This window comes from Phoenix dactylifera, chromosome 1 (genome assembly GCF_051530095.1).
Source record: "Phoenix dactylifera cultivar Ajwa chromosome 1, Ajwa_hap1_PhDact_Kaust_v1.1, whole genome shotgun sequence".
Lineage (NCBI taxonomy): Eukaryota > Viridiplantae > Streptophyta > Magnoliopsida > Arecales > Arecaceae > Phoenix > Phoenix dactylifera.
This window is the reverse complement of record NC_143190.1, coordinates 8,473,689-8,545,777: the sequence shown is the minus strand read 5'-3', so window position 1 is coordinate 8,545,777 and position 72,089 is coordinate 8,473,689. Positions and strand designations below refer to the sequence as shown.

Here is a 72,089-nt window from a genome sequence, read left to right as displayed (position 1 = left end):
TTGCATTGTCCTTTCTCCCTTCTTTTCTCATTCCGTCTTGGCTTTAAGACAAGATTCTATGGCTGATACACACAGCAGCAGAGCCAGTACGTATGAGGTTAGTGGATTTTGTTCATTTCTCCTTGTTTGTTTGTTTATTTGTTAGTTTTAAGGATGTTCCATGAAGTGATATCTGTTCATGTTGGGTTATTTGTTCTTGAATTGTCTTATGTTCTTCAGATTCATGTCAGATTTTTTCGAAAAAACTGATACGAACCTTCTGAAGGAATTAGACTGAAACTTTCAATCAATGACTGGAAACCATAGTGGCGTGGCCTGGACTTATATTATCGACAGAGGCCAATTTTTTGTATCATTCTTAGCCATTCGCTCCTATTAAGAGCTACATTAATCCATCAAAAGAAAGAGAGGGGAAAAATTCATCCTCTGTTCCATGCTAATGTTTTACGTCCTCGCTCTTCTCCTTTTATACCCTTCACCCTCCTGTACCAACCAAACCAACTAATTACATCATCTTCCTTATTAAATACTTTAAAGCCTCTTTTCAGTTATGAAGAGTAATAATAAAATGAAGTAGTGGCGCCATAGCTGAATCTCCAATCACCATGGGCCTGCACCAAAGGTCCTTCTTAACCCATCTCTTGTTTTGCTTCACCTGACAGCTTTGATGCAGAAATGAAACGATCGCTGTTTCGCAAACTAGCAAGAAAATCACATTGCCTTGAACAATTATGGATCTGGAAGGCTAATTCTGTTTTCCATATATTTTTCACACTCTTTGATTCTTAACAGGAAGCAAACACAAGGTGGATGGGTGTTGGAGACGAGAACATCATTCTGAACCCTCGCTTTGAGGATGGCCTGAACAGCTGGTCTGGAAGAGGATGCAAGATTGCTCTACATGACTCAATGGGAGATGGAAAGATACGTCCATTGAGTGGAAACTTCTTTGCTTCAGCAACCGAACGCACTCAAAACTGGAATGGAATTCAGCAGGAGGTCACTGGCAGGGTGCAACGGAAGCTTGCGTACGAGGTCACTGCAGTCGTTAGGATTTTTGGCAATGCTTCTCCTGCTGATGTGAGAGCAACACTGTGGGTGCAAGCAGCAAATGGCCGTGAGCAATACATAGGCATCGCTAAGTGAGTTTCTTTCTCATTGTAGTCCATCCAATTCCTCACCTTTCAATTGGCTGAAATCAAGGTCCGATATAGGAGAAGACATCTGTCTCTTTTCAGCTACAATGCCTATGGAGTAGTTTCTAGTTCCTAAGTTCTGAAAACTAGTTCTTGTTCAGTTCGCAGGCCACAGATAGTGATTGGGTGCAGTTGCAAGGGAAATTTCTTCTGAATGGGGTTGCTTCAAAAGCTGTCATATATATAGAAGGGCCACCTGCTGGTGCAGATATTCTTCTCAACAGTTTAGTAGTTAAACATGCAGCAAAGCTCCCACCATCAACTCCACCTGATTTTGAGGTTAGGACATTGTGTTCCTGTCTTACATTTATATGTGAAACATTCTAGCAATTTGGGTTAGTGAACTTTTATTATTCTAATATGTTACAAACTGAAGATTTGATTCTTAAGCAGAAGAAAATTCGTAACTTTATCTGTAACCATGCAGGATACATTTGGAAGTGATGAAAATGTCTCCTGTTTGATTCTTTTGCCTTTCAGATTTTATGATGCAATTACTATCAAGATTCAGACGAATTTTCAGTTTCGATCCTGATAAAATTTATCAGCTCTCATGTCTCATGCTTCATTATTGCTCTAATATCCGACAAGAAAATAATTGACCAGCTGCAGTTACTAACCATGTTATAGAAAATCTTGTCACCTTCTCTTTTCTTCATAAGCATTGAAGGTTGTTTGGTTTAACATATACAGTAAAATCATGAGCAAGGAACATTAAGATCTGAATTAGTAAGAGGGCATAAATTTATAATTACGAGCTTCTCAATTCTTCAGCGATTGATGATTCCAAGTGTTTTTTATTTGTTTTAATTAAACAAGATTTTTTTTTTTAACTTATATGCACAAGATCTTTAAATGATAAGCACACAGACCCTCACATGCAAAACACCACTGAACATCAAAATTTTTCCATCTTATTAATTTTCCATACCACTCAAATGGTTAATTACATAAAAGAGTTTTTTTTGCACATCTATCATTTTATCAAAAATATATGTAAAATCTTGCCTTATATATCTCTATTTACAAATTGGTCTAGATGATGTCATTTCTTTTTGCCAAAAACCCCTTTGATTGGGTTTACTCTTAACAGAATATTGAACGACTGTTGTCTGAATCATTTTATAGGACCCTTGTTATATGGGGGACGGAATTACCCGTCCCCATTCTAATAGTTCCCCTTTTCACCCTCGTCTTCCCTAACTCTTACTCCTCTAAGCTATTGCGCCCCTAGAATCACCCTCAGCTTGGATGGCCCTACAAGCTATTGCCAAACCAATAATGGAAAAAATTGGAAACGTATACATAACGCGTTAATGACAATACTAAGCTTTTTTCACCTCAAAAAAAATAAAAAAAAGAGACAACACTAAGCTTATAGATCATTATAACACTGAAGAACAAGCCTTATAGAGCACCTTCATTGCCGGGCAAGCTAATGCTGGGATCATACACCAATGACAGCAACAAGATGAGCATCTTAATATTCTTGAACTCCGTAGTCACCAAAAAATATGACCCTATTTATGTGTCACGCACTTGATTCGCCAATTACATTAAAAACCACCCTTCTATCAATCCTTCTACATCGCTGTGCAACATCTCTTGACAGGGTTCCGTTTTGTTTCTTGAAAGCTACTAACCTCGACCTTGCTATGGTTGACATGGTTACCTACAGCCCTCTGTTTCTGCGCCTTGTCATGGTCTTAAATGTTCCAGTTTAAAATTAACGTGGATAAATTGCAGAAGAGAAGTACCGATCACATGGCCAATACATCGAGCACCTCGCCACGCCTGGCCATAACTCATATTTGAAAATGCAAAATAAGCCCCAGTTGTCAAGGAATCATTAAAAAATTTGTCGCCAGAGAATTTCTTCGCCACCTTTATGCTGATGACCAACTCCAGCTTGTAGCTTTGAATAGCCATTCAAACACATCGATCCAATCACAAAAGATCTCTAGAACTTAAAAGTCACACTGATTAGCTTGTCAGTGACAAATAGTGTTGTGCATGAAACCGGCTGAACCGCAAACCCAACCCAAATCGGTCTCTTCAATTCTTTTACATCAGTTTTTAAAAATTCGGTTTGGTGTTAATTTAAAAAAAATTGAACCGAAAAAATTTGGTCCAGTGTTGATTTGAGTTTTCAGAAAATCAATTTAAATCGCTCCAACCTAACCCATATCTCTCTCTCTATATATATATATCGATCCTCCTTCCAATAACTTAAGCTTTTAAGCTCTGCTTCCGTGACACTTAGTAATCTCCCATCACTGGTTGGCTTAACCAGGGACCCTAATAATTAAAGTGGTGCAACAAATTGTTAATAGAGGTAGTTTTTTGTAATTTAAGAACATATTTACTAGGTAGATTTCCAAATATGGCTAAGGCATGATTTTATTTGCAATTTCAATAAATTGTTGGGTCTAGTTTGCGAAAAAAAAAAGGAAACCTACAAATCTATCTGAGCGATCGAGTGCCTGATTCTTTTGGCTCTTCAAATTGTTCTACTAGTTTGATAGCGCATAGACATACTTAAGTGGAAACTCTCCCTAGGAACAATTCTTCTTTTATTTGCATATTGCTCTGTAACTGCTTTCCGCCCCCCTCTTTCTTAAGAAGATGTTGCTCTATAACTAAAAATCTTTGCTTTTGTAGAATGTTATCTATGGAGTCAATGTAATCCAGAACAGCAATCTCGATGATGGCCTAAATGGGTGGTTTCCTCTTGGTCCATGCACTCTAGCCATCGCTAACGGCTCGCCTCTTGTGCTCCCTCCCATGGCGAAGGGCTCTTTTGGACCAAGTGAACCTTTAAGTGGTCGCTGCATTCTTGTAACAAATCGTACGCAGAGCTGGATGGGCCCTGCTCAAACGATCACTGACAAGCTTGAGTTACATCTGACATACCAGGTGTCAGCTTGGGTCCGAGTTGGTTCGCAGAGAAATGGTCCTCAGAACATCAATGTCGCTCTAGGTGTAGATACCCAATGGGTCAACGGCGGCCAAGTTGAAGCTAAAGACGATAGATGGTATGAAATCGGGGGATCATTTAGGATCGAGAAGAAACCTTCCAGAGTTATAGTTTATGTTCAAGGACCTTCGCCAGGAGTTGATCTGATGGTTGCAGGGCTTCAGATATTTCCTGTTGACAGGAGAGAAAGATTTAAGCATCTAAAGAAGCATGCAGACAAGGTACGTAAATCTCCTTCTCCTCAGCCCAAGACCAACCAGCTTTCATCAATTCGAGTCTCATAAATCCTGCTTCCTTCTTTATCAAAATATCTTTCATACTTTGGCTTCTCCTGTTACTTCCAACTGCCAAATGAATCACTTGAGTAAACCATATGGAGGCAGTGCCATTCCATAATAGCCTTAGATAACATTTACTAGTCTTTTTGCTCTTCTGATTTTTTCACAAGTTTCGCAGGTACGAAAGCGAGATGTTGTATTAAAAGTTTCAGGATCAGATACTCATATTCCATTGCGAGCATCTGTGAAGGTCAGACAAGTGCAAAACAGTTTCCCATTGGGATCATGCATCAGTCGAGCAAACATAGATAACGAAGACTACGTCGATTTTTTTGTGAAGAACTTCAATTGGGCAGTGTTCGGCAACGAGCTCAAGTGGTACTGGACAGAGCCACAGCAGGGAAATTTTAACTACACCGACGCCGATGAGCTCTTGGATTTTTGCAAGAAGAATGGGATAGAGGCTAGAGGCCACTGTATTTTCTGGGAAGTGGATGGCGCAGTGCAATCCTGGGTTAAGTCTTTGAACAAGAACGATCTATCGACAGCCGTTCAGAACCGTCTGAATGGTCTACTTACAAGGTATGAAGGCAAGTTCAGACACTACGATGTGAATAATGAGATGCTTCATGGTTCTTTCTATCAAGATAGGCTGGGAAATGATATCAGAGCTTATATGTTTAAGACTGCCAATCAGCTGGATCCCTCGGCCACCCTCTTTGTGAATGATTACCATGTGGAGGATGGAACTGATACTAGAGCATGTCCTGAGATGTATATAGAGCAAATCCTTGGTCTCCAAGACCAAGGTGCACCAGTAGCAGGGATTGGAATACAAGGACATATAGATAACCCTGTAGGGCCAATTGTATGCTCTGCATTGGATAAGTTGGGGATACTTGGGCTTCCAATCTGGTTTACTGAACTGGATGTCTCATCAGATAATGAGTACATTCGAGCCGATGACTTGGAGGTTATGCTTCGGGAGGCCTACGCGCATCCCGCAGTGGAGGGCATCATGCTGTGGGGATTCTGGGAGCTGTTTATGAGCCGGGACAATTCGCACTTGGTTAATGCTGAAGGTGATGTGAATGAAGCTGGTAGGAGGTACCTGGCTTTGAAGCAAGAATGGCTATCCAATGCTCATGGGCGCATCGACGATCAAGGAGAGTTCAAATTCCGGGGCTTTCATGGCACTTACACTGTCGAGATCATCACTCCAACAAAGAAGTTCTCTCAGAATTTCGCTGTGGGTAAAGGTGATTCTCCTTTAGTGGTGAATATTAACTTATGAAAGGTTGCATGATTGCGAAGAGGTGTGGCAGAATGAAGAGCTCCATTCTTGATTTTGTTTTATCCTCTTGTACGTGAGATTGAATTAGTACTGTGGCCTAGCACGTTATGGGCACCACAGCTTCTGATTATGATATTATAAATAAATAAATAAATAATGAACAAAAAGAAAGTATAGTATTTCTTAATAAGATCGACCGTTGCCAACATTTTGCTGTACAAAAATCTAAAATTTTCAAGAAGGAATGAAGAATTAAGATAAGAAATCCTTATCGATATTTCTTAGGTAATAGTGTAAGATGGTAGAAGCTGTAAGTGAAGTATTATGTGATATGATACTCAGGCAATTAAATCAAATTAGCTGTTCTCTTGATTGAATTTTATGTAGCGAAAACGCCACCATCATCTCAAAACATCAATTCACTTATGGACTGAATTTTGGGTCCCTTAAATGATGCAATAGGTAATATTTATTAAATTGTGAAAGAGAACAACTACGGAATCATGTGGTGAAACAGAAGATTAACAAAGACTGTAACATAACGTGAGGGTGGAATCCACCTGGCTCCCATCCCGGCCACCAAAAACACCATAAGACAAGATAAGGAGTAGTGGTTGTAACGGCCCAGCTTGACCCAAGCCCAAACTGTCAGCCCGAACCCTTCAAAAATGCTTGACCCAAGCTTGACCTGGCTCGACCCGAATATTAAGTGGGGTCGGGCCGACCTGATCGCTTTCTTGATCCGGAAGCATGAGCATGGTGACGTTGGGGCCGTGGAGAAGAGGTTTTGGCAGGAGGTGCGGGGAATGGTGGCGTTGCGCTTTGAGCATGGTGACGAGCTGAGCTCAGCTCAGACGAGGTGGGGACTGTCACGTTCGAGGTTGAAGAGGAATTTAGGAAGATGTGTCACGCTGAATTTTGGTAAAGGAATATTGGGAACAGTCTAACATATAATTAAAATAATATAATATAATAAACATGGTTTCCTCTTCTTTTTTTTTTGGTTGTATGGAGGGGAGATAGAGCTCGTGGCTAAGCTTATCCATTAATGTTCATCTTCTGTTCCAGTCTAAGACCCATCAGGATTCGGTCTAAGACCCCTCATTAGTCACTAGCGAGATAGCGCATTACCTTGCACTAAAGCTTACTACGCGGTTCTATCTTCAAACTCACTTTCATCAAGCATAGGTTTGATTTAATAATTTGGTTCTTTCTGTCCTGAATCATATGTGTTTCTTATAATACTGAAGTCAACATTTTTGGAGAACTTGTTGATAATTTAGGTTCCGTAGATACTCATACAACTTCTCCTATTCATAGATCTGCACCTATCTTTATAAAAATAGATACAAAATAATAAATTTTTGAAACATGGATTAAAGTGGTGGATCTTTTAGACGTTGCACCTAGGATGTCTATAGACGGTAACGGATTCATGTCATTGACGTTGCACCTAGGAAGTCTATAGATGGATGCTAAATTTGATGTGATCGGTGCTAATACATCTTACTGAGCATTGCTGGAAAGGCTTTGCTACATAGCTACTATGTGGTACCTTCCACGTACACTTCACCAATGCATGATAATACAAAATAAGATAGGATAATAGATGGCGGCATTCACCCTTTTGATGGGCACTAGGTCAGATATCCTAATGCCAGGTGCTCCATCGACCCAGCTGCAACAGTTGAACAAGCTTTAGGGTCAGGAGGCACAACTCCGAGAAGGGCACGAGACTATGGTAGGAGGAGAAACAGACATAAAACTACCACCAAAGCCAGTAATGGTCCATCCCCTAGTCAAGGCTAAACTTCAGGAGTGACATAGAATCATTCGATGAAGAAGAAGAAAAATGTGAGCAAGCAATTAAGGCATCTCATTGACCAAAGTGCTAGAGAAGCAGTTCCAGCGAGAAAGAAAATTAAGAATGCATCTTAGCTTACCCTGAAGAGATAGAGGAATTCACTAGGGAACCCATCACCTTTGAGAAGCCTATTGAAATTACCGAGCTACCAGAGGCCTCAAGCCCTTAACTTGGAACCACATGCATCTAAAGCATCTTATACTAAAATCAATGCAGTTATATGCAAACCTAGAGCAATAGCATGATGAACCAAGAAATCTCCGGAGCCTATTGTTAAGAAGAGTGAATTGCTATTCTCATTAATAGCATTCAACCAGCTAGGTAATTATATGCTTTGACCAGATGCTTGGTATCTGGCTTCATGTGTCGATCTTTTTAAATTGGTTTCTTTATTTAGTTAGTGTTTTGAGTGATGAAATCCTGTTTCTTATTGAGTTGTTGGTGGTGTGTGAGCTGATCCGACCCTTGATCCAACACTTATGAGTCATCTGACGTGGAAAAAGACATTTTATTTTTCTTAGTAGGATTGTTGTAGAAAGCAGCCAGATGAAAGGGTGGGTTAGACCTCTCCAGGGGTAAGTTAGGGAATAAACACAACCAAATCTGAGAGGATCAAGAGAAGGGAAAAAAATTGACATTCGTTGGTTATTAAGGGCATCGTAAAAACATCCAGGTTGTTTCAAATTAAGTTCCGAATTAGTAGAAAAGCTGCCAAAGGGAGTAGGGATATAATATGCACAAAGAAAGAGACTCATACAAAGTTAGCCCTATAGAATTTTTTGTTTATATATTTATTATTCAATCTTCATTAATTTGAGCTGGAGGAAGCAAAGTCCAACTCCATTTCAACTTGTTTACTAATCAAATAAGCCAAACTCATGCCAAATTATGAGCAAAACATGAATTGGATTACGGTGCTTGCTAGTTTGTTTGGTAGCTCATGATCTAGACATGTAGATGCGAAGAAAAGATATATAGTTTTTTTATACTTGGGAGGGGAGATGCAAGAGTCATTCATACCCCGTACTAGATCTTGCAATTGTTAATTATGCGTTCAAAGTTGGTATTGTTAGATGAAATTTATAGGCTCCCAAGGGATATGTAATTCTCAAACTTGAATACAGCAAGCAGGTAATGTAAATCTTGTAAAGCAAGCAAAAATTCCAATTGCATAGCTTATATAGTATGTTCAATTCAAAACTGCAATTAGTAGATAATCATGGTTGAATCAATGAATCCCCTCTTAGCCGAGAGATCTTGAGTTCAACTCGAGATGGAGGCATAGCAACAATGGTTCTCATTTTTATTGCTGCTACTAAATCTTTTATATTTTGGATTTTCCCTTGTGAAAGCAAAACAAAAACTGTCAATTAAGTGTAAATGGAAGATTCTTTTTGAAAAGTACATAAGAATGTCTAATCTAGGAGGATCACCAAAGTTGATGTAGACCCCTCATCTATATACTACAAAGAGAATTAGATAAGATTTAGAGGCAAGATTCCACTACATTGGGAAGCCAAATCATATACTGAACTTTTAAAGACTAGCTTGCCTATAATTGAGATGCTCCTTTATAAAAAATAAAATAAATCAGATAATTTTTTGATCTTTACAATAAAGTGCCACCTCTTAATTAAGGTTGTGGTGAACCAAGTGATCCGGGTTAAGTTTCATTATTTAGGCCTCGAAATGGGCCAATCACATCTCCATATATGGAAAGAATTAGATGAAGTGATTGAAACCAAACTCAGGTATTTGAACTAATTGAGGAGGTTGTTGGATTAGTACGTCAGCAGAGGTAGCAACCTCAGCATTCAGTCTAGCAAGATGTTGGCCCTTCTGGGCAAAGAAGGGATATAGTAGAATTCAAGAAAATAACCCCTTCGGCTTTTAAAGGTACTTCTAATCCTCATGAGGCCGAAGCTTAGATTGATGAAATGGAGAACGCTTTTAGGGCAATGGAGTACATTGATGAAGAAAAGGTCAGATTTGCTATCTATATGCTTTAGGATAGAGCTCATCATTGGTAGAAGTCTGTAGAGCATACATTGGCTTACGAGCATGAGCTAATTACTTGGCAGAGCTTTTGCACAGCTTTCTACTCCAAGTGTTTTCCTTCTAGTTGGCTGAGAGAGCTAGAGAGAGAATTTCTTAATCTATTTCAGGGAGTTATAACTGTAGACGAGTATGAGGCTGAGTTTGATAGACTGTCTCGGTTTACTTCCACCCTAGTCATGGATACAGAGTCCAGGATGAGGAGATTTGAAGAAAGATTGAAGCCTCCCTTATGTTGGGGTTTGGCCGCAGGGCGCTCAACAAACTATGATGATCTAGTAGATGGGGCCAAGAATATGGAGATTATTTGGAAAAAAACTAAAGATACCAAGGGTGGAAAGCAAAAGAAGAGGAACAGAGATTTTGATACTTATGGTATAACTCGCGGTGAATAGAATTCTAGCAGGTCTGCAAAATCTCATGACAAACCTTGGCATTCAGGGAAGCAAGAATATTATGAGAAGATTACTCAGCAATATAAGCCAAAGTGTCAAGCATATGGTGGTACTCATAAGACTGAGAATTGTAGGCGGTTATCTGGCACTTGTTTTAAGTGTGGCCAGTAGAGCTATAAGATAGCGGAGTACCCTCGCAATTAGCAAAAATCTCAATCAGTTTAGAGGCCTCAAGCTACTAAGACCCAGCAAGTGCAAGCTTCTCTTGCTCCGGCTCAGTCAGCTCAGCCTTCTTCTCCGAAGCATCAGAAGGGGGGAAGACCGCGCACTTAGGGCCGTGTTTATGCATTGACTCAGCAGGATTCTCAAGCATCCAACACCGTGGTATTAGATATATTGTTGATTTCATCTATTTATTCCCATATGTTATTTGATTCTGGTGCTACACATTCTTTTGTGTCATCTATATTTGTGCAAAAGCATAATCTGCGCTATATGCCATTAGACTTTAATTTGTATGTTAGCACCCTTGTCAGTGGTGGGGTGACTACTAATCAAATCTGCAAGTTTTGTTTAGTTCAGATAGTAGGTAGAAAATTGACTTCTGATTTGATAATCATAGACATTCATGATTTCGACATAATTTTGAATATGGATTGGTTGACATCACATTTTGCTACTATTGATTGCTATCGTAAATAGATAAATTTTTGGATCCCTAAAGATACTGAATCTAGCTTTATGGATAGTGGTTCTTATACTTCTCCTCGAGTTGTCTCTACTATGTAAATTAAGTGGTTACTCAAAAAGAAAAGTATGACATATATTGTCATAGTAGTTGATACCAGACAAGCAAACTAGATATTGAAAGATATCCTAGTAGTGAATGAATACCCTGATATCTTTCTAAAAAATCTCCTTAGTTTGTCACTAGATAGAGAGTTTGAATTTGCAATTGATTTGATTCCCGATACAACACCAATCTCCAAAACTTTCTTTAGAATAGCTTCAACTAAAATGAAGGAATTAAAGGAGCAGTTGCAAGATCTTCTCGATAAAGGCTCAATCAGACCTAGTGTTTCTCCTTGGGAAGCACCAGTATTGTTTGCTAAAAAGAAAGATGATAGTATGAGATTATCTGGAGATAAATAAGATGATAATAAAGCACAAGTATCCTCTACTAAGAATTGATGGCCTATTTGATCAGTTAAAGGGTGCTCAGGTATTCTAAGGTTGATCTTTATTTTGGGTACTATCAATTGAAGATAAGGGCGGAGGATGTGCCTAAGACTGCTTTTCGCATGTAGTACGGGCACTATGAATTTTTGGTTATGCTCTTGGGGCTGACAAATGCTCCTACAACTTTTATTGACCTGATGAATATGGTATTTAAACCTTTTTTAAACAAATTTGTGGTTATCTTTATTGATGATATTCTAATTTACTCTGGAAGTCAGGCCGAGCATTAGCAGCATTTGAGGATAGTACTAGAAACTCTGAGATAGGAGTAATTGTATGGTAAATTAGAGAAAAAGTGAATTTAGGCTAGATAGTGTGATATTCCTAGGGCATGTGATATCTAAAGAGAAAATTTATGTAGATCCAAGAAAGGTAGAAGCAATGGTCAACTGGAATAGGCCTAACAATGTTTCTGAGCTTCGCAATAAAGGGATATTATAGACAGTTTGTTGAAGATTTTTCCTCTATTGTTGCACCTTTAAATTGAATAACTCGCAAAGGAGTGGTCAGAAAATATGAACAGAGCTTCTAGGAGCTTAAGCAACATTTAGTATCGGCTCGTATCCTTACCCTTCCCTCTAATGGTGGATGTTTTATCATCTATAGTGATGAAAAGGATTGGGTTGTATGCTGATGCAGAATGATAAGGTAATTGCTTATGCCTCTCGACAACTAAATTCATATAAAGAAAATTATCCCACTCATGGTCTTGAACTTGTAGCTGTCGTGTTTACATTAAAAATTTGAAGACAATATTTATATGGTGAGTCTTGTAAGGTGTACACCGATCGCAAAAGTTTAAAATATCTCTTTGCTCAAAAGGAACTGAATATGAGGCAAAGAAGATGGTTAGAGTTTCTTAAAAATTATGATTTGTCTATACATTGCCATCCAGGAAAATCTAATATGGTGGTTGACGCACTAAGTAGAAAATTTACATGTAATATTGCTGCTTTACTCACCTCACAGAGGCACATTTTGGAAGATCTGAGAAAAGCAGAAATCGAGGTATGCTAGTATGATCTTGACATACATTTGGCTAACTTGCATGTCCAACGTACCTTAATAAAGAGGATCAAAATTTCTCAAGCAGTTGACCCTCAGCTGCAAATGATAAAAAATGATGTTGAGTAAGAATCTCGATCAGAGTTTAGAATACGTGAGGATGAATCATTGAGATTCAATAATAGAATTTGTATTGCAAATGATTCTAAATTAAAAAGAAAAATTATGCAAGAAGCTCATAGCACCGGGTATACAGTGCATCTTGGGAGTACTAAGATGTATAAGAATTTGAAAAATATATTTTGGTGGAATAACATGAAGAGAGAGATTGCACAGTTCATAGCTCGATGTTTGACTCGTCAGTAGGTTAAAGTAGAACATCAGAGACCGGTAGGGTTGTTGCATCCTCTTTCGATTCCTGAATGAAAGTGGGAACACATCACAATGGACTTCATCTCTAGCTTTCCTTGTACTCCTAAGGATTATGATGTTATATGGGTCATTGTAAATAAATTGACAAAGTCAGCTCACTTTTTGGTATTTAAAGTAGGAATGACATTGGAAAAATTTACAGAACTATATATTGAGAACATAGTGAGGTTGCATGGGGTACCTATATCCATTGTTTCTAACAGGGACTCTCAGTTTGTAGCACATTTTTGGGGTAGTTGCATAAAACTTTGGGGACCCCTCTTAGTTTTAGCCCCAGCTAGATCTTTTAAAATTTGGCTACTTTTGATCTTAACTTGACTAGTTTAATTCTTCTTGCTTGGACCGATCCAGGCAGTCGGGCACTGTTCGTCCGATTCCTGTTCACCTAAAAAAATACGCTAAACAGATCGTTGTTAGAACCGACAAATAAAGTTTAAATTAATTTTACCCTTACCTGTTTTACTCGAAGAATAGTGGTCGTAAGAGGTCGATCCACATGGAGGCGATTGGAGTTGCATAAAAATTAAAACGTTCACTCGGATTCAAAATTGATTTTTAAATAATAAAAGAAAAACATTATGTCGGGGATGTTGATATATTCTCTAGTCTACCGGAGAATGATTTTTAATTAAAATTAACTAGAAGACATGTACTTAGATTCAAAGAGCATTTATATATTTAACTAATCAAAGAAAAGCTTTGGCATAAATTGGATGAAAACAGTGCTAGAAAAATTGCAGACTGGAATATAGATTGCATAAAATAAATTTATGGATTGCATAAAAGGACAAGTGCTTACAAGAGTAAGAAAAAAAAAAATATAAAAAAAAAACATGGAACAAGTAACTCGGTTGAACATCTAAACAAAATTTTAAATTTTTTTTTTTCTTTTCCTTCTTCTCGGAAAATAGGGCCTCCCCTGTTCTTTGGACAAACCGAAGCAGCCGAGCTCCTTCTTCTTCCTTGGACCTGCCGGCCACCACCCAGCCGAGCTCTCCCCTTCCCTCTCTCCTTCTCCTCCCCCCTTATAGATCGCTCATGGAATGGAAGGCAGCAATGGATCCCGGGAGAGGAGGAGGGCATGGTCTTCGGCCATGTGCGGGATCACCTCACTCGGCTGCATCACGGCGGAAGCAGAGGTGGAGGATGCTGGATCGGCTCTGGAAGAGACGCGGACGGCTGGAAGGAGCGGACGTGGGAGGCTTGGATCACGGGAAAGGGGCAGGCCACGGAACCGTTGCTGATTTCCGCGGGATCGATGGGAGGACGCCGTGGACACTGGGAGGAGGCGTTGATGAAGCGGAAGATGAATATGGGATGGGGTCTTGGCTGCTTCACAGGCTGGGATCATGCGTTGCTTGATTGCAGCGAGGGATGCTAGGGATTTGGGGGAAAATCACGGGCGGACGTCTCCAATGGCCGGATTCGAAAGGGTGAGACGCGGGCTGAGGCGCTGGCATTCGGAAGACGGGATCGCTGGGAAGCCGGCGCGTGAAGAATGGGATCACAGGAAGGATGCGCGCGTGAAGAATGGGATCACGGGAAGGAAGGAGACGCGCGGGATGACTAGGATGTTTCACGGGTGTGGGAGGTTGATCCGATCACGACTTGGAGCTGAAAAGATGGACGACTGCGATGGGAACGATCGCGGGGCCTTGATGCGGGACTGATTTGGAAGGTGATCTGATGGACGGCGCAGGATTTCATGCTTGCATGGCAGCTGGGGAATTTGTTGAGCTCGATCTGCCGGGCATTGGGCTCAAACCCAATGTTATTGGGTCTCTTGAATTCCTTGCACTCAAACACAAATACAACGTTAATTAATTAATTTTATCATAAAAATTAACTATAATACTAATTAAGATGGTATGACGATTGTACTTTTGTGCTCTCATCAGGCACTATCAGGCACTGTCACCTGATTGACTTGCTTTGGGGGCATGAGGATGTTCTCCAATAGTATCTAATTTTGACTTAGCTTGACTTCTGAAATGATGATAAAATTAATAATATTTTAATGATATTAAAAGAGGTGCACCGGACCAGTCTAACTGAAGTGAAATTTTTAAAGTAAAAAGAGGTAAGTAATCTAATACTTCAAAGTGCATTTTCTAAATTGCTTTTAGTAAAATAATAATTAGTTGATTAAATTTGATTATGCTATCTATTTTATACTTTGTTAAACTGGTCAAGCATGTTAATGTTATGATAGAAAATATTTTTAAAATATATTATGTGCTATGTTATGAAATCTAAAAAATGTGACCGGACAAATTATAAAAAAATTATTTCATATCTATGTATTTTTAGTACAACTATGATTTGGCCCCGCCAATGAATATTATAATTTAAGAAACTGATTTTGATACCGCACCACTGGTGATTAGAATAGTGGTGTTTGGACACTATGCCACCGGTGGTTAATAAATGTAGTTTTTGACACTTTATGCATTCTGACCCATGCCACTGGGTTATGTGACCATAGCCTGATGTTGGATTTCAAGTATTAGTTTATGAAAATAATAATAATTTTTAAAATAGAAATATGCATTATTCGAGAAATGATTTATTTTTTAGTTTATTTTTGGTCCTTTAACTAATTATTTGGTATGTCTTGAGCCCACTTTGGGATATTATGATGCTTACTGGGCTAGTATAGCTCATTGTTATGTTTTCTTTAATTTTTCATATCTAGATGCATAGTTGCTCGGAACTTGGGGAGTGCGCTAGGTCTCCTGGAATTACCTTTAGTTGGTGTTTTAGTCTGACTAGTTAGAATATTTTATTTGATTTATATTAATAATTAGCTTATGTTGACTTATGTCACTTTAGAACCATCGTAAGAATTATTTGAATAAATTATTGATTAAATAATTTTTTAGAAATTATTATCGCTATGATACGATCTGTAGCCTTAGATGCCCGTATGGTCTGCCATACAGGTATGCGGCGTTTGTTACGTTCTGAGTTTGAGGCATGATAGATTTGGTCATATTTAAGATCTACCTATTATATGATTTTAGTTTTTTATAATTATTTATATTGGCCATATTTATTTCCAAAAAGTTATTTCCTCTTTTAACTAAATAAGAATTTGACTCGAATTGTGCAAGGATGAACCTCATGAGTGTAATAAAAGCTTTATAATTCAGTTTTGTTATCTATTATAAAAAGACAAAGATACCAAGATCCTACTTTTTCCAAATTTTTTCTATTTTTTATTTTAAAAAATTTAAGTTGAGTAGGTTGAAGAAATTTTATTCCTCTCCCTAATCGGATCAATGCCACTAATGAATTTCGAGCCTTGGATCACTTCCAACAAGAGAAGTCTGCAACCTAGCTAACCTTAAATCTCAATTGGAGAATGGTACAAAAGTAATGTGGAAATTGATCATTTTACTTTCCAAATACACGCTACATAAGGAAAATATTGACCACTATATAAACTTCATATAATAAAAGGATCTAAGGAGTAGGCAAGCCAATAATTGTTAGCACAATTGGCTATCACCTTAGACATGCTCTCATGAGGTCTAGGATTCACATCTTGGGCATTGTTCAAAAGAAATTTTTTTTTGCAAAATGTTATATGTTTTGAAATATAAATCCCTTGAAGAAAACCCAAAAACTTCATGAGGGAAAAAATCAATACTAAATATTTTCTCTTTTGCTTTTTTGCGATTATAAAACAAGGCTAGCTATCTTGTGTTGTCTCAAAGAAATAGATGCGTTGGATCAAAGTCTTTGTTGTGGTTTACATTTGGCCCGAAGGTGACCACGCTGGGGGAGTCAGGAGAGCTACCGTTCAGAGCGGAGAAAGAAAGACCACTTCCCATGCTATGGCGGACCTGTACCAAGTCTCATCGGTGGTTTCGGTGAGGGCCCCCCGACGCTCAAATTAGAATGGATCTTAATTGGTCCAAAAAGATCCCATAGGTGTTACCTGATGGGACTATCTATAGTCCCTGTGGAAGTTCCTAGATGGCAGAGGTATGGCCCTTCCTTATCATGGAAGGAGATGGCTTTTAGCCAGATGGTGCGCTGTTAGAGCTTGCTTGGGGCATACGGCGTAGGCCGTTCCTGTGAACGGTAAGGTATTGATAGGTGTGGCAGGGTATGGCTGGAGCATCATGACGTCGTCCTTGGTTGTCGTTAGCAAGCAAGCAAAGCATAGCGCAGTGAAGTTGTAATGTACAGCTACGTGTGCAGGCGTGGGCACGCACGTGAATGCAGTCGTGGGCGAGGTCGAGCTCAATGAGAGGTCGCATCATATATTCGGTAAGAATAGCTTGGTGGGTGCTGAGATTGGCCTAGCCTCTCCGATTCCGAGGTTTGCTCGGTAAGGTGCTCCAAGCTCGAAGGTCAGGGCCCGTTGTTGGATAGGGCGCCTCAAACTTAGATGGGGCGCATCGTCGAATATCAAGGGTACCTCGAGCTCGGCCGGGGTGGATTATTGAGTATAAAGGCACCCCGAACTCGGGTCGAGGCGTGTCGACAAATATTAAGGCGCCCCGAGCTCGGTCGGGGCACATCGACGAATATAAGGGCACCCCAAGATTGGTCGGGGTGCGTCATCGTGTAATCCTGCAGTCGAAGGAGCTCTTTAGCTCGTAGTCGGCACAGTAGGGTGCCCCAATCTCGGGCCCGGGACGTCATTAAGGGCGAGGCACGTCGGTGAATAATATTAAGTGCACGCCAATCTCAGATGCGGTGCGTCGGCGAATATAAAGGGCGCCCCAATCTCGGCCAGGGTCATCGGCGAAGCTTCCAACGATGGCGGAAGCCCTTTGGCTCGCGGTTGACGCTGCAAGATGCCCCGAGCAGAGTTCGAGGGGTAACTTTGTAGACTTGTATCTTGCAGTCGCGAAGCCCTTTGGCTCGTGGTTGACATTGCAGGGCGCCTTGAACCAAGCTCGAGGGGTGATTTTGCAGACTTGTTGCTCATGCCGTAGGGACAACCGAAGCGTGTTGAGTACATCTAGACATTTTGGAGATGTTTCAAAGAAGTCCTAGGAAATAATTTTTATTAAAAATATATTTTGAGATTTCTGGAGTTTCAACTTCAAGGGACTAAAGTTCCATCTAGGAATTCCAGCTCGTAAGCTTTGGTCCGCTAAATCCGGGCCGATGGAGATGAAGGCTTCGCCATTGCCCCCCAAGGTCAAGAAGCTGCCACCGTGTAGGGCACATGGTTACAGTGTTGATGGTGCCCGCGATGGGACGGTTGTCATTCTGCCCCTCGCGCAGCTCTGGGCTTTGTTCCTTAGGCTTCCTCCTGGTGGCTTTGACCTCGAACGAAGTGACCCAGCTGTCCTTGGCGGACGAGGGCCTCGATCTCATGACGGAGCTGGTAGTAGTCCTCCATGTCATGGCTGTGGTCTATATGGAAGCGGCAGTACTTGTTCGAGCACTTCCGCAACTCTGGTGATCGCATCTTTGATGGGGGTTGGAGATAGCTGCGATCCTCAATCTCTATAAAGATCTCGACCCGGGTGGATGTGAGGGAAGCATACTTCCCAAACCTTTGGAGGGGGGCATATTTTCCAGCTTTCTGGAGGGCAGACCTAGGACGAGCCGGGATCTCAGGTCGAGGAGGATCTCTCTTGCGCCGGAGGGATTTGGTTCTTGATCGGCCGTGCTCCTTATGATGCTCCACGACTTGACTCCGGAGCGTCTGGATTTGTCGCTCCAATTTCTCAACTTTCTTGTCGAGCTCAGCGACGGATGAAGCTTCTGCCTGTTGGAGGCCTTGAACAGCCGTAGTCAGTGTTTGGACTTGCTGGGCGAGTAGATAAACCTGCTCTGGCTAGACCTGAGGGGTTTGTCCGCCGATGCTGGTGCTGCAGGGGATGGACTTTGAAGGAAGTTGCCGGGTGTTGATACCCGACTACTGGATGCATTTGGAGCTCCGTGACTCCTTAACCTCATGATCACGACTCAAGCCCTTCCTCTAGCGCCAAATATTGTGGTTCAAATTTGGCCCGAGGGTGACCATGCCGGGGGAGTCAGGAGAGCTGCCGACCGAAGCGGAGAAAGGAAGACCACTTTCCGTGCGACGACGTATCTGCACAAAGCCTCACCAGTAGTTTTGGTGAGGGTCCTCCGACGCTCAAGTTAGAATGGATCTTAATTGGTCCAAAAAGGTCTTCTGGGCATTACCTAATGGAGCTATTTAAAGTATCCGTAGAGGTGTCTATGTGATGGAGGTATGACCCGTCCTCATTATAGGAGAAGATGGCTTCTATTTCGATGGTGCGCAGCTAGAGCTTGCTTAGGGTGCATAGCATAAGCCATTCTTGTGAACGGTAAGGCGTTGATAGGTGTGGCAGGATATGTATCACGCCCCGAGTCCGAGGCGCGGCAGACGCCGTACACTCGCACGGCGGGCCGCACAGGCATGCAAGGCAGCAGATCATATCAAAGCAATCACATATATTCAATACTTATTTAAGGGTTAATCACATATGCTTAAAATTGACATAAATAATTAAACTCATTCAAAAGCAGTCTTATAAAATTCCAAAATAACATTTGCTAACATAATTCAAATGTCCAAACTAATCTAACTGAAATGCCAATAACTTAAGAAATTATCGGAAAAGCTAACGCACTCCCTAATTCCGTGCGATCAAGGCTCTGGATCTAAAAAACAGAGAAAATAAAATAATGAGCTACACTAGCCCAGTAAGCAACAAAATATCCCAAAGTGGGGTTAGAGCATATCAGATCAAAATACAGGATAATGTGTGGAATAAATCATAAATAACATCGTTTTACTGTTTTCAAAACTTATTATCATTTTTTCAAAAATTCCGATACCAGAATCTCAACATAATAGGCTACGGCCACATAACCCAGTGGCATGGGTTGCATAGAGTGCCAGAAACTACTATTGTTAGTCACTGATGGCAACAGTGTCCAGAAACCACTATTCTAATCACCGGTGGCGCGGTGTCAAAACCGGTTCCTTACAGATTACAAGTCGACAGGTCCAACGTATAATTTTCATTGGCGGGGCCAGAACAGGTCATAGCCATGTTGAGAATGCATATATACAAAAATAGATTTCATAAACTGTCTAGTCATATTTCATGGATTTCAGAGCATATAACATGATTTTCAAATAAAATTTAACATGCCTGATCCATTTTACTGAATACAAAACATATGTCAAAACTTAATCAGTTTATCAAATAATTTGAAAATCACACTTGAAATATTGAGTTACTTACATCTTCTCGCTTAATCTCTACTTCAGGTAGGCAGATCAGGTTCACCTGTTAACATTTAATTAATTTTTTTGTAAATTTCAGAGCTAAGCAAAATCCAAAAATAATACTACTAGACTCGGCCCAACAGGGCCCCCAAGGTAGGCCTCTAATTGGTTTATTTTATACAATAAAAATTCATTTCAGGGGCCAATACCTAATTATATAGTATTATTTCATATAAAGCTTGAGTAAAGGGACCAAACAAATATAGTTGGGGACCTTTATATAATAAATCTTTCCTATAGGGATCAAATACAAATTATAAAAGACCTTTTTGTGAAATAATATACTGCCAAGGGCTTAACTGCAAAATTTCATTTATTGGCCAAACGGGTTCGGGTTTTGGTTCGGTTCGGGTTCCGGGCTCGGATCTGAACTGGGCCCAAGTTGGGCCCACAAGGGTACTGCCCTACTGGGCCCAATCGAACTGGAGTGGGCCCAAGTTGGGCCTGCAGTGGACTAGGCCCAAGTTGGGCCTGTAGTGGACTAGGCCCAAGTTGGGCCTATAGTGGACAGGGCCCAATGGCCCATCATAGTGCTCACGGCCCATAGTGGGCCTTCTTCCTCAACAAGCTCCCCATGGACAGGGGAGATGGAAGAACGGGAGGGGAAGGGGAAGAGAGAAGGGAGATCCGGTGGGGTGGCCGACCTAGGTGGCCAGGGGCCGTCGCTCGATCGACGGTCAGCCATCGCAGTGGCGGCCGGCGGCCGCTGCAGCTCCCGGCGTGAAGACAACCGAGCATGGTCTCGGTTTGGGGCCAAAACAAAGGGAAAAATCAAGGATAAATGGCAATGGAACGAAGAGCCAAAGAAGGAGCTTACCTGCGGTTGACGAAGGTGGCTGATCCCGGCCACAGGTGGCTCAGTCCGGCGGTCAAGTGGCGGCGACGACGGTGGGGCTTTCCGACAACTAAAACAAATCTTGGAACAGGGGATGGCCCACAAAAGAGCTTCGAACGGTTGATCGGACGGGAGGGCACGCCGGTCACCAAGGAGAGGAGGAGGAGGGAAGGAGAGAGGAGGAGGAAGAGGGGGCTCGGAGGTGACCGATTGAGGAGAAAATGGGGGGTTTTTATCAACCCCCCCTCGTAATGGCTCTCCACCGCGAAAATCGCGGCAGTCGAGCGAAATCCGCGGCCGCGGATTGACCGGAGGGGGGGTGCCGCGGGATACCCGTGGCGCCCTTGCCCCGTTTGTCCCCGGAGGAGCCGGAGAGGATCGCCATCGCGATCCTCTGTTCCGGCTCTTCCCAAAAAAGAACGGGGCTGAAGTCGGCTGGGGCTGCCGACTTCAGCCCGTTTCTCACATTCTCTTTCCCTTTGAAAAATTTCGTCCTCGAAATTTAATATACCTTAGCTTGCAAAAAGATCTGGATATTTTTTCTTTATCTTGTCCTCCAGTTCCCACGTAGCCTCACGTTTTGAGTGATTGCTCCACTGGATCTTAACATAAGGAATCGTGCACCTCCTCAACACTTGTTCTTTTCTATCAACCACATGTACAGGCTGGACAGGATATGTCAAATCTTCTTTAAGCTGCAAGGGAACCACTTCTACCACATGGTTCATATCTGAAATATACTTTCTTAGCATAGAAACATGAAAAATATTGTGAACTCCAGACAATAAAGGTGGGAGTGCCAATTTGTATGCGACAGCTCCTACTCTTTCTAGAATCTCAAAGGGGCTCACATAGCGTGAATTGAGTTTTCCGCGTATTCCAAATCGCATCACCCCTTTAGTAGGAGACACTTTCAGAAACACATGATCTCCGACCTGAAATTCCAATTCTCTTCTTCTATTATCTGCATAATATTTCTGTCTGCTCTGAGCTATCCAGAGGCGTTCCCTGATTAACTGGATCTTCTCTACTGTTTGTTGCACAATCTCGGGGCCCATAATTTTTCTTTCACCAACATCATCCCAACAGATAGGTGATCTACACTTTCTTCCATATAGAGCCTCATAAGGTGCGATTTGAATACTTGCCTGGTCACTGTTATTATATGCAAACTCAACCAAAGACAAGTGACGGTCCCAAGAACCTTTCATATCCATTACACAAGCTCTTAGCATATCTTCCAAGGTCTGAATGGTTCTTTCTGATTGGCTATCAGTTTGAGGGCGGAAAGCTATACTGAAGCTCAGAGTGGTCCCCAAAGCTTTATGCAAACTACCCCAAAAGTGAGATACAAACCGCGAGTCCCTATTGGAAACAATTGATACGGGTACTCCATGCAACCTTCCTATCTATTCAATATAGAGCTCTGAAAACTTTTTCAATGTCATTCCTACTTTGAATGCCAAAAAGTGTGTCGACTTTGTCAATTTGTCCACAATCACCCATATAGCATCATAACCTCTAGAAGTGCGAGGCAACCCGGAGACGAAGTCCATAGTGTTGTGTTTCCACTTCCATTCAGAAAGTGGTAGGGGCTGCAATAACCCTACCGGTCTTTGTTGCTCTGCTTTAACTTGCTAACATGTCAAACACCGAGCCACAAATTGTGCAATTTCTCTCTTCATATTATTCCACCAAAATATACCTTTCAAATCCTTATATATCTTAGTACCCCCAGGATGCACTGTATATCCAGTATTATGAGCTTCCCTCATAATTTCATTCTTTAAATTGAAGTCATTTGGAATACAAATTCTGTTCCTGTATCTAAATGATCCATCCTCATGAAGTCTGAACTCTGACTGAGAACCTGATTCAATATCACTTCTAAGCTTTTGCAACTGAGGGTCATCTGCTTGAACAATCCTGATCCTCTCTATCAAGGTAGGTTGGACACATAGGTTTGCCAAATATGCAACAGGGTCATGCCAACATACCTCAATTTCTGCTCTCCTCAGATCTTCCAGAATTCTCCTTTGAGAGGTGAGTAAGGCAGCAATACTACCAGTGGATTTTCTGCTTAGTGCATCTGCTACCACATTAGCTTTTTTCGGATGGTAATGAATAAACAAATCATAATCCTTCAGTAACTCTAACCATCTGCTATCACATTTATCTGACCACTCAAACTTAACTCCTTTACGAGTTAGTCGAGTTAAAGGTACAGCAATAGAGGAAAAATCCTCAACAAATCATCTGTAATATCCTGCTAGGCCCAAGAAACTGCGAATCTCGGTAACACTGTTGGGCCAGCTCCAGTTGACCACTGCCTCGATCTTCTTTGGATTCACATAGATACCCTCTTTAGATATTACATGCCCTAGGAACATCACACTGTCTAGCCAGAATTCACTTTTCTTCAACTTACCATACAATTACTCTTGTCTTAGGGTTTCCAGTACTAACCTCAAATGCTGCTCGTGCTCGGCCTGACTCTCAGAATAGATCAAGATATCATCAATAAAGACCACTACAAATTTGTCCAAAAAGGGTCTGAACACCCTGTTCATCAGATCCATAAAAGCTGCAGGGGCATTTGTCAGTCCAAAAGGCATGACCAAAAATTCATAGTGCCCATACCGAGTTCGAAAAGCAGTTTTAAGCACATCTTCAGCTTTTATCTTTAACTGATGGTACCCAGAATGAAGATCAATTTTGAAAAATACCTGAGCACCCTTTAATTGATCAAATAAGTCATCAATTCTTGGTAGAGGATACTTGTTCTTTATTGTTACTTTATTTATCCCTCGATAATCAATACATAATCTCATACTACCATCATTCTTCTTTATAAATAAGACTGGAGCTCCCCAAGGTGAAACACTAGGTCTGATGAAATCCTTATCAAAAAGATCCTGCAACTGCTCCTTTAATTCTTTCATTTCAACTAGAGCCATCATAGTGCTCACGGCCCACAGTGGGCCTTCTTCCTCAACAAGCTCCCCATGGACAGGGGAGATGGAAGAACGGGAGGGGAAGGGGAAGAGAGAAGGGAGATCCGACGGGGTGGCCGACCTAGGTGGCCAAGGACCGTCGCTCGGTCGATGGTCTGCCATCGCAGTGGCGGCCGGCGGCCGCTTCGGCTCCCGGCGTGAAGACAATCGAGCATGGTCTCAATTTGGGGCCAAAATAAAGAGAAAAATCAAGGATAAATGGCAATGGAACGAAGAGCCAAAGAAGGGGCTTACCGGCGATCGATGGAGGCGGCGGATCCCGACTGCAGGTGGCTCAGTCCGGCGGTCAAGTGGCGGCAACGATGGTGGGGCTTTCCGACAGCCAAACAAATCTTGGAACAGGGGATGGCCCACGAAGGGGCTTCGGACGGTTGATCGGACGGGAGGGCACGCCGGTCACCAAGGAGAGGAAGAGGAGGGAAGGAGGGAGGAGGAGGAAGAGGGGGCTTGGAGGTGACCGATTGAGAAGAAAATGGGGTTTTTTTTTCAACCCCCCTCGTAACGGCTCTCCGCCGCGAAAATCGAGGCGGTCGAGCGAAATCCGCAGCCGCGGTTGGCCGCGGATTGACCAAAGGGGGGGTGCCGTGGGATACCCGCGACGCCCTTGCCCCGTTTGTCCCCGGAGGAGCCGGAAAGGATCGCCATCGCGATCCTCTGTTCCGGCTCTTCCCAAAAGAAGAAAGGGGCTGAAGTCGACAGCCCTGACTTCAGCTCGTATCTCACAGTATGGCTGGAGCAGCATGGCATTATCTTTGGTTGTCGTTGGCCAGCAAGCAAAGTATGGCACAGTGAAGTTGTAATATACGACCACGTGTGCGGGTGTGGGCACGCATATGGATGCGGTCGTAGGCGAGGTCAAGCTCGATGAGAGGTCACATCATATATTCAGTGAGGACGGTTTAGTGGGTGCTAAGGTCGGCCTAGCCTCTCCGATTCTGGGGTTTGCTCGGTAAGGTGCCCTGAGCTCAAAGGTCGGGGCACGTTGTTGGATAGGGTGTCCCGAACTTAGCCGGGGCGCATCGTCAAATATCAAGGGCGCCCCGAGTTTGGCCGGAGCGAGTTGTCGAGTATAAAGGCACCCCGAACTCGGGTCGGAGCGTGTCGGCGAATATAAAGGCGCCCCGAGCTCGGCCAGGGCGCGTTGGCAAATATAAATGCGTCCCAAGCTTGGTTGGGGCACGTCGTCATATAGTCCTGCGGTCGAAGGAGCTCTTTGGCTCGCAGCCGACACAGCAAGGCGCTCCGAGCTTGGGCTCGGGACATCATTACAAGCATTAGAAGAGGTTGCTGCAGGTTATAGTAGCGGAGAGATTCAGCCGAAGTCGACTGAGCCTTCGGCGAAGTCCGAAATCGGCCTAGCTCTTAACAGTACCGAGGTTTGGCCTGGTTGGTGCTGAGGTCTGCCCGGTTAGAATGGGATGATCTCGTCCTGAGCAGGACGATCCATTTTGCCCTCCATCAGACTTAATAAAGGTTGAAAGCTAAGAAAACAATTTTATCTAATCAGCATCAACAAAGTAGTCTAAAGTTGCAGGATATATGTTCAAAGTTTGTAGCAAGTTGTTTAATATGAAGCATCCAATTGGCTAACTAGCCTTTTCTCAGCTAGCTAGCACCCTTCTCTATTTCCACGGGACCTAGTATGCAATTAGGTCAAACTGGATCAAGGTTTGTCTGACCTCAACCTAACTCAATTATATTTTTAGGTCGCTCTTTTCTTTGTTTTTGTGGGTACATAACTTTTTTCATAGTTTAAATCATAGTAATTGATAGTTACAGTAAAGGCATTCTAATTCAAACATGAATTTTTATTTCAAAAATTTACTTAGAAACACATTCTTAATGTACAAGCTTGCAAACTTGAGAACATTGTAAATAAGACCCACCAAACAAGCATTGAATACTTTGATATAATTAAGAGAGACCAGATGAAAAGAGAAGGGTCGCTAGGATTTCGGGAGGGGGGAAGAGATATTTACATAATTTGGGTTTTGAAGTTAAGCTAAATCAAGTTTGGATCAAATCATGCATATTTTTTATGACCCTAATTAGTCTTGGATGATATATGGATTGGGTTATGTCAAATATAACAAAACCCATCCCCATGCCACTTTTCAAATACTCCAGTTTTTGACCTAGACCCGACCCATGGGTCTTCAAAAGCAGATCAGGCCGGGTCTGATTAACTCAAGTGCAATTTGAGTCGCGGATTAGCACTAAAAATCCAAACAAAGCCACACAAAGCCAAACAAAGCCACACACGCACGCACACACAGAGAGACAGAGAGAGAGGCACAAAATTCTGAAGCAAGCAACAGATGACCTCCGGTCGAAGGCCAAAGATTGGCACTATGAACATGTTACTGTAGCAACTATTTTGAAACTGCCAAAATAGCTATACTACAATTATACTGCTAAGTACTTTAATAATGATCAAGTAAAATACCCATTCAAAAATAACGATAATCCTGCATGTACGTACGTGTGCACAGATATGGTTATATGCGGAGACTTATGTGCATGCCTGGGATGAATTATAAGTTGGTTGTACCAGGCATAGATCACGGGCCAAGGCGGTACATGCCATCCCCCATGAACTGTCCTTCCATGAAGAGAGCAGCAGCAGCATTCTGTGGATGGAATCCATCCATCACGACAAATTGCATGTCCTCGGATGGCTTCCAATGCCTCTTCCTTTGGTTGATGAACCAGTTGTTAATCTGCTTTGGATCGAGGCCCGTTGATTCTGCCAAGGCCACCTTTTCAGTTTCCTGCCCATTGTTACGTACGTTAGACACAAGCTAATTAGAGAAAGTATTTTCTCTTTCTTTTTTCTCGCAGAAGAACAGCACAGATGTAGCTATATGTAGCTATTGCAAATGTTAAAAGGAACGAGAACATGTTGCATGCTAGCAAACGAAAAATGCACCTAGTGCATTCAGTAATCTACGTTAGGAATAAAGAATGGTAAATGGAATTTGATGTATCTTCTTTATGGAATGATATACTAGCTGAAGTGTAACACATACTGAAGGATAAGGCCATTTGTAGTGCAGCTCCCACCAATTGAGTAGTTTCTGCCGTGCCTCCTTTGGAAGCTTCCCTTTCTTCTTCTTTTTGGACAGCTCTTGCCTAAGGCTGCTCAAGTACCCCCTGTACTTCTTCAGAAGGTGTTGCTTCAGCTCTTTGTCCTCGGCTTGGGGGTCAATCTCCGGGTGCTCAGATTCACCTCCACTGGCATCTTGGTCCTCTTCGGAGGATCCAACACCTTCACATTTCTCATCTGCAGGATCCACAAGAGCAAATTAAAAAGCTACAAAGAAACCCTGAGAATCTCAAGCTAGGGGGGGGGTTGTTAGACGAAAAATAAACTATGCTTGTCTCCACTTCAATCACTAACTGGATAGGATCTGAACTCCCTCTATCATAATAATAAGAAGACAGGATGAACTTGGAACGCCAATGGTCCAATTTCAGAAGCCATCATATTGAACTAGAGTCAGCAGCCAGAGAAAACTGGATGTTGACCTGAGACTAAACACAAAAATGCTTCCAAAGAAAGATTGAAGTATGAAGAAGTCAAGACAAACATGGCATCAAGGTCTTTGTCAGGCTGTACCTTATAGTCTTGGATCTTAGTTTGAACCCATCCAGAAAATAAGTCGTACATAGAAAGTTGGCAAGTGATATAGCTGGTGGATATCCCCTTGAAAAAAAAAACAGATATAGTCCCAAAGAAGATGCTCTTAGAATGATATAGCCCACCCTTTTCCTCCACATTACAAATGAAGTGGTTCAGGATACGAGAAACTTTAGAATAATCCAGATGATGAGGTTTTAGGTACAAATACATGATGCCAATATGAGGCATAAACTTCTTTTTTCTGATAACAGCTTTTTGAATCCTTTTCACTAGTTTCTCTGCAAAGTAGGTACGTAATTCCACTGTCTTCGTAAGCTAATGTCCGTATGTTCCACGCTGCAAACATGTCTAGCATCACCATTGGAACAGTGTTATACGGCTAGATATTAGAAAAGAGAGCGTTAGAAAAGATTCACTGAAAACAAAATGCTGTCAGAATTAGCAGAGGCGATGCAAGTAGTGATGCTTATTTACTGAGATTACGTGCCATTTATGCCCTTTGGATGCCATACAAGTCAGTCAGATCTTGCAACTCCTGTCTGTTTGAAGCAGCTGCTGTGCGCCGACTGAAGTAGATATGTCATAATTCAGAGCCTAATATGTTAGAATCTAAAACGGAAAATTCCATTTAAAGTATTCTAACAGAACCTTAGTCAGAATACTTTTCTGTAGATGTACAGTAATAAATTTGCTCCGATAAAAGCTACTGCTACAAAATTGTATTTGGTCAAACACTTCAAATTGAAAAACTTGATTGTTATCCAAGTCAAATTGCAATTTTGAACTCTATGACATGATATAAAATTTGCAGGTTGATATGCAAAATGGATTAGTTAATTATATTTTGCAGTGAATTGGGCCATATGTTCTCCAAAAACATTGATATTGGATAATCTCAGCTTAAAAATTCATGTGGTATACACGACTAACATGAAAAGAATCTTCTTCTTTAATAATGAACAATTATTCCCACACAAAAAGATTAATTAGCATTTCAAGGATATCATGAAACCTTACATATATTATTTGAAGTTTTAACTAGTTTTTTTTAAAAAAATATATTAGTTAGTTTGTAGGTTACAAAGCATAAATGAGGAGAAAATTCAGAACTCCATGTAACTATTTGTTTGTTCTTATTTTCTCCCTTTCGTCCCCACACTTTGCAACCTCTTGCTAGATCTATGTAATTTGTTCCTCCCCTATGTTAGAAAATGAGGAAGAACACTCAAGAAGAAGGCGGTCGAAACTCTTAAGAACAAAGTTTCGAAAAAGGATAATTTTCTTTCAACTCATGCCTTATAAATGGATGCTTACAACTATTTATACAAACTTCATGTGACACTAGAAATTCCTACATGTAACTTATAACTCTTGACCCTTAATATTCCTAACTCATGACTCTTGATATATGCATGACCCATGACTCTTAAATCTCATATAACTCATGATTCTTCACATTCTACAACTTATGACTCTTAACCTTCTATAACTCATAATGACTCTTGTGACCCTTGGCCTTTCACCTTCTTGACCTTGACTTGACTTTGACTCTCCAACTAGGATACTAGTTGGATGCTGCATCACCTTAGGAATCAAGTTTATTATCTTCCATCAATTATTCTAAGCTTGAATTTTAATCTCTAGAAAGTGTCAACTTTGAGAGGTTTGGTGAATATATCCGCCACTTGATCTTGAGATTTGACATACACAAGCTCGATCTCCTTGTCCTTCACGTGCACTCTTATAAAATGATATCGAGTATCAATGTGCTTACTTCTTTCATGATAGATGGGGTTCTTGGCTACTGATATGGCGGACAATCTTGTAGATTGCTTTTGTAGAAATTGTATCTCCTTTAGTAGCTTTCTTAGCCAAATTGCATGACAAACATCGAAGGAGGCAGCTACATATTTAGCTTTACATATAGAAAGAGTAACAATTGGTTGCTTCTTCGAATACTATGTAAATTCAGTGTCTTCCAAGTAAAAGACATAGCCGGAAGTGCTTTTTCTGTCATCCAAGTCTCCTCCCCAATCACTATCCGAGTAACCTACAAGACAAAAATCTTTGGAAGAAGAATAAAATAAGCCTTCTCCAATAATACCTTTGATGTAGTAGAAGATTCTTTCAGCGGCCTTCAAGTGATATGATTTTGGCTCCTCCATATAACGACTCACAAGTCCAACTCCATATAATATATCTAGCCTTGTGCATATCAAGTAATGAAGGCTTCTAACTAGGCTCTTGAACATAGTAGGATCAATCTTTTCTATATCACCATACTTCGTTAATTTTGTGCCATATTCTATTAGAGTGTTTGTCGAATTACAATCTTTGATCCTGAACTTCTTTAATATAGCCATTGCATATCCTTCTTGTGAAATGAAAATGCACTTTTCAGTTTGCTTCACTTCTATACCCAGAAAATAGGACATAAGGCCAATGTCTGTCATTTCAAACTTCTGAATCATAGATTCCTTGAATTGCATAAACATGCTTGGATTGCTTTCTGTGAAGATCAAGTCATTGACATACAAACAAACAAGAAATATATCTCCATTTTTCATTCACCTTACTTAGAGAGCATGCTCATATTTCATAAAGTTATTTTCAAGAAAGTAAGAATCAATTCTTTGGTTCCACGCCTTTTGAGCTTGCTTTAAGCCATATAAAGCTTTATTTAGCTTGAGAACTTTCTCATCTTCTTCTATTTTGATATAACCTAGTGGTTGTTCAACATATATTTCTTCATTAAGAAAATCATTCAAAAAAGCTGATTTCACATCCATTTGGAATATTTGCCATTTAAACTGACTGCCAAAAAAATTATCAATATAATTATTTCTATACGAGCAACGGAAGCAAATGCCTCTTCAAAATCAATACCATACCTTTAACTATATCCTTTGGCCACTAAGCTTGCTTTGTACTTCTCTACATCACCTTGTGCATTCTTCTTCAACTTATATACCCATTTTACTCCAATTGCCTTCTGCCCGTCCGGTAAAGTAGCTAACTTCCATGTTCCATTTTTCTCAATAGCCTTGTGCACAAGTTTTAGTGGCTCCCGTGCTTAATATATTGCTTCATTTGGAAAGCTCCTTCTGTGATATTTGTAGAAAAGACAACCTTCATAAAGCTGCTCTGAATGTTCTATGAATGGCAATCCCTTCACCACATCATGCTTAGATAAAAATTTTTAACGCACCAAAGTTAAGATGACCATATCTCAAATGACAAAGCCAAGATGAATCTTTAAAACAAGCCTTAAAACACATAACAACTTCACTTTGAATGTTTAGAAAAAATATTCTATTCTTTGTTATTTCAACATTTGCAATCAATCTATTTGAATCTCTTATAGCAAGAGTATGATTTTGCATTTGAATATTATAACCTTTCTCCAAAAGTTACCCCAAGCTCAAAATGTTATTCTTTATATTTGGCACATAGTAAACATTGGAAATAAATGTATAAGTGTCATTCTTCAAACGAATCAAAATAGTGTCTTTGCTCCTTACTAAAATTCTAGAAGAATCTCCAAAAGTAACTTGACCACCAACTGATTCATCAACCTTCACAAACATGCTTCTTTTGACATACATGTGATTGCTCACTCCCGTATCAAGATACCATGCTTTCTCTTTGTTGCCTTGTTCTCCTTTATATGCTGATAATAGAAATGCCTTTTTTTCTTCATTTATCTTTTCACCATAATTAACTTTCTCATCAACTTGATTAGTAACACTCCAATAATTTGAAGAGTAGTGCCCAAACTTCTTGCAATTATAACATTGAATATTAGATCTATCACACCTCCTTCCATCATATGGCCTTCCTCTACTACGTCCTCTTCCTCTTACAGGATTTCAATCTTGCTCCTTCTCTTCATTGCTTGATGAGCCACATTCGATTCTTCCTCTTTCTCGTCCTCGGCCATGGCCTCGACCTCATCCTTGGGCTCTTTCTTGAGTTCTTCCATAATATTTTTTTGTATTAAGCTTCGTTTGTAGAACTTGCTCCAATGGCTTTTCTTACTTTCTTTTGTTAAGTTTTTTCTCACGAACTTGCAAAGAGCCCATGATTTTTTCAATTGTCACTTCCTCCAACTCTTTGGATTCTTCTATGGCTGCAACAACAACAATCAAAAATCGGTTCCAAAGACCGCAACACCTTTTCCACCACTCGAACATCGGTTAGAGTTTCACCATTCCTCCTTAATTGATTAATAATTACCATAACTCTTGTGAAATAATCAGCAATAGATTCTGAATCTTTCATTTGTAAAGACTCAAAATCACTTTTAAGATTTCGAAGACGAATATTCTTTACCTTATCAATACTCTTGTATGTTTTTTGAAGAAATTTTCAGGCTTGTCTTGATGTTGTAGCAGCTGTAACAATCTCAAAAGTGGCTTCATCCAACCCTTAAATATAAAACAAGAAAAGAGTCTTCTTATCCTTCTTCCTTGACTCCCTTAGCGATTGCCTTTGATTCTCCATCAAAGTCACCTCATCTTCAGACTCAACATAGTCTTTTTCCACCATCTTCCATGCATCTTACAAGCTGAGCAATGCTTTCATTTGGATGCACCAATTCCTGTAGTTGTCTTTGGTGAGCTAAAGAACCAAAAATGCCATTGTATTATTGGCCATTGGATCAATCTAACTCTGATATCACTTTGTTAGAAAACGAGAAAGAACACTCAAAAAGAAGGTGGTAGAAACTCTCAAGAACAAAGTTTAGAAGAAGAATAATTTTCATTCAACTCACACCTTACAAATGGATGCTTACAATCCTTTATATAGACTTCATATGACTCTAAAAATTTCTACATGTGACTCATAACTCTTGATCTTTAATATTTCTAACTCATGACTCTTGATATATGCATGACCCATGACTCTTAAATCTCATATAACTCATGACTGTTCACATTCTACAACTTATGACTCTCGATCTTCTATAACTCAAGATGACTCTTGTGACCCTTGGCCTTTCATCTTCTTGATCTTGACTTCACTTTGACTCTCCAGCTAGGATGCTAGTTGGATGCCACATTACGTTAGGAATCAAGTTTATTATCCAACACCCTCTACTTTTCCATGAGCACTAAGTTATTAATTTTTTGAAATGTAAACATTGCTTTATAACCATTTTTGTGCTCTATTTTATGAAGGGATGAGCACAATTGGAGGGTTTGTCCCAATTAATGTGCCAAGGTATGTCATCAAGAAAATCAACTGCCTTTGGACACTAGGACAAGAATATTTTCTGTAGGTATTATGTTTACTAGAATCCAATGACAAGGGAAGTTCCTAGGTGTAAAGAAAACACATTTACTATTAATTCTTCTTTGGACCATAAGTTTTGGTCGGCAGGGGTATACCTTGATGCATGGTTTGGTGAAATTATTGGTTGGACCAGATCCACCAGTTCAACGGTGATCAGTACAGCCACAAATCAACATGCACACTAAGAAAAAGAAAGAGGGAAAACGGAGTGAAACTGATGCATGTTGGTTTGTGATTGGACTAATGCACCACTAACTTGATCCAACCAATATTTTTTCTATGATTTGGCGCAAGAGAGGCAATAAAGTTCTAAGGATAAAAATTTCAACTCTAGGGGTGTCTCATTCATAATGTGCCTCAGAATTAGTTCCAATTATATATTCATCATTTTGCTCAAGAAAATCATTTGTGCATCAAATGCACAATAATTTATATAGGTCAACATATTATAGTCCAATACTTCTTGTTGACCATGGCTAACTTGTAACTTTTATTGAGTTTAATAAAATCTTGGACTGGGTGAATGCCCAATTCTTTTCATCAAAAAAAAAGTCCGATACATTTTATAAGATAAATTTTTAACAAATCTTAACATACTCTTGGAGGATTATCAATTCTTAAATGTTTATATTTTACAGAAATACGCCAATTAAGCAAAGCAAGGAATACATGATATGCTACAAATACAATTGGTAATTATTGAAAATAAATATAGGCAGGCAGGATTTCGAGGAGAATTTTCCTCTGGCAATAACAGTGATGATATTCATGAAAGCAATCAGGCACATGAAGACTCCACTGCAGCTATGATCGATGATCAGCGGCTTGCCTAGAAAGATGTCAATGGAGAATAACCTGAAAATCTTACAAAAGCATGGATTCAAAGAGGTTTGACTCATTTGATTCATTGATTCTCAAGAATTCTGAATAAAAATGTTGAGTAGCTTGTCATAGATTTTCATCAGAGTTTATGATTGGCGGACGATTTATTTTCTCTATTGACATATCATTATTTTCTCTATTGACAAAGAAAAAAGGCATCATTATCTTCCAATTACTTGACACTTCAATCATCATATTGTTTATCCTCTTCTCCAGATGTCTCTACTTGAATCAGTTGTCAAAGTTGGCAGCCCTTCCCAATCAAACAGAACTTCATCGACATTTAATCCACATACAGCTCGCCTCATGAATATGTAAGAGTCTTCACAGCAGGACTAGAAAAAAGAGCTGCAATCTATTCCATCAAAAAGCCAATTTGCATCCGCTCCAATGCTATTACGAAATATTACTAATTCTATGGGCAACAAGCACACCTCATAATTAACATGGCATGTGTTCATGACCTCATAAAACTGCACACATAAACTAAAGAAACCGATTAAACCATCCTTCAGATACTGCTCCCGTTTTCAAATAACATATATAAAAATTTATAAACGTTCACTTCTAAGCATTGGAAGATGCATTAAACACAGTCGCACTACCTACCTACATTCGTTCCATATATCTCGCATAGATTAAATAGAAAATATAATTCTACATATACTTTATAAAAGTTCTTACGGTGAACTATTACATCCTCAAAGTACTAGGATGCCATGGGGGTCGAAGTGAAGTCGAGGTGTCGAACCTTGACAAAAATATACTACAGTAGTAGTAGTACAAGTACCTGGTATTGTTGATGGGTGCGTGCGAGAATGATTAGATGAGACACCTCATGTTGAGGGCTGGGCGGGGGGTGGGGGTGGGGGTGTGCGTGTTTGTGTGCGTGTGAGAGAGAGAGAGAGAGAGGGAAACGTTTCGAAATGGAAATGTTAAAGAAAGTCATGATGTTCTACGGAAAAAGAAAAAAAAAAAGGAAAAACGAGCCATGACACTATTGCTCATTTATTCTCGAGAAAGGATACTCCTTGGAATCCTAAAGACGGGCCTTGTCAGCACCGAAAATTCTAGCTTATTAGGCACCAACGTGTGGTTTCCTCACCTCCGCTCCGTACATTTATATATTACTGTGATAAACAGGGAGGTTGTCTTCCTGCTTTTTCTCTTCTATAAACAATGCACAAAAAGAAAAAGATAACAATAATAATAACAATAATAAATAGATTGGCACCTAAATAAAGGAAGAGATTAGAGGTTGAGACCATATATAAGAGCCGGTTGATACCATAGCCTCGTGATGGGGTCATGGAGAGCCTTCTTATTGCTTTCCCACCCATATCTCACGTTATTATATTTATTTCTAGAAGCTAAAACTCTAAAAATAGAAATAAATGTTTCATATAATATTAAAGAACAAATCGGTCAAGGTTCTCCCCAGACCAGCGTGAAAGATGGAGGAAGGTGGGAAGGGCCTCGCAAATATATTTGTACTTTTTTTCCATACTGCCAGACCCCTCGGCATTGCACTGTTGGAGAGTAAAGTGTGCGGAACCCTAAACACGAGAGCTACAGTTTCTCTTCACCTCTTTTTCACTGACGATATGGAAAGACAAACAGTGAATTAATAAATCCCAAGGCCCTGAAATAAAGCGTTTTCCTTTTATCTCAGATTCCCTAGCTTGGATCATATTATAATGGAACGATTCCTTCAGCACATTACCAGTAGACAAGAAGCGAGCTGAGGCGCCGTTGGTGAGAGCGGTGAACTGTGACTCCACCTTCTTTAGGAAGTCCGTGGCCTCCTGCAATGGCCTCGTTAGCTCCTCCCGGTACTTAACGAGCATGTCACAATAGGCCTCCTATAATATAGTTCAAATAGTTAGAAAACGAGAGGTATAGATATAGAGGAAGAGAGAGGAGGTTGAGAACGGCACCATGAACTGGTCCAGCTCGGGATCGGCTGATGCTTCGTGTCGGCAGCTCCGACGCGCCTCGAGCTCGCGGGCAATGGCCGAGAGCCGCGCGACCACCTCCGGTGGCGCTCCCACCTATATAGAGAAACGCATGGGAATTATTGCCGGTAAGCCAAGAGGATTGCATAGTTATAGATTTATGGTTCTACAGGCTATAGAATTCAGAATGGATGACCTTTTGGCAGTCCATATAAGCTCCCAATAAGCTGGAGTACTGAGGATGGGAGATGATCCTGGCCTTGATAGCTTCCACATCGCTCTGCGACATCTCCCCAAGCTTCTGAGACTGGTGCTGCGAGGAGCCGGCCTCGGTTTTGAAGGTTGAAGGGCTAGGGTTTTGGAGCAGCGCAGTGGGATTGAAGCTCCGCCCGTAGGCGGCGGAGCTCGGCGGTGGAGTAGGGGATGCCGTGGTGGTGGTGGAGGCGGCGGCGGCGGCCGACGATGAGGAAAGGTATATGAAAGACCCCCTAGAGTTTCCACCACCCAAGTGGGAGAATTCCTCCATCCCTTCACCAACGGAGCCCGAAAGAAAACAAGGAAGAGATTAAATATAAGGAAGAGAAGTGGATGATAGAAGGCAGGGGGAGGAGAAAAATAGAGTAAGGAGGAGTAGAAGGGAAGGTCTAGAAGGCCGAATAGACCCAAGAGCTATGGGGAGAAGGAGAGATGGAGAGGTGAAAGGAAAGCCATGTCTGGTCGCCTTCTTTTCCGATGTCAAATCACAGGAGAGATGGGAGATGTCTAGCAGTGGAGGTGGAGCTTGAAATCAAACAAACCTCACCACCAAAAACCCAAAGGAAAATTAAACCCGGGATCTATTAATAGAAGGGAGAGGAGGAGGAAGCGGAGGCGAAGGAGAAGTGAGCGAAACAAGGCATGTGCACGCCGTACTAGACCACACGTGCCATCATCTCATGTCTTCTCTCGTGCTCCTCTTCTCTTCTTCTGTTGGCGAGTTTAGATCTTCTAGATTTGGTCTAGGGGCGAATAGACCATGGCCGTGCCTTGATGTCTGAAAGGACCTCCTGTTCGTTTGTTCTTGTATAGAAAAAGAGCGGAGAGGAGGTTGGAGATAAGAGGGAGTTAGGCCTTTTTTGTTTTTCTTTTTCTTTTGGTAACTGAGTTAGGCCTTTCTTTAACCCGTTCTATTTAGAGGTTTTGTTTCTGTTTCTCTTTGTCATTTATATTCTACATTGTCTTAATTATCTTCCTTTTTTTGGCCGAAAAAAGATTCTCGGGAAAGTAAGAGCAATACATCTCTTTGCTGAAGGCCTGAAGGAGGCCCTAATGAGACCGGGGCCCTTCGATGGTGACGGAAGTAGTTGGGGGCATGCGGGGAATCAGCGGATACAAACAGTAGGAGAAGGCCCTTTTGGGAACAGTTGACCAGTTGCAAATAGTTTCAAACAAGGCAGAACATCGTCCAATTCTTTCTTCCTCTCCTCTTTTTTTTTTTCTTCCTTCTATTATTCATACAATCCTAACATAAATGCATTCAAAAAATATATATCTAAAAAATTAAAAAATAATAAGTTACAGAGCGCTCTAAACGGCTCTTTTCATCGGTCAAAAAAATTCTTCCGAAACGCTGCTTAGCCATAAAAAATAGAACATTCTATCTACAACTTCATTAGTCTTTTTATAAACATGATTGACTCGAAAGATAATGTCTCTATTTGCTATATTTCAAATATTTTGAAGCAGACGATGGCGGCCATCCCTTTCGAAGCTGAGAAAAATTTCACCAAGAAGAAAAAGAAGCAAAGAAAATAATGCAGTGGGACATTCCAGCACATTTGGTTCTTTTCTGATACGGTACCGTTTTACTTCCTTCACTGGGTTGCCGCCGTTGCCGCTATTTTCCAGCTCTCCTACAGTTCCACATAGCTTGTCGCCTTCAGGATGTTAATGTCGCCTGGCCCAATAAAATGGGTTGAGAAATCGAAGGAGATAGACAAAATGACAGCACGAATTTTGAGTATATACGGGACATTATTATAATAAATTGCAAATACGGTCCAATTTTTATAGTGTAATTAATATTAATTACCGACTGTTAGTCAAAATCAATCGATATTAATTAAAATACATTAAAAATTCTTTTGAGGAATTGGCTTTAGCGAGGGTGAGGGTTCAAAGCATGGTGGGGGAGCCTTGGCACCTACTGCTAAAAAAATTATAAAAAGGAATCTAACATCATGAAAGGTAATTCTACTACATATGTCGATGGTGAGGCAAGGGCAAAGTATATGGTCATACCAATCTATTTATTCCATCTTAGATTGGGACCTGATGAAAGATCTGGCAGACGTTCCCTAGCATTACTTTTTCTGGAGTCAAAGCTTGACCTATAAGATAATGGTGGAACAACTAATGTAGTGGCTTTTTTTCTTTTTTTGTGATGACTTAAAAGTCGGGCTGCTCCCTAATTTGGGATGGCCCACCCCACTCACTCATCAATTGTTCCATAATAATTGGTGAGAACCAACTAGATTTCTCTAATTTAATCCCCAATTGCAGGGAATCTGAACTCATGGTCTTAAATGGTCAGACATGATTTCAAATTTCAAGATTAAATCAGAGTTGAGCAGGATCTGAATTGGGGGCTTGAGTTAGGTCCAAATTGAATTGAGGTGTTTGGCATGAGTCACAGTGAGATTGGGTTCAAACTGAATCAAATAGAGACAAGCCAAACTTGATCATGCATTTTAGCAAGTCAAGCTTGATTAGAATCAAGCTTAACCAAACTCAATGTCCCTAGTTGCAAGTCATTATGACTATAATATGTTGTATCAGAATAAAATTAATATCATATCATTTATTTTATTGATACCATACGACAATCATTATTTACAACTGCATCAACACATAGTAAAGCATAACAGCATAATAATTTTAGACAATAATAAAATAGAACTTTTTGTGTAAATAGTGATAATGTTTCAATTATTACAACCATTGTGGCATTACAATAGTTACTAGTGTTGGGCATGAATAATTCATTTGAGAGAAGTATGAATGGCCATGGTCTCCCATGGGTGTGTAACTATGTAGGGGGTGCATGGAGAAAGAATGGTGGCTGCCAACTTATTGAGTTAGTGATTTTCTCTTATACATGTCAATTAAGAACTCCATACTTTGGTTTTTTTATTTTTAATTGAACCCCATTTTTTAAAAGTATTGTTACAATTCTCTCTTCGGAAAGTTTTTGTCATAATGCATATCCATGAATTGTGTAGCTAAAACTAGCAAGCCTCTTGGTGCAAATTCGATGTGACTAGAGATTCAATTCACTAGCCATTAGTAGTTTATACATTTATCGTTCTGCTCTTATTCATTGCACTCCTTGATAGCAAAAGGAAGCAGGTGAGATCTAAACCAAAAGAGTGAATTTGTCAACAACAAGGAAAAAGAAAATTAAAAAAAGCAAAAGATTAGTACTTCTATAAGGAGATGTTCGGTATGGGGTGATGAGACCCAAACCAAAAATAAAATGGGTGGAGGTAACGAGATCACCATATTTAGTAGCATCATAGTGATCTTAGGCAATGGTTCCACATTACCTTCATTCCTCCATTCACCGCCCAACTCAATGATAAAAAATCTGTTCTTAAGGATAGATATCCAAGATCATCGCTGAGCAGTAATTTTGGGCTGAAATTTTAGAAAAAGATATTCCTCAATCTAGTATAAAAAATTTATATACCAAAATATTATTAATATATTATATATATTATATTAAATTATATTGATACTCATATATAGTATTTATAGTATATATCATATTATAACATATTATTAATCTTATTAATGTCATATTATTTATTTAATTATATTCTTAAATTATAATAGAAATATATTATTGTACTTTATATTTATATTATGAAATTATTTAATATATTAATTCTAATTACCTTATTTTTAATCAAAATAAATATTAATATTAAAATAATAACATATTATAAGTGTAAATAAAAATTTTAATTCTATAATAATAATTAATATATTTTTATAGGATTAGTAATTTATAGAATTAATAAATATATTCTTATGGAATTTATCAAGAATAATTTTGGTGTTATATGGTTAGTGATCTTGGATTCCAATTATATATCAGATAAATCATTTGTGGATACCCAGAGAATCTTTAAATGGGTCGGGTCGGACCAGGTTATGAGTGACTCCGATCCAACCCAGTTCCTTGCTCGGATTCTAATATTGGATCCAAACACAACTCAATTAAAGATTAGGTCAGATCCAATTAGATCCATAGCTAAAATTTCTGACCCAATGGGTCATTCGGATCGGGTCTATGTATAATCTGATCCCAAGCAAAAAAATTTGGGTCCAAGTTTGGGTCAAAGTCGGATTCCTATACTTATTATTTTCTATACTTGGTTTCTTTTGCAATGAATAAAAACTACAGAAAACAAGTTATGCAAGACTATACAAGTGAAAGTGCTTAAGCATCAAGAATTGATGCCATTACAAATTGACCTAGTAATGATAGTCTCAACTTTGTTAGCTACAAGAAAAAATTTCTATTAATGTATGCAATACTTTTTTTTGAGTAGAAAAGAATTGCATTTATACTAATCTTTTTTACTCAACAGTGATATCCTCTGACTTTGTTAGAGTGCATCTACTCTTATTTTTTCTAAACATTAGAAAAGCATACATGGGTCAAGATGAGGAATATAATTTTGATAATAACACATGGCAAAATGCAATAGCTACAAAGAATTCATCATGAACTCATATTCTTTCACATGGCAAAGTTATACTCTATTTTACTTTTATTAGTCTAAATTAACTTTCTTAAGGGAACAATGTTTTCTTCTAATGTAACTAACCAAAGCCTTAATATAAAATTCATGCCATTCGACAGTACACAAAATAATCTCTTCCATTCCTCTTGTCCTCAAACACAAGAAGAGATTAGATGAATAGAGAGTTAAAAACCCTTAAGTACCACTACGGGTCCTAACAATGTACTAGGTTAGGGTCGAGTCATAGGGTAGGAAATCCAAAATTGTTCCATAAATTAAACGGGTGTGGTTAGGTAGGGTCAGAATCTTACCTAAATCCGACCCAAAAAATGGAATGGGTCCAATTTTATAACCCAAATCGGCCCCTTGGGTCCTTTAAATCGGGTCGGATCGGGTCTAAATGGGTTGGGCCGAATCAGGTCATGGGTCAACCCAACCCATTGGCAACCTTAAATATAGCATACTCTTAGATTATTAGAAATTAGATTATTTTGAAATAAAAATCACTTGTGATCTAAGATCACTTTTGTAATCCTATTTGGGTTATCAAATGCTACGTAAATTTCAAAGTATGAGCCTGAAAGGTGTCAGTTCTTAAACTTTTTCTTAAATGAGGACTAGAGGAATGAGTCATGAGGTGCAGATTTTATGCACAAGAAAAGTTCTGTCGAATATATGAAAGAGAGATTAGTGCCTCAGCTTGTAATTAGTACCATGCAAAACATCAGCCGCTATATATGTTGCCAGGCCAATATCAGTGGACTCAAACAAACATTTCGTGCATGAAAAGATCGATGCTGTGAAGCATTTTGCATAAAGGCGATAATAAACTCATTAAATCTCTTGCTTGTTGCTTATGACTATTTTCAAGCAAAGCAAAGCGAAAAAAAAAAAGCAAAAGCAAAGTACACCACACAAAGTGAGACTCAAAGTCTTTAATGTTGTATCATTTACTAATTTTGGCCATGTGCAATCAAATGGTTTGTTCAGAGCATGAAGAATTTTATGGAGGATTATAATCCCGTCTATTAGAATAGTTTGGAATATGTTGAATAGTCTTGGCTGTTTAAGCTCATATACCCTTCAATTTAGGGTCATGTTATGATGAATATGGTGGGGTGTTTTTAATAAAACAATACATATAAATAAAAAAAGGAATTGAAGGGCATTTTATTTGGGAAAGAAGGATTGAGGTCACCGCTAATGACAACCGAAACAAATTAAGATTGGGCTACAAAAAAAATTGAGGTGTTTAAAAGATTGTTGCGCGTTATATATTGCATAGAATTGCCGTTAAGTCAAAAAACAAACCCGGTTGGGTTTGAAGGCGGCGGTTGGGTTGAGAGGCTGTCAATCTTATCAACGTCCTTCTCTACTGTGTTTAGTCCATATCTACTGTGTTTATGATGGTTTGGAGTGCTAGATATGATAGAGATAGGATTTATCCACTAAGATGGGGAGTAAATTATCTCAAAAATATTAACAAAATGGTTAATAATAATACTAATTTTTAATAATAGAGTTAGGTTATGCAAAACATTGATTCACAATGTTTTTTTGAAAAAAAAAAAAATTCAAGTATTCAAACTAAAATATGATCACTATTGTTTAGATAGGATTTTATATTAATTTAATATCAAGCAGTAACAACACATAATAGACAATAACAACAAAATAATTACATGCCTCAAATAAATAAAATATATTTAGTTAATATAGCTAAATATGTTCAATATGAATTGTTCCAATCATTTGTCAAGAAAGGTTTTTTTTTTAAAAAAAAATAAGTCAATTGAGGGAGCAGATGGCATTTGTTAACTTTTACCCTTGAGCTACAGAGTGGTGAACCGTGGACTAGATTTGATGTGGTTGGAGATCGACTTTTCTTAAATTGGTAGATGGAAAAATAGAAAAAGTCCTACCACTTGTAAAATCTTAAAAGATTTGTTTGTATCATTTTTAGGATCCATATAGCTAATCAAACAAGAAAGCTTGTTACCCAATTATTAGGAAGCATGACTGGTAGTTTTAGCTTAAATGAGTCGCTGAATTTTAAAGTAGGCAGGGAAAATAGAATTGGAGGTTCGGACCCAAAGCTCGGTTACTAGATATATGAATACCAATGAATTTTAGTTACAGAAAAAAGAACTACAGAGGTGGGACTAATGGATGCAAGTAGACTAATTGCTTGTAGCTTTCCACTTCTCCGATCTCCTAGTCTTACAAATGAGAGATATATTGAAGGTGCCAGCCCACAAAATTAGCTAAGTTTATAGTATGTTTATCAGGTGGCTTGGACCGAGGCATATCTTCATCAAGTTTGGAGGTTATGGGTATTGGTGGAGCCTTACCTGCCATTGTGTAGCCCATTGATGTATATAAAAGGGGGATATATTAACCTTTTATTTATTTCTATTTCCTTTGTCATTCTCTTAATTTCATTAGAATTCTATTAAAGGAATTATTAGTTAATCCTGCTCTTTCAATTAAAAATTTTAAGATATATAAGCATAATTTTATAGTAACAAACAAAAAGTTCAGTCTTACATAACAATAAAGATATACACAATTGCTAAAAGTGGGGTGAAAGTGGACCAATAATATCCATCTAGATCCATTTTCGTATCCGAATCTATCTGGATATAGATAGATAACTATTCGATCCATATCCGAATATTCAATTATGTTTATAATTCTATTTAATTTTGTATAGGATTCATAATTTTTTAAGAAAAATAAATGACCACATTAGTAATTTTTTTATTGTATGGTCATCAAGTTTAATTATCTGATATCTTTATTTATATCAATACTTTCAATATCTGATTTATATCTGTATCTATTGAAAATAAATATAAATATAATTTTTTATATTCGACTAATAAATAAATATGATTATGGATTTACTGGCTTATGATGTAGTTGCAATGCTAGCTAAAAGTCTATACACAAGTAGTGTCTTTTATATGTGATTTATGTCACAAGATTTGTGAATGTTTGTGATATGTTAATTTATTAGAGAGAGAGAGAGATAGAAAGAGATAATAGTGGCTCAATGCCATAAAACTCCTTCAGTCCTAGTCTTAGAAATGAGAGGGGTACGAGAATTTTTATTAATAGGTTAGGCTCTTATCCAGTCGTTAGACTAAAGAGGACCAATATATTAATAATACTATAGTTGTTCATTTATAGCATGATAGATGTGCTTGTGTCTACACATGGTATGATATCCATGTATAGAGTCTACACTATGACAATTATTGGGTTGTGATTAACAAACTAGCCCTCTTTAGTCAAATGACAAATTAGAGAGGATCCGAACTCTTCGTTTATTTCTTTCCTCTTCTAATTGCATCAAGATTCTATTAAAAGCATTGTTAATGTTGTCCTCTCAATAAAAAAAAAAACCCTCTAGCTACAAAAAGGCAGATGGTAATAAATAAAAAGTCCAATTCAACGGTATTACTCTCTGGACCTTCCAAAACTTGAGTGGTGTTATCGCTCAAGAATTTCAAACTGGTTAAAATTTTTTTTTTATAATAAAATTTCAATCTTGCAAGCAATAGGCCCGGGCTGCCTAGAAGTCTAATAGCCTTACATTTTGGGGTAGCCCTAACCCTCTCATTCAGAAAAAGTAAAAAAAAAAAAATAATAATAAGAAAAACACATCGCCAGAGGCTTTCATATTATATGTATTCACCCGTGCATAATACAAAAAACAAGGTAAAATAAAAAAGGAAAAAAAACTTACTTGAGTTTGGCTTTAAATTCATGAAAAAAAGCTTTAGAAACCAACCTCGTTTGACAAGTTTTTCACATTATTTACGTCTTCGCATGCATGCACGAGCCCAAGTACGTGACAATACACAATATTCTACTACGATAAACGCGGACAAGACAGAAAGGACATTGTTCACGAGCCAAAATAAACACGAGAGCACTGCCGGTTCTCAAATACTGGGCCACGGCGATACACGCATAGGCAGATGAATGCTCTGGTGCATGGATGTGCATATATTTTGCGAATTATCTATTTCAGCATTAGCATTTCGGACAAATCACTCTTGGGAGTTGGAAGAGCGTAACATGGACATGCATCAACTATCATGATGGGAGTATGCCCAAAATGCTACAGGAATGCCGATATTTGGACTGCATCTTGCCTTAGGCACTAGAACCATAAATGGTCAAATTTGGTTTAAATTAATCTATATTTAGGTTGTATATACGCACTAGAACTGATCACCTTTACTCATTTGGCCGGGTTGGTTATGCAATTGATGGGTAGTCAAATTATCTTTTAAAATTATATTAGGCGGATCATTTAAAGTTCTTAATACCGATGTATTAGTTATCTCAGTAGACCGAGGTGAATCAAGATTTTAGTTTATCTCGCCAATATAGTAATTAAAAAAAAATTGGAAGCATTCGAGATTTTTCGAATCTCAGCTTATATTTTCAGACCAAAATATCAAGATCTATAGTAAATCCAAAATTAAAAAAATATTTTAATATTAATTTCAAAATTTACTAATTAAAATAATATTTTAAAAAATGATTGAAAAATTATAGCCGGCATGAATATACTTTATTGACTGGTGTCTCGAATTTTATTAGTTTATATTGGTTGAGATCATATGGCCTAGTTTTTTATATACGTCGGATCTAGAGGGGCTTGATGCTAATACAAACCAACATCTCTATCAAGATCTCAGCTGAGATCAAAACCTTTGGATCAAGATCAGGTTGAATTTTTCAAGTTTTGCGGTACCTGTACTAAACTTATTATATTGGATTTGCATATGTTACCTGAATTTGATATAAAGCCGAAATTTCAGTATAGTTGTTGGTAAGAGTTAAGATAGAGCATAGCTAATCAAAAGCTTTCTATGGTTGTATCATAACTTAGTTATAGTGTCCTCTCATATTTTTCATATAGAGGATGGAGCCAAGAGCTTGGCCTGTAGGTTAAAGAAGTAGCAAAGGAACTTAACACCGCCTGCCCCGCCCCCAAAAAAAAAAAAAACGAAAAAATTCATATTCTAGAATTCAGAGAGCAAAACTCTACCAATATGGTAGCGCATGTTGGACGGGGAGGGTTATATAGCTAGTCTATGGTACTAATCTTTTTTTTATAATATATATATATATTGATATCCTTTGTTGAAGATTAATATTCTCGCTCTAATGATCCAAGAGATATGTAGTCTTGCACAAATGGTCAAACCTTTCTACTTAATAACAAGATATTCCAAGTTTGATTCTTGGATGATTCATTTTCAAAAATCTAAAACCTTGATAACTATAGTATGGATGGGTATCTCTATCCATATCACTCTCAAAATATAGAAAATAACATAGTAGAATATTAGAGGTTCAAACTAGACTAAACTAAATTATGAACCCGAATCCAAACCCTTCCTCCCCATCCAAAAATAGAAAATATCCCAATTCATTAGTTAAGGCTATTAAAACCACATTGGCCAATAATACGTACATATCATGAGAAGTAACATAATTACGATGATAAATAAAACTAAAGGATACATGATACATCATTTTACATCCTCAAAATTACACATGGACATCATGACTTCACTACAAGAAAATCAAGAATTGCCAACGATTTTTAGTGTACATACTGATGCTTATTCACGTCGGTAGTTTTATTTTTGATGCTTTAAAGCGACGCAAAATCATCGACAGTGTGAGCATTGAAAATCAACTTACCGACACATTTTGAAAGCATCGCTAATTGTCGACGCTTATAAATGTTGCTAAATGTCGTTGCTTATTAGCATCGCTAATTGCCGATGCCTGTTGGCATCGCTAATATATATTATAACGATGCTTTAAAGCATTATAACAGTTATTTTTTAAAAAAATATTTAAAATAATTTTAAAACTCTATATACATATATATATCAAACACAAACACAACAAAAGTCATATAATAACACATGTCACAATCAAACAAATTATTCAAAATATTTATATTGTCAAATATGATTACATTTACATTGTTAATTTACATTTACAATGTGTTTTGAAAAACATAAAAAATATACATATGAAACTCCTAAATAAACAGTCTAAGAGCTATCAGGAGCCGATGGCATCATCATCATCATCATCTCTATAAGTAGAGGAAGTATCAAAAATATTAAAAAAAAAAGATAGAAATTTTAGAAGTTAAGAATATTAAAATCATTATACTAATACAAAAATACATGATAATTATGTAAAATATTCAAATGGATGTAATTATTTACCTGGGGAGGGATAAACCAATGCAACATAGATGCAATCTGGTAAAAATGAGCCTGCAAAAATTGTATCTTTATTTGATGGCTCTGCCTCATCTTTTTTATCTCTGTCTGATGGCTGTGTCTCATCTCCCCATTACTGCCTTCAAACTACAAACATCTACAGTACTACTACTTTGTATCCCATCTTCGGTATATCTGCTCACTGTAGACAACTGAGTGGGGCAATTCCAACGCCATAATCTCTCACTCGACCATAACACTATAGGTCCATCAATTCGGCGAACACCTGAGCTTCGATGCGAATGGTCTCGCCGAATGATGATGACTCTTCGATATGCTCTGCAATAAGCGATATAGCCCTATCCTATATTTTAAAAAAAAGTCACATATTAATGTTTGAAAAAATGGAAGTAATACAAAATCGTTGCACAAGTCAAAGATGAGTACATATAACTATATCTTTTGACTCTACTTGGACAAAGCTGTCATCTCGGTGCATGTGAGTCATTCAACAGAACTCCACCTCATCAAGCTCTCCCTCATGCTCTTTCATCTACAACAAAAAATATATTGGCAAGCTATATATCATCCATGATACGTGATATATGATAAAAGAATTTCAAAGAGTTTTAAAAAAACCTATAAATTCATCTCTACGTCTCGCATAACTCTTCGAGCCTGATGTGTGAGGAACTGCCTGAGATGTTCGTGCAGATCTACTAATATCGGAATATGTCTGTCAAAAATAGTAAACAATATAATATATTCGATGTATATATTTGCAATCTATATTAATAATAAATATAATATAAAGTATTCAGAGAGTATACACAAGATGTCTTCTCTCAAAAAATCAGTAGTGAACAAACTCTCTCTACTAATGAGGGTATACATCAGGAGGACAATTACAAGCAAACTCCTCCTCTATCATGCGCTCGCCCTTCTAGTCCATCTTCATCTTCTCCTTATATTCTTTTTATTTGAAGTTCAGGGACTTAAGCATCCAGTCATGGCTCTCTGGAAGGAGCTCAAACTTACTCTATACCAAAATAAAGAATACTATAGCAATGTTAAATCAAAAATTATAATTATGATAGTAAGCAAATTAACATATGATGACCCAAAGATTGATTCATAGATTGATTTTGATGATCACAAAACCTTGAAGTATAGATACTAATGTTTATGTTGCAAGGAGAAAGATATTTATTTTGCAAGGAACATAGCAAGTTGGAAGAACACAAGAAGGCCTCCAAAGCTCTCAAGTTGGAAGAAAGCTACAATTTATTGGCCCAAAGTTTAAAGTTCAAAGGATTCAAATTGGAGGAGTAAAATCAAAAGAAAAATTCAAAAGAACAGTCTTCGAGTCGACTCCAGTGGAATTCGAGTCGACTCCGGAGAAGTATGAGTCGACTCCGGAGAAGTATGAGTCGACTCCTAGGAGTCACAGGCAGAAAAGTCAGAGAGCAGTTTTCGGGTCTGAGATTCGAGTCGACTCCAGTGGAACGCGAGTCGACTCCGATGGTTGGTAGGTCGACTCCAAAGAAAGCAAGAGTCGACTCTCAGCGGAACACAAGGAAAAAGTCAGAGAGCATTTTTGGGACTCTGAGATTCGAGTCGACTCCCGCATTGCACGAGTCGACTCCGAGACTCCGCGACCATCAACAGACAGAAAACCAAGTTACTGCCTCTGAGATTCGAGTCGACTCCCAGACAGCTCGAGTCGACTCCAAGACAGCTTCACATCAAAAAGGCAGAAGACCAAGTTTCGCAAACTGAGAGCCGAGTCGACTCCAAGGAAGTTCGAGTCGACTCCAAGACTGGACGAGCCAAAAGAACAGAGGATCGGGAGTTCGGGCTCTGAGATTCGAGTCGACTCCCAGGACAGTCGAGTCGACTCGAGAGGACAAAATTCAAAATTGGATCCACGGACTTCAGTGGATGAGCCGACTCCGAAGATGCCAAGTCAGCTCCAGATGTTGGCGAGTCGACTCCGGGTTAAGTCGAGTCGACTCCCAGTCAAGGCATGCACTTTAATTCAAATTTGGAACAGTGGCCGAGTCGTCTCCAGTAAAGCACGAGCCGACTCCTGCAACAGGCGAGTCGACTCCTGATCGCGCGAGTCGACTCCGATCCCAACGGTAATATTGTCAGGAAGTGCAGACTGTATCCAACGGCTCTATTTTTGTCTCTAACGGCTATATTCTTGTTTCCACGCCATCTAAAGCTATAAAAACAAGAAGAGAGCTAGGGGAGAACTTATGGAAGTGGGAGAGATCATTTAGGAAAGAGATTCCAAAGAGATTACAAGGGAAATCTCCCATAAGCACAAAAGGGCCATTCAAAGTAAAATAGAGAGAAGAAGAGCATCCAAGTGAATCCCAAAGCTTCTTCTCCATCCGTGTGCTGCCTCGGTGATCCTCTACTTCGTGCCAAATCAGAAGAGGGTCAAGTAAAGAAGAAGCCGGGCTCCTTCATCTTCAAAACTCGTTTGAGGGCTTCTCTTTACTCTATTTGTTTATATTGTCATATTTGCTTGTTTAAGAAGCTTTGTTTTGTTTTATACTTTGTTTTAATATCTTGTAACTTGATTCAATCAAGGGATTGAATCAAGGGGTTAAGGTTTGTTGGTGAGCCAAAGGGAAAACCAACTGTGTAAGGTTTGTTGGTGAGCCAAAGGGAAAACCAACTGTGTTAGGTTTGTTGGTGAGCCGAGGGTAAAACCAACGAGTAGGGTTCGATTGTGATCCCGGAAAAACAATCGGAGTGGTTCTAGTCGGTGAGCCTGGGAAAACCGACCGAGTTCGTTGTGCGCTCGTAAAACAACAAGTTGGGTTGTGAGCTTGTAAAACAACCGGCTGTAATCGGTAGGATTATAGTGAAATTCCCAAGAGGTCTTGGGGAGTGGATGTAGGTGCTGGGGTGCACCGAACCACTATATGTCCTTTGTGTTTGTAATGCCTCTCGTTATTGTCTAACTAACACACTTACTTACTTAGATAAATTGCTTGCTTAATTCTTATCCGCACATCCTTTAGTTGCAAGCATATTTAATCAAGTCGAAGTTTATACATCAAACCCTTGCTAAGTTTAACTTTCACTGTGCATCTATACAACTTAGCATAGTTAATCAAAAAGTTTTAGAAGTAGCATAAAAGTTTTGAAAGACCCAATTCACCCCCCCTCTTGGGTTGTATCTACTGGGCAACAAGTGGTATCAGAGCAGGTGCTCAAGATTAATTATTGATCTCACGATCAAGAGTCAAAGATCATGACAACTCAAATAGATAGTTTTCTAGGAGAGGGACAGTTAATTAATAGGCCTCCACTGTTTAATGGCATAGACTACACATATTGGAAAGCACGCATGCGCATTTTTATTCAATCACAAAACTATTATTTATGGAAAATCATAATAAATGACCTTCATACACTCTCTAAAACTATTAATGAAAAGGACTTAGCACAATTGAATGCTAATGCTATGAACATATTATATTGTGCTATTCATGAAACGAAGTTTAATGAAATTTCTGCATGCTTATCTGCTAAGGAGATCTGGGATACTTTAGAAACTATTTATGATAAATCTCAGATTAGCTCACATGTGCTTCAATTGCGTACTAACAATGAGATTGCAGAATCCTCCACAGTAGCCGAGTCGACTCCCAGTTTGTCCGAGTCGACTCCTAGAGAAGAACAGTCTGAAAGGCAGAGACACAGTCTTGAAGACCCTGTGAACGAGTCGACTCCAAGTAGTTCCGAGTCGACTCCCAAGCTAGCCGAGTCGACTCCAGTAAGGTCCGAGTCGACTCCGAGGCAAATTAGCTTCCTAAAGACAAGGAAAAAGAGGAAGCAAGAAGAAAGGAAGAAAGAGATAAAAAGGAAGAAAGCCTTGACCAAGAAAGAGTCAAGCCAAAAAATAAAGGTTAGGAGCAACAATGATGATATTAGCTCCAAGAAACTACAAGAGGTAACTGACTTGTGCTTTATGGCACAAGAAGACAAGGTAAAAACTGAATCTACTCTTACATCAAATAATTTTCAAGAAGAATTTTCTTATGATGAATTATTAAATGCTTTTCATGATTTGTATGGTGAATGTAGAAAATTAGCTGTAAAGAATAAAAATCTTAAGAAACTAAATCTGAAAATTTCAAAAGAAAGAAATTCTAATGATGAAATACAAGAGAAACTAAATTCTGAAAATGAATGCTTAAGGTCATTTTCAGAAGAATTGATTCAGAAAAATCATAGCTTAATTAAAGAAAATCAAAACTTAAGCGAAGAAATTAATCAATTAAAATCTTGCATTAACAAATTCACCGTAAGCTCAGAAAGATTAAAAATGATGTTTGAAAGCCAATATGTTACTTATGATAAATCAAAACTTGGCTTGACTTCTTTACTTAACAATAAATCTCTAGAGAAAAAGGTTATTAATTCACCAAACAAACCATTAAATAAGATAACTTATTTCAAAAACGAAAAGAATGGGCATAACAACTTTACCTATCGTTCTAACACAATTAAATCAAATGGTAAAGTTATTAATATTAAACAGATATGGGTTCCAAAAGGAACCATATGTCCTAACTCTCAAGGACCCAAGCAAGCTTGGGTACCCAAAATGAAAATATGAGGATGTAGACATAGATGTGCCAAGATACCCATGGAACAAATAGAACTTTCATACAAATGGGTGCTCTAGACACACATCAAAAATGAAACTTAAAATATACTTATGAAAAGTAATTTTAAATGAAATAATAATAATAATGAAATCAGTAATCCTTGCATCTCATCATTATTTTTGCTTTAGTATTTGATATGAATTGCTAGTATTGATCAATTTTGTGATATAGAAAATACTTTTGAAAATATAATCAAATCATTTCATTTTACTCACTAGTGGATAAGGTGCTAAATGATTAATCAACTTATTAAGAATAACTCTATGAATTCTCTATATGCTTGATTGAGAGTTTTTATCTATGGCATTATTGTTTATTGATCATAGATATGATAATGTGTACTTGGTATGCTTTTGAATATATGCACTATGAATACCAAGATTAAAGAAACCATATTTGGCATATGAAATCAGCTCATGCTAGTATGTACTTAATCTCAAAAGACCTTGCCATAGGCTTACTTAGATTATCCTCTTAAAGGTCAAAGTTTTACTATGCATGCTAACTAAGGAAACAAACAAAAATAATTTCTAAATCTAGAGATGTTGTTTCCAACACTAATTTTTTCAAAAGCTTACATTAGCCTTGTTCTTGGCTCTCAAATTAAAATATTTTCTGCATTGGCACAAACTCACAAAAAGCGATCAAATGATAAAGGTTTGCAAACTATGAAAGTAAAAGAAGTATCATGGCATAGTGATTGAAAACCAATTTTGTGTTAAGTTGTGCACAGAAAAATAATATTTTCAGCACCAAGGACACCTTAAGTAAAATAGGATTAATAGAATTCTTGAAGAAATGAAAAAGACAATTATGTATGATAGTCATCTACTTAAATGATTTTTTAAAGAAAAGCTATCATCACTGCTTGTCATACATATGATTTCTATTTAGATCTATTTTTGATGAAAACTCCTTTTGATCTTCTGAAAAATGGAAAATGAACCATTGCATATCTTTCATATTTTTCAGTCGTACATGTTATGCTTGATATGTTTTATGAAAAATAATGCCAAATCTGATAGAGATATGTCTATCCTTGGATATCATTCATCAAGCAATGCATATAGAATATTCAATGAAAAGATTTTAGTTGCAAAAATATCAAGTCGTCTTATTCTCTATGAGACTAATGATTTATTGTCAAGATACTAAGATCAAATTATATATATGGTTAATCTTTTACATATAACAATCTGAAAACTTGTTAATAATTATAACAAAATTGAGTTTTTCAGAAATGCACTTAATGAAGAAAAATTGATAACTACTAAAAGACTGAATCAAGAAAAGATGAAATAGATCTTGATTCTTGCATGATTAAAAGTAAAGATCACCACTATCATTTGCTTGACTCATGAGCTTTATATTCTGTCAAATGAATGTGTAGAATTCACTCCTATGTGGTTATTTCATTAAAAAGTAGATCTATGTCAAATAACCACCATATTTAAAAATTACACATTACATATATGATAAAGCAATATGTGATTTAAAACAAGCATCAAAAGCTTGATATATAAAAGCTTAGGTAACCTTGTTGATAAAAAGTAATAGTGATAAATCTATGCATCAAAAAGAAGAATCTATGATATCTTGCTTGCTCATAGCACACATTGATGGCATCATTTTTGTTCTACCAATGAAAATTTATATGAATAGTTATATTGCAAGGTGAGTTTGAAATATGATGAATGAATTAACATCTTCTCTCAAACTCCAAATTAAGACAAACAGGAAAGGGGATCTTCATTGACCAACGTTAGTCCACAAGAAAACTCTTATAGAAGATTGGCGTGAAGAAGGTATATCTATGACCCCATCTTGTAGAAATTGTAAAGGATGAGCAAAGTAGATCTATTGTTTAAAGCTGTATTGAAGCATGATAGAATAATTATTTTATCATACAGCTAGTAGACCAGATTGTATGCTCATTATGTGACCTTGTGCAAGACTTCAATCTAACTTTAATTAATCATATTTTATTGATAACAAATACGTCATAATCTGAATTTTGATAGAAACAAACGTTTAAGATAAGTTGATTAAAACTTAGTTAACACATCTTATTGATAATTATCTTAAGCAAATAGAATCTAAACTAAATTGATTTGACCTTGATAAATCTGTCTATTGCCTCACATGCTTGTCCTTGAACTATCTTGGTTAATGAATCTATCTCTTTAGTTCAAGTGATATGTGCTTACTTATATTTAGGCAATCTCTTGAGTAAAGTGACTCAACATGCAACTATTGTCATATCTTATATTGAGTCATCTAGTTAAAAATATATATGTTGGATGAATGCTTTGTATCTTAAAGAAACTAATGACCTTCCTTCAAGAAAGAAAAATGAGAAATTTCAACTTGAAGGATATCTTCATGTAAGATACACTAAAGATTCACATGCAAACAAGAGAGAGGATCTTCTTCAGCCAAAAGTTCACACATAAGAAATCTAGTTTGGCTTGAAGAACATATAATGAATAGGTAATTTAGATACCTTTCTCACAAATTAGTTGAGCAAAGTCAGTAACTTAAATCTTATTATGGCATGATTAAATTCTTTAATTATTAATTTTTGATATCATGTCTATATGTGTATTGACTGACTTATACTTTTAGAAATTATTTCATGGTTTGCCCAAACTAAAATATATCTTTGCCTATGTCATAACCATGAAATACACAAGTATATGCTTAAAATTTTGATGTAAAATAACTTGTGAGAAGTTATGAATCCTTGAGCACAATGAAAATGTTGTTTGTATAATATACATCTATATGATACTTAAGATTATCTCTTTATTCTACTCTTTCATGTAAATTACTTGAGAATGACAAAAAGAGAGAGAGATAAAGAAAAGAAAATGGACATTGTTCAAGAGATGAAAAATCTGAGCAAAGGCAAGTACTTCAATCTTAAGGAAAAGCAAAACAAGCATAATATATTCGGCACATTTGGAAGGGATAAAATCTATAATTAATTACACTCAAACAGGGAGAGTTTGGAGTGAACATTTTAACCTTTCTATATTGCTCATCATAGGGATGGTGCCAATGGGGAGGCTAGTGGTAGTACCCGGCACTATTTGACCCAACTATTCGGTGTAGGGCATATTAGGGACGGCACAAGAGGGAGGCTAGTGGTAGTACCTCGTGCCCCTTCCCAACTCCACCGGATAGGGAGTAAATAGAGTATAGAGCATAAGAAAGTAAAAAAAAAATGAAAGACAAAGTAAATGAAAGTATATAAGAAGAATCAAGTCATCTTTTTTTATCACTTGAAAACATAATTTAAGGATGAAATCAATGCAAGATTATATTTAAATAGGGGGAGTTTATTTGAAAAGAATTGACTTTGATCCTTGACATGCGTGTTCTTATTATTTTAATGCATAACTTAACACATAACATATTTTGCATGTGGCCTGATGTTCTGAATTATGAATTTCCAATATTTTGTAATGTTCCATGATTGAATGTTTGAAGTACTATATGAAGTTATTTTTATTTTATTTCAGATTTGTCATTCACAATCATCTCTAAAATCTGAAAGTAGAATAAAATTTGTAAAAAAAAAAAAGGGGGAAGAGAAGGATATATCTATTTAGGAAAAATGAATTGATTTTGTTTTATCTTTCAACTTGCCTAATTTTAGTATATAATGTTCTAATTCACACCAAAATTCAACATAAATACAAATATTCTGAATATGCTCTTATATGTTTGAAATATGTGTTTTCAATCGTAATGATTTAAGATGAGCTACAATGTGGAAGATACATATCTCAAATTATGATTTTGAAAGCCTCTATTGAAAATCCTTATGTAATTCAGAATCTGATTTTATATAAAAGCTTAAACTCAATATGATTCTTAAATAAATTCTTAATGTAAGAAAAACAGAATTAATTTTGATGCCTTGGTTGATTGCTCCGATACGCATCAGAAACATATCATTTCTTATCTTCAAAGTATACTAATATTGGTTCAAATGATGTGTCTCTCGATGATCTTGATTGCAAACAAAAATTTCTAAATATATGATTTTATTTTGATATTAAAAGGATTTATTGTGTTTCATGTATACATTGCTGAAAAACTATGATTAAGAAATTGAGTTCTATAAATATATATACTTCAATGATCATCTATATGTTTTTCTCCCCTACATTATTAAAAACTTCCATCAATAGAGTGAATGATCTTAAAACTAGAAATATTTCAGCTCACTCAAATGATTCTAAAAGAAAGAAAATGTAAATGCTGTTGAAAGAAACTAAGCTTCAAATGAATCATTTTCTGATTGATATTTCTATACATTTTCTCTAAGATTAAGAGAAAGCATAACTTGTTCGTAAAGGATTAGAAAGAGTAATTACTACAAATTTTGGAATAATACTAGATTACTCTACATTCTCGATATTACAGGATTTCAGTGTTATTCACGTTTATCACTATAATCTGAAATTCAACAATTTAAAATGATTAAAGAAGAATGCATCTTTTGAGGGGGAGCTTTAGATATTCAGTATCCTATCCCAAAGACACTTTATTTTGATGCATGCTTTGAATTTTATGGATTGATTTTGATGAACCTCCTTATATTGCAAGACATGCTTTAATTACCTTGAGATGAGTTCTATAAAGGTTGTCTTATCTCAAACCTTGAGTCTTATGAAAATAAGCTGAAACTTATAGAAAATATATTTTTGAGATTGACAATTTTGTTGAACATTATCTTAGGATTCTAAACTCTTAAATGGAATGATCAATTGAGGGGGAGAAAGAAAATTTCAGAAGGAGAGGTCTTATGGAACTTAATTACATGAATCTATAGGAGAGGGAAAGAATACTAAATGAAAAGTGATCCTAATACTCTCCAATATGTATCATCTGAAATTTAAATCTGAAAATCTTTATGATACACCTTGAGGCGTGTTATTTAGTTAGTATATCTTATGCATCACTCATGAACCAAATTACAAATCTTAAGAGCCTCTAATTTAATAAAACAGGGGGAGAACAATGTATTAAATTTTCTTGAGTATCTCTTAGAAAATCTATTTTGAACCTCACTAATGAGTTTTAATTGGCTTGCTCTTTAGAACTTCTATTTTGTGCCAATTCATTATTTTATGTATCAAATTGTGCTTATTTCTAAAGGAATAAAAGAAAGTCTTTAAAAGAGCTCAAAGATGTATCAAAAATTGCATAAACTCATATTTTGGTATTTGTGCCCCAATGCTCTTATTATCATAAAAGAACTTTGAAGTCATTAAGAATTAATGATCCAACATGATAATATGTTTTTCCAAATATATAAGTTTTGATCTTTTACTCTGAAAATTAATTAAATTGCTCTCATGTTGATAAAATACTTAATAGATTGGGCAAAAGGTCTTAAATGAACAAGCTTTCATACTTAGTGAAGAGAGGTTAGATTTCCACTCATATTTTTCCTTGACTATCATTTGTGGTACTTCTTGAATTAACCTAAGGAAGATTCCACCTACACTTGATTAGAAAACTATCTGTGGTATCAAATTAAAAAAAAACCTCTTGAATTCACACTCGATGTGTTCTGCTCTGATCTTTGTACTTAATGTTTCACTATCTTTTTGATGTTGTCAAAAAGGGGGAGAAATATCTAAGTATATGCTATGTACTTAGAATGCTTTATTACTTTGAATTGAATACAAATCAGCTTAAAATTTAAATATGTTGATTGTGTTAAGCTGATTAAATCTAAAGCATTATCATGAAGTATGTTTTTAAATATATATGTTTTCTACTTCATGCAACTTAGCTATGTATTACTTCTAGAAATCAATATCTTTTATATTGCATATACTCCAAGTTTTGTCATCATCAAAAAGGGGGAGATTGATGACCCAAAGATTGATTCATAGATTGATTTTGATGATCACAAAACCTTGAAGTATAGATACTAATGTTTATGTTGCAAGGAGAAAGATATTTATTTTGCAAGGAACATAGCAAGTTGGAAGAACACAAGAAGGCCTCCAAAGCTCTCAAGTTGGAAGAAAGCTACAATTTATTGGCCCAAAGTTTAAAGTTCAAAGGATTCAAATTGGAGGAGTAAAATCAAAAGAAAAATTCAAAAGAACAGTCTTCGAGTCGACTCCAGTGGAATTCGAGTCGACTCCGGAGAAGTATGAGTCGACTCCGGAGAAGTATGAGTCGACTCCTAGGAGTCACAGGCAGAAAAGTCAGAGAGCAGTTTTCGGGTCTGAGATTCGAGTCGACTCCAGTGGAACGCGAGTCGACTCCGATGGTTGGTAGGTCGACTCCAAAGAAAGCAAGAGTCGACTCTCAGCGGAACACAAGAAAAAAGTCAGAGAGCATTTTTGGGACTCTGAGATTCGAGTCGACTCCCGCATTGCACGAGTCGACTCCGAGACTCCGCGACCATCAACAGACAGAAAACCAAGTTACTGCCTCTGAGATTCGAGTCGACTCCCAGACAGCTCGAGTCGACTCCAAGACAGCTTCACATCAAAAAGGCAGAAGACCAAGTTTCGCAAACTGAGAGCCGAGTCGACTCCAAGGAAGTTCGAGTCGACTCCAAGACTGGACGAGCCAAAAGAACAGAGGATCGGGAGTTCGGGCTCTGAGATTCGAGTCGACTCCCAGGACAGTCGAGTCGACTCGAGAGGACAAAATTCAAAATTGGATCCACGGACTTCAGTGGATGAGCCGACTCCGAAGATGCCAAGTCAGCTCCAGATGTTGGCGAGTCGACTCCGGGTTAAGTCGAGTCGACTCCCAGTCAAGGCATGCACTTTAATTCAAATTTGGAACAGTGGCCGAGTCGTCTCCAGTAAAGCACGAGCCGACTCCTGCAACAGGCGAGTCGACTCCTGATCGCGCGAGTCGACTCCGATCCCAACGGTAATATTGTCAGGAAGTGCAGACTGTATCCAACGGCTCTATTTTTGTCTCTAACGGCTATATTCTTGTTTCCACGCCATCTAAAGCTATAAAAACAAGAAGAGAGCTAGGGGAGAACTTATGGAAGTGGGAGAGATCATTTAGGAAAGAGATTCCAAAGAGATTACAAGGGAAATCTCCCATAAGCACAAAAGGGCCATTCAAAGTAAAATAGAGAGAAGAAGAGCATCCAAGTGAATCCCAAAGCTTCTTCTCCATCCGTGTGCTGCCTCGGTGATCCTCTACTTCGTGCCAAATCAGAAGAGGGTCAAGTAAAGAAGAAGCCGGGCTCCTTCATCTTCAAAACTCGTTTGAGGGCTTCTCTTTACTCTATTTGTTTATATTGTCATATTTGCTTGTTTAAGAAGCTTTGTTTTGTTTTATACTTTGTTTTAATATCTTGTAACTTGATTCAATCAAGGGATTGAATCAAGGGGTTAAGGTTTGTTGGTGAGCCAAAGGGAAAACCAACTGTGTAAGGTTTGTTGGTGAGCCAAAGGGAAAACCAACTGTGTAAGGTTTGTTGGTGAGCCAAAGGAAAAACCAACTGTGTTAGGTTTGTTGGTGAGCCGAGGGTAAAACCAACGAGTAGGGTTCGATTGTGATCCCGGGAAAACAATCGGAGTGGTTCTAGTCGGTGAGCCTGGGAAAACCGACCGAGTTCGTTGTGCGCTCGTAAAACAACAAGTTGGGTTGTGAGCTTGTAAAACAACCGGCTGTAATCGGTAGGATTATAGTGAAATTTCCAAGAGGTCTTGGGGAGTGGATGTAGGTGCTGGGGTGCACCGAACCACTATATGTCCTTTGTGTTTGTAATGCCTCTCGTTATTGTCTAACTAACACACTTACTTACTTAGATAAATTGCTTGCTTAATTCTTATCCGCACATCCTTTAGTTGCAAGCATATTTAATCAAGTCGAAGTCTATACATCAAACCCTTGCTAAGTTTAACTTTCACTGTGCATCTATACAACTTAGCATAGTTAATCAAAAAGTTTTAGAAGTAGCATAAAAGTTTTGAAAGACCCAATTCACCCCCCCTCTTGGGTTGTATCTACTGGGCAACAACATACAATATCAAATTCAATTCTTTATCTATACAACCCTAATAAGCTCAATATTCTAAGAAGGAAGCATATCATTTCACTTTTTGCATAGTTGAGCGGACACAACTGACTTTTTCATGCAACCGATCATTGAGCTGCCAACATCCTCCCTCCCTCTTTTCTTTGAACTTTTGGAGACCTTACTATAACCATAATTGATGCCATGTATTATCTAAGAACTTCAGTTCCAGTTGGTGAAATAGAGACAGATCGCAACTCTATGGAACCATCAAACAGATCACTCTAAAATCGAAATGGATGGTTTGCTTCTAACCATCGATGATGGCCAATAAAATAAAACTTTTCTCTATATTTTAACTAATACGAATGAGTTCAATCTACACAAGAAGGACATTCAACACACCTTATAGTGCTCCAACTAGATAAATTAGTATATGCACAAAAATCATTGATAGTTTAGATAAGAGCTTTCCACAATTTGAATGTTTGGCCAGTGAAAGCATCAAATGTATTAATACCCTCCCATAACTATTTCAATTCCTCTATTAGAGGCTGTAGAAAAATATCAATATTATTACTTGGGCCCTTATCACCTAGAATAACCATTGCAGAGTGAGCGAACACTGTTTCATATACATCCATGGTGGCAAATTATATGGAATCAAAACAACTGGCCAAGTGTTGTATATAGAACTCATCGTTCCAAATGGACTGAACCCACTAGTAGCTAAACCCAACCTAATCCTGCGAACATCAAAAGAAAATTCTTGATGCCTATCATCAAATGCTTTCCATACTAAACGTTTCATTGGATGTCTTAACATTCCATCCTTTATACGACCTTCATTATGCCATCTCATCGAAAAAGCTGTCTTCGATGATGCATACGTCATTTTTAATCTAGGTATGAGAGAAAAATACCACAAAACTTTGATCAATTTTTTTTAATCCGTGCAGCTTCCACTTCATTCAATAAATCATGCTCGTCTCTTTATATTTTTTTCATCATGAAGATCCACATATTCGGCACGACTCTTGATTAACATTTTCACCACGGTGTAAAATACAGACATTCGGACAACTGTGTATATTCTCATATCCAAGATCCAATTATTTTACTAATTTTTTGGCTTCATAACAAGATGATGATAAAGTAACACCTTTCAAAAATGCATCCTTTAACAATTGAAGCAGCATAGTGAATGACTTGTTAGACCATTCATTCAAATATTTCTAACGGAATAAATACATAAGAAAAAAAATCTTCAAAAACTTCTTACAATCCGAAATAGTTCTTGATCATAATCATTCACCAAGTTATAACACCAAGCTGTATCATCATTAAATGAATGTATAGGTTCCTCAATATGCATAGAATTAGTACCTGTACGCTCATCACTTATTGCAGCTGCTTGTCCACAACTAAAATTTGCTAAATTTTCAATACCATGTCTAAGAGCATCTTTAAATAAACTCCTTGTGTCATCTTCTCTTATGGAATTTCTTTCTGTGTTACTAGATCCGAAACTAAAGGTGTGCTCTATATAGGAGAGCTGGTTATATGGAGACGGCAATATGGACTCTCTATGAAATACCCATTCAATATAACTCTTTCGAAAAATGTTATTCAAGAAGTGAGAGAAGAATAATTTACGCATTTTCGACATGGATAAAATATTTTCATACATATTAGATTTCTCAAAATAATGAAGAACAACATAAGAAAGTTTTTAACGAATAATTTACTTGGTTTTCCTAATTCTAACCTAATTCTACCAGATTCATTCCTATCTTTGATGGATCTTTTCTGATATCTTCCTAGATTTTGGGAGAGGAAAGGAGGTAATATGGGGAGAGGTGAGGATCCCTAGGTTAGAATTTAATTAGCAGGATGCAGAATGCAATATAGAATAAGATATAATAGAATAAATAGTAGAAATAGAATAGAATATAATAGATATAAGAGTCAAATTATTTTCTAAAATAAAATTTGATATTAATGTTATAATATACTATCACTATAAAATTCTAATTAGTATATATATGTATATCTGTCAATATAGTCAAATAATATATTTTCATAAAATTATAAGAAATAGAAAATTATTGCGTCTAGGGGTTGTTTAAATGCAATATAGTAGGATTATTAGTGATTACACTTTCACTTTTAGGATATGTTTGGTTTAGAGGAGTTGGGTTGTAGAATGGGAATGAAAATGAGTGATATCTATTCTTACCCCAATATTTAAAACCCATTCTGCCATGTTTGCTTTTAAAATTTAACTTTTCAAAAATACCTCTCTGTTTAATTAATTTTTAGAAATACCACTATATTTAATTAATTTTCCAATTTTGACTCTAACTCTAATCACAAAACAAATGTATCAGAGAATATGCCCATCCGATTCTTACTCCATTCAATTCCAATTCCAATTTCGGTCGCAAGCTAAATCCACCCTTAAGAAAGATCGCGATCATAAAAATATAGTAGAAATTGATGGTTAGTGTAATCTCATGACCAGTGCGGGATATAGATATGGTACAATAGTAATGAAAAAGAATTTTTCATTAATATCGGCATACATCAAGATTTTGGTAAAGAGAAGAGAAAGAAGGAAAGTTGGGACATTACTAGGATTTATGGAGGTTCAAAAGAAGTCTAAGTTTCCATATCATTTTCCAAATTCTAGCCTAATTTTAAGATATTTATTTCTTTCTTTTTTGGATTTTTTCAAATGTCTTCTTAGATTTTGGGGGTGAAAAGGATGTTTTATTAAGAGAGATGGAAGATTCTAAGATTAGTAGGGGTGCAAATGGGTCGGGTCGGACTAGGTCATGAGTAACTCCGATCCAATCCGATTTCTTGTTTGGACCCTAATTTTGGACCTAGATCTAACCCAATAGAAGATCGAGTTGGGTCAGTTCGGGTTCACAGCTACAATTTTTGACCCAATGGGTCATTCGGACTGGATCGGGTCCATGTATAACCTAGACTCAATCCAAAATATTCGAATCCAGTTCATGTTCGGGTTAGAAACTGTGATCTCCTTGTATCCTTGGTTCATGTGCATCATAGCAAAGAGTAGGTGGTTGTTATAAATATGGGTTATGACATCTAAAACCTCTGAAGTTAGATAGAAAGGTCAAGAAAAATAGTAATAGATGATGAATTAGAGCTTATAGAAGGTCAACTCTGTCTCCATTTCCAATTAAACTATCAGAAGTTTGCCTATATTTTCAACCAAAATTCTCTACCTGGTGACTCATGAACTGAATGGATAAGCTCTATGATCAATAAATAATGTACAGTTTCAATAGAAGAAAAACATAAATAGAATAAATTGATCAAAGAAAATTTTTTAATATTTATTAATTAAGATTTGATGTGAGATGTATTCTCTCTAGGTTTAGGCTAACTTACTTATTTGCAGCCCCGCGGGCTACTGCCTGTGGGCCTAAATAATTTTACAAATTTGGATTGGGTCAGGTAAGGGCAGGTCGTAGGATTGAAATTCCAAAATTAATCAAATTTTAAATGAATCAGGTCGGGTCTAAATTTAGTAAACCCAGACCTGACATGAAAAATGAAATGAGACCAATTTTAGGACCTAGCCTAGCCCCATAAGTTCTCTAAAATAGATCGGATCGGGTCTAAGCAAGTCGGGTCGGGTCGACTCATGGGTTAACCCGACCCATTTACAGTCTCAGGGATTAGAATTTAATGAGAGGTGAGGCTACCCAAAATTCTAAAACTAAAAGGGGAAGATTGAGTTGCTTAATTCTATGTTAGAGGGAAGAATGGAGAGATGGCACAAATGAACGGTTGAGATGATAGAAGAGTGTAGATTTTGTTTTCTTAAGGCAATGGTTTGAGGGATCTGATTCTATCCTAGAAAATCTAATGATTACCATGAATTTATGGTGGCAAGCCTTTATTGGATGAGAGGTACGAGAGAGGATTGAAGAGATGGATAGTGGAGAGTTAAGAAGGTTATGTTTAATTTGGAATGTATATGTTTGGAGAGCTAGGTGTATTGTGTAGAGAGGAGGGATTTGATTTGAGGTCTATGATTCAATCTAAATGAAGAGAGGATTAAAAAAGTTATTTGTGAAGATTCAAAGGGGATGTATTTGTTCATGTTTGTTTGGAAGGATTAAAGAAGAGGAGGAGCTAGGACTAGGATTCGAAGAGAGAATTTAATCAAAGAGTGAGAAGGTTAGCTAATAGGAAAATTTAATTGGATTTTTCGCTTCTCATGACATAGGTGATGTAAAGGATGAATGGATGACTAGCATATTACACAAGAGGGAGAGAGTGATCATATGGTGTAGATTAATAGTGGAATTAGTATAAATAATATTAGATCTAAAGAAGGGTTTAAGGTTGCTGGAGCCCTTTAGAAATGAAACAAGAGCTGAATATGGGAAACCAAGACTAAGCCAATGCATATCAAGAATTCGGAAATTCTCATCCTAGCTAATTGGATAATAGGAAAAGAAAAAATAGCAATTTAAATACCCTTTTTGGTAACAAAACTAAAAATAAAAATTAACTAGATTGAATATGTATAACTAAACTAATTTATCTTTTAAAATATTATTTAGAAAGTATTTATAGATTTTGATGAAAATTTATTATTTTAAGAAGTGAAAAAAAATCTGGAATTGCAGAAGTTTCGCACAAAGAATATCTCCAACATCAGTCTCTATTCATGAATTTGTAAGAAGGAAGAACACAAAAATAACAATTTAGGTTGCACCAAGGTTCCAATACCTACTGATTACCAAGCACATATCTTGTTAACCATATTAGTAGAGTAGTGTTACTGCCCTAGGGACTTGGAATATGACTTGGCAGGTTTGGTGTAGATGCGGTTGGGCATTTGTTATTTTATGCAGCCTATTGGTCGAGGTAAGGTGCATTAATTTCCCAAGCTAAAATAGGTTAGCGTTAGGGAGGATGACATTAAAGTATCCCAAGTTGTCCTGCTAGACTTTAGCCCTCCATGGTTTATTTGGGGGCCCTTCTTTTGACTCCGTAAGAGACCTAGGAATTTTATATTGTGCGCATGTGGGAATGGTGGGTCAGTGCTATGCACCCGAGATAATTGAGTGGCCATGCAATTGTGTGTAAGATTTTTTTTTTTCTTTAACGAGTTCTGCATACAATGCATGTATAAATATACCCAATAAAATCAAAAAAATATAAATTCGTGGAGTATCTATGGCAGCTCCTCCTTTTCTAACCACAGAGTGTACCCTGAGTAGTGGGCTGCGTAGGAAGCCACCTAGTCGGCCGCCCCGTTGGCTTCTCTGAATACATGCTTGGCCTGGAAGGCCACTCCATTCCTCATCATCATTCGTATGTCTCGGATCAAGGGATGGTCCGTGCTCTCGCCCCTCGCCCCCCCGAATCCACCCGATAATTGTGGCCGAATCACCCTCCAGGATGATCGAACTGGCCTGTAGCACCTACTGCATATGTCGAAGACCTACTTAGGCAGCTCGCAACTTCGCTCTGAAAACCGACGTATCAAGCAGTTGCCCGCTGCCACCAACCTGGAGTGTGAGCCCCGTATAACAAAGCCCGCACCGCCCCGCATACCTCCATCTAGCACCGACCTGTCGAAATTGACCTTGAGGAAGCTTGAGGGTGGGGCCTCCCAGGTGAAAAATACCGTCTGAGGAGCTGTCTGAGTAGAGAGGAAACCCCAAATGTCCTGAGCTGTCAAAGATCTATCTGAAGAGAGGGTGGGCCTGATACCATTGCCTGCACTTGATCGAACTCCGCAACAAACCTCGGTGACACTCTACGCTCGCCGAAAGTACAAGCGTTCTTTGCCAGCCAGATCTGATGCGCTGTGCAAGTCGCTCTGATGGCCTCCTGACATGTCCACGAACTGACCAACCACTGTCGTATCACATGTAGAAACTATAGCCTCTCACTCCAGACCTCCTGCAGGATCCCTGTTCACTGCTATGTTGATCTCGCCCATGTACACTGATATAGCACATGGTCCACCGACTCCTCTGCACCACATGTCCCGCACTCTGCGAGGATCCCCAAGCTACGTCTGCTCAGCACTGCTCTCGTCGGAAGGCAGTCCCATGTCACCTTTTATAAGAAGAGTGTTGCCCTCGGGTGAAGTCCGGACCTCCAAAACCAAGTACAGTTCGGCCCCGGCTCGTGCTTCCGCTGGATAACATAGGAGAGGTCTCCCAATCTAACACTGGTCCCGCACGAGATACCCCAAATCCTGACATCTGGCCCTGCACATTCTGGTATCGGAAGGAATCAGATCCTCTTAGCAAGGTTACCCCGAACAACTATCGTAGTCTGATCTCGTCCTACTCTGCCCCTCCTGGTGCTAGAAGGTCACACACCCACGGCCCCTCCATTGTCTCAGTATCAACCATAGTCGGCCAGCACTTCAGGAGAAGGGTATCGACCCACGGATTACCAGTCATATCAATGCTCCATCCATCGCCTATCAGCTACTTGGTTTCAATCACACCATTATTCTCTAATAATGAACCTCCAATTAGATCTTTGCTTTCTCTCTCGGCTTTCTGTTCTCTTATATGGTATCATAATAGGAAAAAAATGTTGCTAAAAAAATAATAGGAATAACAACCATTACAGCCTTGATTTGAATATAATATTTGGCATTAATATTGTATGCCATATCTAGGAAATGCAATTCCACAGTAGAAAGATAGAATGTTGTTTAATTATGCTATTATTATTAGAAGAACTATTAGTTTCTTCTTGGTTTGAATATTTGAATATGAAAAATTATTCTTGTTGAATAAATAGTTGAAAAGTCAAGCAAAAGTAGTTAGTTTCATAACAAGGACAAGTGTAATTGCATTATGGCTGAATAAAATTGTTGCCTAAGTACTGGTCCGGCATATATATGATGCAATGGAGACCCTTTAAACAAATTGCTTCTATCTCCACTATAATGAAGCCAGAGCCATTGTAACCTACATGGGTTAAGGCATGTAACTCAACAACTTTTTGTATTTTTTTTGTTTCTAAAGATTCAATGCAATTGTTAAAGAGGTTGCATGAGATAGGAAGGACTAAGGAGAGTAACCTCCTCTTGATTCTCAAACACCTTGTCTTAAAGGAGAGGGATCACAAGCACTACCCTTCCTTCTGCATGCATATATCATATGTGCCCAAAATCAATAACATTTTGCCAGCCATCATTTTAATCGTGGTTGTCAAAATTACAACAACTTAGAATGCTTTATCTTATTAAAAAGGTATGCCTAAGAATTCCCTTTCCTACTTTTGCTAGTGTTAATTGTAAACTATGTTTTGACAGGCAACATCAAGAGTATTTTATGGTTTTATCTTTAAATGCAACCTGCAATGAAGTGCATAGAAAAGATATTGCTGAATTGAAAATTACTTGATTAGATATATGTGATGCTTAGATAACTATTGCCTACCTATCAAAGTAGTCTAACATCCATTCGAAAAAGAAAGTTAATTCAAGCACGATGACTCTTGTTCGTCGGCAAGATTCGTATAAAATTTCTTGCCCATATCTTAACTGTAATGCAATATAAAAGTGTGTGGATCATCAAAAAAAAAAAAAAAAGAGAATCAAACTTTTTCTTATTCATATCCTTAAGTAACATACCGCCACTTTACAAAAACATTTTTTCGAAAAAAAAGAAAAGCTGCAAGCTTCTAATCTTCTACTTGCATTGCCCTAATTTCTTCTAAAACAATCAACTCCTACATTTTATTTAAGCCATATGTTAGCAAGCATATGTTATGCAATGCCACCACACCTCAAATTAATATGTTGTGCTCTACATACTTTCTCCTAATCTCTAGCTCCATATTAAAGTAACGCAATACTAGTGCTTATTCAGGGCGCTCGTAAATTGTACAAGAATAGTTGATTGGTCTGCAATCATTGACCTAGCAACTTTATAGTTATGGGACCCATTGCATTTGGTAACAACTTCTTGGGTTGCACTTATCCTGCTTGCCATTTGGTAAGAGAATTATTCGTGTATACTTTGCAAAGGCCGCAAAGCATTACTCTCAATATTACGGTACCAACTAACAGTGCAGGAGCAGTGCAAATTGGGTCCTTTGCATGCAGTGATAAGTTGGATGGTTCAGGGTCTTTCTTTTTTTTTCTTTTCTAAGCTGGTGTGGGCCTTAATAAACAGCAGGGGACTGAGACTTAGTCCCCCGATTCGTGGTTCGGACCGCGCGATTCGCGCGGGGTCTGCTCCTCGGCCAGTCACCCGTCAAAATCTCCACCCCCCAACGCGGTTCGGCCTTCCCCGGAACAAAAGATACGGTCGGAACGCCGTCGCCTCGGTGTCCGCGCTCCGAATCCGAGCGCTCTCCAAAATACCTCTCATGAAAAAAAAAAAAAAAAAGAGAAAGAGGCCCCACCCCTATCGCGTCATAGGCCCCACATGTCCTCATCTACTGCTCCACCTTTTCTCATGGCCTACACTAATTATCTTGGACCCCTAGCTTCCCATCTCCGGCTAAAAGATTTCTGTGTATGGTGGTAATTAGTCGAGGTGGGGCCCATAAGTCATGTCATATTGGGCCCCACTTCAGGGTCTACTCACATGCCTTCTGTTAGGTAGCTACTAGCTAGGGTGCTGCATGGCCAAGCACGCAATTTGTCAAATAAATGGTAGATCCTCCCTTGCATCTAAGGAAAAAAAATAGAAAAAGATTGTATGTGGGGAAGGCTTGGTCCAAAATGTCAGGTGCTAAATAGGATTTTAGCAGGTTGTGGATGATTATTTTATTAGCTTTGAGCTGATTTTTTTTTTGGCACAATAGTTTGAGCTGATTGGTTGGTTATTTCGTTGCTTCTGAACTGATTTATCACTGATTTGTGGTACGAAGGACGACTGATTTGGACAGCAGCAATAATCTTAACAAAAGAACAATCATGGACGAATATAGGAGGACGTTTTACATCAGTTGCAATAATTATTTATGGCTGCGAAGATGTCTATAATGCCCAGGTTCTTTCAAGTGAAAACAAGATTTGGAGGTCACGTCATCTGACTCAGACAGATTTTATCTTGGCCAATTGCTGGGGTGTTAGATTTCGAAATGGTAAAAATACCAAAGCATTCATATCATGTCGACAATAATTAATGTTTAAATTGAGACATGCGGTAGAGGATTTTATTGGCTATGCAACTCATGGCATGGAACTTTTCATCCATGTACAAAGATGGAAATCTATTTACAAAGATAAATGTAACTTCCATTAGAAGTATTGAATGGAAAAAAAATAATACTAATATATATATATATATATATATATATATGTAATACTAATATTTGTATTTTTCTCAGTGTAACCTAAGAATTTACTGGATTAGGAAGCAAAAAAAGAAAAGTTAAATTTAGTTTTTGTAGGACATCTGTATGAGGTTGACGTAGAAAGACTGTTCAGCCTGGGGGTGGGTACAGCATCATGTAGCTACTACATAAGAAAGCAACCTCGAGCCTATCTTTAGCCCAGCAGTCTGCCTTAACCCTAACCCTAGTTACCCTCCAAGAGGGCACGTGAGATGGGAACCGAGAAGGGGCCCCACCGGACCGAGCAAACGGTTTGGTGGCAATCAAATCAGCATCCAACTTGGATAGGAACATTGGAGTAAAAGCATAAAGCTTAAAGCCATGTTTGGTACGAGAACCCAGCGTCAGCGTTGCCACGTTTCATTTTCACCTCGCTTGTGTCTCAGGGTACACATTGTATTAATAGATTCGGGAACAGATGGCTGCATACGTTATGGTGGCTGCCCTTCGGCTCCCATGGTCTCTGGGCTTTTTACGTCCGCAAGATGGAGGAATAGATCAGGGCTCGTGACTTGTCCTCTAGTTACACCAACGATTCGGAATGGGTCTGTAGTTGTGAATATTTATATTTAATAGCTGAAAAGTTGGAAAACTGGAAGAATAGAAAAAAAAAAGATAGATTTTATGCCTGGATAAAAAAAGATTAAAGAAGTGAGATGTCCCTACTAGCCCTTAATACAAAGATCTAGATCTATACCTCCTAACTTGGAAGGGTCTAGAGTGCGCTAATGATGCATCTATTGGATAAAAATTAAGAGTTCTAGCCTATGTAAACTTTAAAATGTTATAGATTAGGACTTCGATGATGGAAAAAAAAAATTATAGGGTACGACAAGGGATCCTAAACCATGTCAATCTATTTAGATACCTAAAAATAAAGAGAAATTAAGGTTCTAAAAGTTAATAATCAAGCATGCAAGAACTATGCTAAAATTAAAGAAAAGAGGAAGAGAACAAACTAACATATCGAGCAGAAATTTTCATTAATCTCAATTAAAATATAAAGTTAACAAAAATCATTGTACGAATTAAAATAAAAACGAAGTAAAAGATGGGAGAAAAGAAGCTTCACTAGGGCACATCAGCGCTACCGACGCATCTTCTCGTCCTAGAGAAGATTTTTTGGGAGATGTCTTAAATTTAGACTCTTCTTATTGTAGGCATTTGTAGATCTCGGATAAAAATTACTCTTTGAGTTGGGGGGAATCTAGATCTAAGAAAATAGGATGAAGTACGGCAATAGTTCTTTAAGTTTAGGTGAGAAACATGTTTGACTCCAAAAGTTTAAAAATTTTCAACTAAGCTGTCCATCTCAATTAGAAAGAATTATTGGGTGATTATTATGTGATAACTTAATAACAGTGCTATTTCCGAAATGTCCTATGCTTTTGTCTTCATGGGAACGAAAGGAGAGTCACTCGGCACTCCCAGAATTTCCTTCTCCAATTAGCCCTTTGAAGGAAAGCACCTCGTGGCCACCATTTTCCTTAAACCCTCCACCACCAATGTCCTTCCCGTATCCAAGCCAATTAGAGAAAGTTATAAGCCAGAACTAGAAAAAGAAAACAAAAGCACTGGATGACGGCCTCCACCCTCACTCTCTTGCTTCACTCATGATTTGCTTTGCCATTGTCTCCCCTATATGCAACATGTACACCGGTAGCTTTATTGTGTCAACCCTCATAATCACCACTAAATTTGAGTCCTCCAATGTGAGATTGAGTAGGATGATGGTTGCATTCTTTTATTGTTGAAATCACCACTTATCCCAAAAGCTTAAGCTGATAGGATGAAATAGATTTATTTATATATTTTATACTTTCTTACACTCTCCCTTACATGTGGGCTAGACTTTACTTTAATGGATAAGCTCAATATGTGAAATTTTTAATAATGGAGTTAAAAAGTACAGAGACAGAATTCGAACTCAGAACCTTTACTCTAATACCATGTTGAAATCACCACTTATCCCAAAAGCTTAAACTAATAGGATGAAGTATATTTATTTATATATTTTATATTTTCTTACACCTATGCCACCCAGTCGATGCTCCAGAGGAGAAGGACCAATGCTGGGATCGCCCCTTGGACCTAATCAAAGCTAGAAGTTTGACCGAAATGCCATGTCAAGAGGCAGACCTTCGCTGCCCCATCCTACTTTGCCTTGACCAATGCGCACTTCGAGCCGTTTAAGGAGACGTTGAATAGCGCAATGGTTATGTTCTCCTGCACCACTGGTGCACGCTTGGAGAAGAGGGATTAGCACCGAGATCGTCTCCCACAAACCATATCAAAAGCCGGACTTTGACCGGTGCCACAACCAAGAGGCAGAGTTTTGCAATGGTGTCCCACTTCGCCTCAATCAATGCTTGGTACGAGTTATATGCCACCAAGGTGGTAGCCCAGTTGGAACGGGGCGTTTGCTTCCAACGAAGTGGTTTTAGGTTCGAAACGCGCGGGCGTCGATTTAATTTGGGGACCAGATGCCCTACGCCTGGACACGGGGTCTGTAAGCGCTACTGGTCGGCTGGTAGCCTGGGTGGTGCCAGGTATAACGTACTCATATGGAGGATCGGGTCAGGTAACCGAGCCGGCCCATGGGTGGGGAGGGTATGAGTAAAACTGGCCGGGGTGCCCAACACACGGTCATTTCTGCCTGCATCGAACATTCTCCTGGCGGGGTGGGGGCCCAGTGGGGGCTGCTACGCGGAGGTGGGCTTGTCCCTTCCTCCCCTCTTCCCCTTTCATTTAGCAAAAAAAATAAAAAATAAAAAATAAAATAAAAATAAAAATAAAAATAAAAAAAAAGGGAGCAGTTGAATAGGGCGGTGGCCATGCTCTTCAAGAACTCAAGGCTCCTACTATTGGATGACCAATGACAGCAAACAAATCAAGATATATTCGGCCTGCCATGTTCTTCAAGGAGCCAAAGCTCCATCGCCCTACACCCTCCCCTCTTCATGACAGGCCTCCACCGCTTCCACTCCTTTGCCGCTAGCCGTCATTTTCTTGACTTCGTCACCACCATCTCCTCCTCCATTTGTGGCCACAAGCATGCAATCCTTATCTTCCATGCTGGAAATATATTAGTAAAAACAAACCCATTGGACACTCTTGATGACAAGAGTGCAATCCCGGTATTCTAGGCTGGAAATAATTTGAGCCAGGAATCTAAGATTTCCATGTCTTTGCTTAGAACTGGAGGCCCAAGAAGAAAGTAGCCTGGCTTGAGCTAGCTAGGTGAGCGAGCAGGCCTACCCTATGTGGATATCCCTGGGCTGAGATAATGTGGCTCTAGTTAGCTCT

General features: G+C 38.3%; 2 protein-coding genes across 2 annotated transcripts in view; one reads left to right on the top strand and one right to left on the bottom strand.

Annotated features, from left to right (window-relative positions):
- Nucleotides 1-5,953, top strand: part of LOC103713685 (endo-1,4-beta-xylanase 1) — a 6,018-nt gene extending 65 nt beyond the window's left edge. Inside the window, exons 1-5 of the mRNA XM_039119212.2 lie at nt 1-97; nt 793-1,142; nt 1,298-1,475; nt 3,858-4,394; nt 4,630-5,953. The exon at nt 1-97 is cut by the window's left edge and continues 65 nt beyond it. Coding sequence (XP_038975140.1) covers nt 59-97; nt 793-1,142; nt 1,298-1,475; nt 3,858-4,394; nt 4,630-5,745 — 2,220 coding nt within the window. The 5' untranslated portion in view covers nt 1-58 and the 3' untranslated portion in view covers nt 5,746-5,953. The remainder of the gene's footprint in view (nt 98-792; nt 1,143-1,297; nt 1,476-3,857; nt 4,395-4,629) is intronic.
- Nucleotides 5,954-26,163: 20,210 nt separating this feature from the next.
- Nucleotides 26,164-36,813, bottom strand: LOC103713687 (homeobox protein knotted-1-like 12). Its single transcript, XM_008800700.4, has 5 exons — nt 35,832-36,813; nt 35,618-35,731; nt 35,404-35,542; nt 26,890-27,143; nt 26,164-26,631 (listed from the first exon to the last, which is right to left on the bottom strand). Exons 1-5 carry the CDS (start codon nt 36,159-36,161, stop codon nt 26,422-26,424), a joined length of 1,047 nt encoding a protein of 348 aa, XP_008798922.1. The 5' UTR covers nt 36,162-36,813; the 3' UTR covers nt 26,164-26,421.
- Between the last annotated feature and the right edge of the window lie 35,276 nt (nt 36,814-72,089).

What these genes read in the sequence shown, in the direction of transcription:
- LOC103713687 (XM_008800700.4), bottom strand. Translation starts at nt 36,161, where the DNA reads ATGGAGGAATTCTCCCACTTGGGTGGTGGAAACTCTAGGGGGTCTTTC. An exon ending in CCGAGCTGGACCAGTTCATG is followed by an intron (nt 35,543 to 35,617) that starts GTGCCGTTCTCA and finishes ACTATATTATAG; the next exon opens with GAGGCCTATTGTGACATGCT. An exon ending in ACAAATGGCCTTATCCTTCA is followed by an intron (nt 26,632 to 26,889) that starts GTATGTGTTACA and finishes AACAATGGGCAG; the next exon opens with GAAACTGAAAAGGTGGCCTT.